This window comes from Hemitrygon akajei, chromosome 2, assembly GCF_048418815.1.
Source record: "Hemitrygon akajei chromosome 2, sHemAka1.3, whole genome shotgun sequence".
NCBI lineage: Eukaryota > Metazoa > Chordata > Chondrichthyes > Myliobatiformes > Dasyatidae > Hemitrygon > Hemitrygon akajei.
The window spans coordinates 195,385,708-195,457,796 of NC_133125.1; the positions used below are offsets into that span (position 1 = coordinate 195,385,708).

Below are 72,089 nucleotides of genomic sequence, written 5' to 3' on the forward strand. Positions count from 1 at the left end.
CTAGGCCTCATATGGAGCCAGTGATCATTAATGGAGAATGTGTGGAGCAGGTTAAGACCTACAAGTATCTAGGAGTACAGTTAGACGAGAAGCTAGACTGGACTGCCAACACAGATGCCTTGTGCAGGAAGGCACAGAGTCGACTGTACTTCCTTAGAAGGTTGGCGTCATTCAATGTCTGTAGTGAGATGCTGAAGATGTTCTATAGGTCAGTTGTGGAGAGCGCCCTCTTCTTTGTGGTGGCGTGTTGGGGAGGAAGCATTAAGAAGAGGGATGCCTCACGTCTTAATAAGCTGGTAAGGAAGGTGGGCTCTGTCGTGGGCAAAGTACTGGAGAGTTTAACATCGGTAGCTGAGCGAAGGGCGCTGAGTAGGCTACGGTCAATTATGGAAAACTCTGAACATCCTCTACATAGCACCATCCAGAGACAGAGAAGCAGTTTCAGCGACAGGTTACTATCGATGCAATGCTCCTCAGACAGGATGAAGAGGTCAATACTCCCCAATGCCATTAGGCTTTACAATTCAACCGCCAGGACATAAGAACTTTTTAAAAGCTATTATTAATGCTTTTTGAGATAGTGATTTAGATGCATATCATATTTTTTTACTGAGTTAAGTATTGTATGTAATTAGTTTTGCTACAACAAGTGTATGGGACGTTGGAAAAAAAGTTGAATTTCCCCATGGGGATGAATAAAGTATCTATCTATCTATCTATCTATCTATCTATCTATCTATCTATCTATCTATCTATCTACACATCTTCAATGGCTACGTGATATTACGTCTTATTTAAATTTAAAAAAGATCCGCTGCTCAGTCTTAAATTCGAAACAATCTTTTTATGATATCTGGGGACCTTTCCTAAATTATTTTTCCAATTTATAAAGTTTAACAGTCCACAGACTTTTATGTATATTTTTATCTTCTCTTCTTAAGCGAATATGTTTTCTTTTCTAATTTATCCATTATCATCCATCAGCTTTTTTCTTTGGTAGTTGGTAGGGGGTTGACTTTTTTCATATAAAAAATTTCTTTTATGATGTATGACCTATCTTTAAATTTTTGATTACAGTGTGGTATACCTTTATGTGTTAAGCTATAACATTTTGATCAATTTTATCACAATATATGAATGTACACAAGTTATGTTGAGATGTAGCTATGTGTTGCACTCTGTAAATCTTGTTTTTTCTTCTTCTGAATAACAATATTGTAAAAAGAAAGAATACTTCAAGTATGGTCTCATGAGTGCCTTATAGAGCCTCAACATCACATCTCTGCTCTTATATTCTATACCTCTAGAAATGAATGCCAACATTGCATTTGCCTTCTTCACAACCGACTCAACATGGAGGTTAACCTTCAGAGTATCCTGCACAAGGACTCCCAAGTCCCTTTGCATCTCTGCATTTTGAATTCTCTCCCCATCTAAATAATAGTCTGCCCATTTATTTCTTCCACCAAAGTGCATGACCATACACTTTCCAACATTGTATTTCATTTGCCCATTCCCTAAACTATCTAAGTCTCTCTGCAGGCTCTCCATTTCCTCAATACTACCCACTCCTCCAGCTATCTTTATATCATCAGCAAATTTAGCCACAAATCCATTAATGCCATAGTCCAAATCATTGACATACATCGTTAAAAAAAAGTGGTGGTCCCAACACCTATCCCTGTGGAACTCCACTGGTAACTGGCAGCCACCCATAATAGGATCCCTTTATTCCCACTCTCTGTTTTCTGCTGTCCAGCCAATGCTACACCCACTCTAGTAACTTCCCTGTAATTCCATGGGCTCCTATCTGGCTAAACAGCCTCATGTGTAGCACCTTGTTCAGTGTTATTTTCTGATTCATCTCAGGGTATGCAGTCACATATGAAGGAGATGTTGCACACCTGTTCAAGGCCACAAGAAAACACCTCATTAGAACCAGCACAAATGCAACACGCATAGAAAAACAAGTCTGCAGTAGTAGCAGTACAGAAATCAAAATTGTACTTATCATTCACTGAGCCGATCTCTGTAATGTCAGAAGGCAATCACAAATCTGACCAACTTACACACAGTTCTCTCTCTCTCCCTTTCTCACTTTTCCTCTCTCCATCTTCATTTCCATCTTCTCTAACTCTTATTGCTAACAACAGTTGTGATCTAGCCTCAGACAAAACTTTCCCACTACACGAAGAAAATGTCCTTTTTTATACCATTGAAGATTCCATCAAAGCATAACATAATTATCAGCCCAGGATTTTTTCATACCTTGGTGGTACCAGCTGCACCCTCTTATCTCTTACGACCTTTAGTCAAGACACATAATTTCGGAAGAAGGAGACAACCTGTCTGTAAGGAGGAAAACATTCTTCATCGGTATTTCGCCTTCAGGATGTGCATTCAAAAGAGACAAGACATTGGTCAATGTGAGGGAAAACAGGCCATTACCACATCCCAATCTGACTCCATTTTGTCTTTGAATTTCCATTTTATTTTGGCATGTACCAAGGAGAAATCACAATTCTTTCCTTACACAGGGAATCACACCGTCTTCTCTGGCAATCTCCCAGAACGGAGGTGACTGATGAGGCCAATGTGGGAGCAACACTGTCTGACTAGTGTAAGTGAGTGTTTAATGGTTGTTGGAACTTAGGACTGAAAGCCTGTATCTGAGCTGTGTTTTGTACATCAAAAGTAAACTTTATTCACAACAAAAGTACATACGAAAAACGAAACGGTGCAGAAAAACAGTTACATTTTAGTGTCACATGGTCAATACTTTCAGTCAGGTTAATAATGTTAAACCATCATTACACAGGATGCCCCATGGGTGATGCTTCATTTCAGGGGTTGAGGAGTTTCCCCACCCGAATCAGCCCCACCATGTGAGGTGGCAGAAGGAGCCTTGACTGTGGTCTGGCCCTAAAGAGCCTTTACACTGGCTGTGCTGAGCTTTAGTTCATCTCCCAGCTCATCCTCCTGCAGCCTGGACTCTGCCAGTCAGAAGCGTTCCCTGACGGACATCTCGCTGTGCTGGGGGAGCAAACTGTTTTGTGCAGACCGAAGTTCTACTCTCACTGAGTTGATGATCTTCCAGGAGCAGTTTCCATGCTGAATGACTCAATGTCACTGAGACAACTTCTATCTTACAGTTAAGATCATCTTCAATACACTTGTGGTCCTGACTGTCTGGTGGAAGTCTGATCAGTCAACACCTTTGTCCCCACCGGCCCAGCAGGAGCAGGTCAATGGAGGACCCACACCATGGGCATTATGTCTCATTTTCCCGTATGCTTCAATCAACCATGATGTCTTTGAAATGGATGTCCAAACGCCATGGCATCTGACTCTCCACAACACAATGTTGTCGCCACATCCCCAGTTTCATGGCATTAGCTAATTGAATAGTTGCTAAAAAATTTATATTTCACCGCAGTTTTACTCCATAATCTGGAGCGGGGAAAAAAAGAGCAAGATGACGGAGTGACTCAGCTGGTCAGTCAGCATCTACTGAGGGAATTAAACAGTCAATGGATCGGGCTGAGATCCTTCCAGGATAAGTTTAATTATCATTCAACCCAACATGAATATCTGTGAATACAGCCAAATGACACAGTGTTCCTCTAGGGCCAAGGTGAAAAACACAGTACCAACAGTCACACAGTACAGAAAGAAAACATTAACCATACAGTCACATACAGACATGTATATTGCCCAAGTCCCTGAATGACATGGTACCATTGAGACTCGTCAGAAAAATCCAACAAACTTAATGGAATCAATGAAAGATCACATTCAACAGGATGGAAAACAACCAATTTGCAAAAGACAACAAACTGTGCAAATACAAAAAGGAAACAAAAATAATAATAACAATAAATAAAGAAGCAATAAATATTGAGGACATGAGATAAAAGTAATTGAAAGTGAGTCCATATCTTGTTGGAGCAGTTCAGTGATGGGGTGAGTGAACTTGAGTGAAGTTATCCCCACTGGTTCAATGCCTGACAGTTGAAGGGTAATACCTGTTCCTGAACCTGGTGATGTGGGTCCTGAGGCTCCTGGACCTTCTTCCTGATGGCAACGGTGAGAAGACCGAATGACCTGGGTGGGGGGGGGGGGGTCCTTGATGATGGATGTTCCTTTCTTGTGATAGTGCTCCCTGTAGCTGTGTTCAATGGTGGGGAGGGCTTTAGCAATAGTGGACTGGACCATAGCCACTACTTGTAGGATTTTCTATTCAAGGCTATTGGTGTTCCCATTCCAGACCGCGATGCAACCAGTAAATATACTCCATCACACATCTCCAGAATCCATAGAAATAATGGTGCATCGGTGCTATTGGCAAGAACAAGCAGATCTCCACAGTCTGTAGACAAACGTACACATGCACACACACAAACCAGCTTGTCTTCCACCGAGCGAACACTGAAGGGCAGCACTGATGGGAGGGGCAGCCTGCAACCGAACATGGACACTGCGCCACATTGCCTCTGGTGTCTCCTCTCCTGGATTTCTGCAACATGCACACCCGCGGCTTGAGGCCTAGTCATCGCCACAGCTGAGCCACACAGCTCCTCTGCCATCTGTCTCCCCAAAAAACAAGGGAGACGACCTGGCTGTATTTTACATTAACATTATTTAACAAGGTGTTGCGATCACAACAGAAATGGTCAAGACAATCACACATTGTTTGATTGCATGCCACCTTCACGCACTGACTCCTGTGCCTTTCTGTAGCGGACAGTAACACCAAGTCCAGCTCGTTCATCAACGAGCAGCTCATCGATGGCGTAGCCCTTTAGTACTTGAAGTTCTTCAGGCACAGTATTGTCTTGTATCGTAAAAGAGATGTTAAAAAAAAACAAAGACACTTTTTGTTGTCTCTGGGACGGCTGCTGTATCCAATCTTGGCACCATCTTACAGGAGGCCCAGAAGGGGCTACATTCAGAATAAGGATTGAAGCTGTGCTGGAGCCTGGTAGTACATGCTTTCAGGCTTTCTATATCTCCTGCCCGAGGGGAAAATCGGGTGAAGACAGAATGTCCAGGGAATGTTGGGCCTTTGACTACGCTGGCTGCTTTACTGAGACAGTGAGAAGTGTAGACAGAGTACGTGGAGCAGAGGATGCTCTCTGTGTTGTGCTGAGCTGTGGTTACAACTCTCTGCAGTCTCAGGCAGTGCAGTTCGTGTGTCAAGCCTTGACACATCCAGTCAGGCTCCGATCTGATAAACAGGCAGGACAATCTTGATGGGCTGAATAGTCCCCTCAAAGTACTCTCATTGTACATCTTCGTTTGTGTGGTTTAATGTTTGACACTTTACTGCCTGATGGCATGGAAATAAGTTGGAAATTTTGCTGGCCATCCCTCACTGAAAGAGAGTTAAACTCAGCTGAACTTTTACTTCCTGAGATCAGCTGGGGATGGGATTTGAAAATTGTGGTCCTCTGGGCCTTGCGTGATTTGGCTGACACATAAAGTCAGGGAGAATATTTCCTTTCACGGCCACATTTGAGCCAAGAAACATCATAAAGGTGGACATTGTGGTGGGAGGGTATCTCTGAGATGGGTTTTGGGTTTGTCTCGGAGATCTGCACACATCATTGCCTTACTGGGGTGGGAAATATGTCTTCACTCAGAGTAGGACCAACCTCAATACGGCGCCTCCTCACACACTCTTCCCACACCCACGCAAGTACTCATCAACCTCCTGATTCTTGAACAGCTCTTTCCAAAGGCTGGTTTTAGTTTGGTGCCAGATTCCCTGACCTTCTCCTGCTGTGGAACCAGGTCCTGAAGTTGTGGATGACCTTCTGGTAAAGGTGAGCACCAGAGACCAGAAACACACCTTACTGTAGGGTCATCCCAGCAGTGTCTCCTCCTGGTTGAGCTGAATCCAACGTGACAACAATGTGCAGAATGGTCACTCATCGCCCCGTTGTGCTGACTGATGCTGAGATACATCCTAGGATGTGCTGGAGCACGTCATCAGTAATGTAACCTGCGGTCATCGGGTGTTTGGGTCTTTCAGGCGATACAGCCAAGGTCAATTAGGCCCTGGCTTGGGTCCTTGCATCATGGGTCCATGGTTCACGCCTCTTAAACCGTTTACATCTGGAGGCTCACTCAGCAGCCTCGGAGATGGTCCTTACGGCTCTTTCCTTTGCAACCCCTGTTTGCAACCTCAAGGTCGTACATATCGGTATTTGAAAATAAATTTTACTGAACTTTGAGTACTGGTCCGCAGGACAACAGGGAGCCATCCCCAACATCCCAGTCAATGTTTATCACATAAACACCACCGAGCAAACAAACCATTTTAGAACATAGAACATAGAACTACAGCAAATTGCAGGCCCTTCGGCCCGCAATGTCATGCTGACTATGTAACCTTCACTAGAAACTGCCTATAACCTCCCTACTACAAAGTCCTCTATTTTTCTAAGCTCCACAGACCAATCTAAGAGTCTCTTAAGAGACCCTATTGTATCCACCTCCACCACCATCACTTGCAGGGCATTCCACGTACCCATCATTCTGTGTGCAAAACTTACCTCTGACATCCCCCCAGTATGTACTTCCAAGCATCTTTAAACTATGCTCCCTCGTGTTAGCCATTTCAGTCCTGGAAATAAGCCTCTGGCTATCCACATAATCAATGCCTCTCATCATCTTATACACCTCTATCAGGTCTCCTCTTATCCTCCGTTGCTCCAAGCAGAAAAGACCGAGTTCACTCAACGTATTCCCATAAGACATGCTGCCCAATCCAGGCAACATCCTTGTAAATCCCCTCTGCACTCTCTCTATAGTGTCCACATCCATATGTAGCGAGTTGACCACAAGTGAACACAGTACACAAGTGAAATCTGGCCAAGGTCTTATACAGCTGTGACCCTACCTCACAGCTCTGGAACTCAGTCCCACAGTCGATGAAGGCCAACGCATCATCCGCCTTCTTTACAACACTGTCAACCTGCGCAGCAGCTTTGAGTGTCCTATAGACAGGAACCCCAAGATCACTTTGACCCTCCACACCGCTAAGAGTCCATCTTCAGTCTGTCTTCTGTTATATTCTGTCTTCAAATATGACCAACTGAAATGAACCACTTCACACTTAGCCGGGTCAAACTCCAACTGCCATTTCTCAGCCCAGTTCTGTATCCTACTGCTGTCTCAATGTAACCTCAGACAACCCTCCAGACAATCCATAACACCCCCAACCATTGTGTCATCAGCAAACTTACTAATCCACCCTTCTACTTCTTCATCCAGGTCATGTATAAAAATCAAAAGATGAGGAGTCCCAGAACAGATATTGCAGAATATCAATGGTCAGCAACCTCCATGTTGAATATGAACCATCTACAACCACTTGTGGGCAAGTCAGTTCTGGATCCCATGTCTCCTTACTTTCTGAATGAGCCCTGCATGGGGAACATTATTAAATGTCTTACTGAAATCCATATACACTACATCCACTGCTCTTCCTTCATCAATGTGTTTTGTATCTACCACAAAGAATTCAATCAGGTTCGTATGGTATGACCTGTCCTTGACAATGCCAAGCTGACTATCCCTAATCAGATGATGTCTCTCCAAATGCTCATAAATCCTACCCCTCAGAATCTTCTCCAACAATTTGCCCACGACTGAAGTAAGACTCACTGGTGTATAATTTCCTGGGTTTTCTCTACTTCCTTTCTTGAATGGGGAACGACATTTGTAATGCTCCCATCCACTGATAATTCTCCCGTCCCTTATGATAATGGAAAAATCATCACCAGAGGCTCAGCAATCTCCTCCCTCACTTCCCACAGTAGTCTGTGGTATATCTCATCCGGACCCAGCGACCTATTTAACTTAATGCTTTTCAAAAGCTCCAGCACACAATCTTTCTTAATGTCTATATCTTCAAGTGTTTCAATCCACCATAAGTCATCCCCACAATTGCCGAGGTCCTTTTCCCTGGTGAATACTGAAGCAAAGTGTTCATTAGTACTTCCGCTACCTCCTCCAGCTCCATGCACCTGATTGGTCTTATTCGCACATGGTTCATGCTCTTTCTCTTCACGTACTTGTAGAATGCCTTCTGGTTTTCCTTAATCCTGCTCACCAAGCCCTTCTCATGGCCGCTTCTCGCTGTCCGAGTTTCAATAAATTTATTCCGAGCAACTGTGTAATTTTCTAGAGCTCTAATGGTAACTAGTTTCTTGAACCTTTCGTAAGCTTTTCTATTCTTCTTAACTAGATTTTCTACATCCTTTGTACAGCATATTTTTGTTTTACTCTACCTCAATGGAACATACCTGTGCAGAATGCCAACATTTGCCACATTTGTGCCATGCATTTCCCTGAGAACATCTGCTCCCAATATATGCACCCATGTTTTTGCTTAATAGCACCATATTTCCCCCAGCCCAATGAAATGTTTTCCCAAATAGTCTGCTCCTATCCCACTCCAGCGTATGGTAAAGGAGATAGAACTGTGATCACTACCTCCAAAGTTCTCTCCCACTGAGAGATCAGACACCTGACCAGGTTCATTTCCCAATACCAGATCAAGTGCAGCCTCTCCTCCAGTTGGCTTATCTACACATTGTGTCAAGAAACCTTCCTGAGCACACCTGACAAACTGCACCACGTCTAAACCCCTCGCTCGAAGGAGATAACCATATAACTGGAAACAATTACAGCGCTGAAACAGGCCATCTCGGCCCTTCTAGTCGGTGCCCAACGCTTACTCTCACCTAGTCCCGCTGACCTGCACTCAGCCTATAACCCTCCATTCCTTTCCTGTCCATATACCTATCCAACTTTTTTTAAATGACAATATCGAACCTGCCTCTACCACTTCGACTGGAAGCACATTCCATACAGCTACCACACTCTGAGTAAAGATGTTCCTACTCGTGTTACCCCTAAACTCTTGCCCCCTAACTCTCAAGTCTTGTCCTCTTGTCTGAATCTCTCCTACTCTCAATGGAAAAAGCCTATCCACGTCAACTCTATCTATCCCCCTCATAATTTTAAATACCTCTATCATGTCTCCCCTCAACCTTCTACGCTCCAGATGCCAGTCAATATTAGAAAAGTTAAAATCACCCATCAAAACAACCCTATTATAATTGCACCGTTCCATAATTTGCCTCTCTGTCTGCTCCTCGATGTCTCTGTTACAATTGTGGGGTTTATAAAAAACACCCTGTGGAGTTATTGCCCCCTTCCTGTTTCTGACTTTCATCCACAATGACTCAGTAGACAATCCCTCCATGACTTCTTCCTTTTCTGCAGCCGTGACACTATCCCTGATTAGCAATGCCACACTCCCACCTCCTTTTGCCTCCCTCTCTGTTCTTTTTGAAACATCTAAAGCCGAGCACACTCAGTAGACTTTCCTGCCCCTGAGACATCCAAGTCTCTGTAATGGCCACAACGTCATAGTTCCACATATTGATTCATGCTCTAAATTCATCTGTCTTGTTTATGATACTCCTTGCATTAAATTAGAGATAACTCAATCCATCTGGCTGAGTACATCTTTGCTCTGTCTTCTGTCTCTCCTTCCTCACAGACTCCCTGCAGACTGTCTCTACTTGTGTGCTAACCGTCCCATTCTCTGCCTCTTCACTTCAATTCCCAAACCTCTGCGAATCTACGTTTGTACTTTAAACCCCCACTAATGGCATTAGCAAACCTCCCTCGCAGGATATTGGTTCCCGTCCAGTTCATGTGCAACCTGTCCCACTTGTACAGGTCACCCCTTCCCCAGAAATGGTTCCAATGATCCAAGAACTTGAAATCCTGCCCCCTGCACCATCTCCTCAGCCAGTCATTCGTCTGCGCTATCTTCTTGTTCTAGCTCGGCGCACCGGGAGTAATCACCTTGGAAGTCCTGCTCTGCAGCATCCTTTCTAATTCCCTAAACTAAATGCACAGGACCTCTACCCCTCTCCTGCCTATGCCTTCAGTACCTATATTACTATGACCTCTGGCTTCTCACCCCCTCTTCCAAGAATAATCTGCAGCTGCTCAGAGACATGCTCGACCCCAGCACCCAGGAGGCAACACACTATCCTGGTGTCTCTTTCTCTGCTGCAGAATCTCCTATCAGTCCCCCGAACTATCGAGTCCCCATGACTATTGCTCCATCTGACTTCACCCTGCACTCCTGAGTCTCAAAGCTGACCACTGTGCTATTGGTCTGGCTGCTGCTGCCACACCCAGATAGGTTCCCCCTCAGCAGTATCCAAAGGGGTAGACCTGTCGCTGAGGGGAATGGCCACAGGAGGACCCTGCACTGACTTCCTTCTCCCTTTACCTCTCTCCGTGTTCACCCATCTACTCCCTGAATTTTGTACTCTGGGTGTAACCACCTGCTCAAAAGTCTTATCTATCAATTGTTCTGCCTCCCGGATGTTCCTTCATTCATCTAACTCCAGCTCCAGCTCCTTAATGTGGTCTTTCAGGAGCTGGAGGTGGCTGCACTTCCTGCAAGTGTAGTCATCAGGGAGACAATCAGGTGCCATGGATTCCCACATCCCACAGGAGGTACATTCCACTCTGCCATCCACCCTGCAGTGTACTACGGGCAACCAAGACCAAATCAGCAATAACCAAAGGAAAATTCTGCCCTACTTACCTGTTTCTTTGGCCTCAGCCTCTTCTCATCGAAGCCTTTTGAGTCAAAGTATCTAAGTTCCCACTCAGACACGAGTCCCCAATCCAACGATGGCCGCTCTGCTAGACCCTCTCTCTCTTTTATGGTTGGAGATAAGAAAAATTCCAATGCAAGGAGAGATAGCTCACTGTGTTTGGTGGTGCTCACCCTTTCCACTGGAGAGGGAGTGTTCAATTTTTTTCAGAAGCCCAGCTTTATTCAGAAGCTCCCAGCCCCTCTCCCAATCACAACCTCGCAAATGATCCGCCACTGTCGACCGCTTCAACACAGAAGGGAAATTTTTGATTCTTTGCAGCTTGTTGTGCACGAACAGAAGAGATTCTGCAGATACTGGAAATCCCGAGTAACACTCACAAAATGCTGGAGGAAATCAACAGGTCAGGTAGCATCTACGGAGACAAATAAAGAGTCGACTTTTCAGTCCGAGACCCTTCATCTGGATTCTAGATTCTTTATTCCTCTCCATAGATGCTGCCTGATCTTGTTATGCATGCAGAGGTTGGTTGTCATGTATGTGTCTAAATATCTTTTAACTAGAACACACAACATTGAATGTACATATCAGCCAGTGATGAGGTGCTGACCTTTTAACCTGCTCCAAGATCAACATAACTCTTCCCTCCCACATAGCTCTCCATTTCTCTCTCAACCACGTGCTTGTCTGAGTGTCTTAAGTGACCCGAATGTATCCGCCTCTACCACCACCATTGCAGAGTGTTCCGTGCACTCACCAACCTCTGTGTAAAAATCTACATCTGACATCTCCACTAGACTTTCTGCCAATCTCCTTAAAATGATGCCGCCTGGTATTAGCCATTGCTGCCCTGGGAAATACTTCTAATGGCTTCTGCTGACCACCCCCTGTGTGAAAAATTTATCCCTCAGATTCCTGTTAGATCTTTCCCCTCCCACTTTATACCGATTATTTCTTCAGTCCCCAGTCCTGGGGAAAAAAGAGGTCTGGTCAATTAATCCAGATACAAGCCTTCGTATATAATCACAGCTGACTCTGGATGTAACTTCAAATGTCATGTAAATGTAGCCTTAAAGTAAATATTTGCAAATTTAGGTCAATTGGTTTCATTGGAGGGCAAGATTATGAATGGGAAGGCAATGGGATAGAATCACAGTCACGTGTCACCAGACTAAACCCACACAAGAAGTTGTAATGATTAACTAGAATGACAAGTTATTAGGTGAGACAGAGGACAAGAGAAGAATAGATCAGCACTATGCGTGGGGGTGGGGGAGACTGGTGAGTCATATCGCTTCTGAAAGAGACTACTGGCGAACAAGGAAGCCCAGCTGAGAGCAAAAGCTATAAACAGAACCTATGGCAGGTCGCCCCCTGGAGGGGAGATTACAAACTACAGGAACATCTCTGCAGCGGAGCCAAAGAGGCTCGGCTCCAATTCTCGGCGCTGCACTTTAGGAAGACAGAATTTCCCAGCGTGGGTCAAGAATTAGAATCAGAATTAGGTTTATTATCACTGACATATGTTGTGAAATTTGTTGTGCGTGGCAGGACAGTGCAGTAACTAACGTTACTGTATGTTTCATTATGAAAATAAACACGTGGTGCACAATAGTGAGGGACACGTGGTCCATTCAGAAATCTGATGACGCATTGACAGATCCAAACCAGACAGTGATGCAACGATTTTGAACGCTGTCTACGGTACAACTGTAGATGTTGGCTTGAGACCGCCTCTGTCTGTCGATGGAGTAGCAGTAATTTTGTGCTGCTCTTAGCTTTCTCTCGCCCCACACCCAGTTAAAATTTTGAATTTAAAACTTTTAGTTGCTGATTCTTGAAGGGGAGTAATATGTCTATGTCTAGGAGAAGTGGGAAGAATCTGCATGAACCTACTGACAAAGGTAATGAAAAAGGAAAGATGCCGAAGGAAAGATCTGATGAAATGCCATCATGGGCTGAAGATATCGTTTGGACACTGAATTCAATTCAAGATCAGAATAGGGCAATTAAAGATCAACTGGAAAAGAATAATAATGAAATGAAGTTATTTCCGGGAAAACTTAAAGATGTGGAAACTCAAATTACTAAACATGAAGAGGAATTGAAGTTAACTAAGCAAAAATTGTCTGAAATTACAACCCGTTTGGAAAAATATCAAAATAAGATTATGGACCTGGAAACTAGGTCTCGCCGAAACGATATACTAATTGTTGGATTGCAGGATTGAAAATTGTTGGATTTTCAAGCTGAAAATGGAGATTTAACGGTTTACTTTGGTAAGCTCTTTCATACTCTATTTCCGACTATTTTATCACAGCCCCCTGCTATTGAAAGAGCACCTAGAGCGTTTACTTCGAAATTTAAGGATTCAGGCAGACCAAGATCTATTCTAGTTTGTTTTCATCACTTTAAAATTAAAGGTCAAATAATGCGACAGGCAAGAAAACGGAGATTTTTCGGATTCAATGAGCCTGAGCTCCGTTTTTATGAAGAATATCCGAAAGAAGTAATGGAACAAAGATAATGAAACAAGCATACGATAAGAAACTATTTCCCTCTTTGAGTTACCCAAAAAGAATGAAAGTTTTTCCTCCTAATTCTTCTCCATGCATTTTCTTTGACCCAAAAGCCGCACTGGATTTTGTTCAGGCTATACCTGTCACTGTCACTGATGTTACTACCGAATGAACTATCTGAAAAGCTGTTTGATTATCTGTATATTATTCACATTTCGAAAAGAAGATATATGAAGGTTATTTGGATATTTCAGTGAGAGATTAATAAAAGAAGATAAGAAAACCTGCTCATTATTGCATCCTATTGGATTTTATTTTTGGAAAGAAGATTTACAGTTTAAGTTTGTTTAAATGGCTAATTAGATACTTGACTGAGAAAAGAGGATAAAAGGATTTGTTCCTTTTATCTAATATTTGGTTTAATGTTTCTTTTTGTTGTTTCTTAATTTACTAATTGATAGTTTTTTCCTACTAATAGGGGTTCTTTTTATATATACATCCGGGAGGGTTTAGTTACTTATGATATTACTAATTAATATTTTTGTAAATTTAGTTTGGTTAAATATACTACTAACCTCCTTTTTTATCTGTTTTATTATAGCGTCCTATAACTGAATTTAAACTTTTCTTAGAGATTTAAAGCTAAACTTAAGATGGCGCTGGTTTTTCTCTCTAAGAGATTATATTATTTTGGTTCTTTTTTTTTGTTTAATATATGATGGAATGTAAACACTCTGCTTTGTTGAGACGTTACTGTCTTTCTTGCAAGGTCATTTTAATTTTTGTGTACTGGCTGGGGGGAGGGAGAGAGGAGACCGACAGAGCGGCCCACGGCTTTGTATTCTATCTTAGTTCGCTTGCCTTTTTTTCTGGTCTTTTGGGAGGGTGGGTGGGTCTAAAGTTAGGAGTTTTTTCCCAATGGGTGGTTCCGGAGCATGCGTGTTTTTTATATGGTTATATTCTTCATCACTGCCATTTTGATCATCCCGTATTGCTATGTGTTCTGCGCATGTATAAAGTAAATTAGAATAAAATTATAGTGTGGCAGTTAAACGGATTAATGTAATAAGTTGGAATGTACGTGGTTGGAATCATCCTATTAAACGAAAAAAGACTTTTAAAATTATTAATCGATTACAACCTGATATAATTTTTGCTCAGGAGATGGATATCAGGGCGGGAGATCAAAATAGGTTTTTGGATGGTTGAATGGATAACAGCTCCATGCTACTTCTCAGAGTAAAACTAAAGGCGTATCTATCTTTATTAAATCGAATAAATTTACTCAAGAGGATATTGAATGAGATCCTAATGGTAGATTTCTAATTTTTCAAGGAGTGATTTGTAATAGAAAGGTTGTTTTGGTCAATTTGTATGGTCCTAATTTAGATTATCCTTCTTTTTTGAAAAGAAGTATTTGCTTTATTGCTGAATTTAAATGAATATGTGTTGATAATGGTGGGGATTTTAACTGTTGTTTAAATCCTATGATTGACAAGAGCTCAACTAATCAGCGACTTCCAAACCGCTCTGCGTCAGTTATCAACTCCTTTTTGACCGATTTTGAGTTGATCGAATTATGGAGGCATTTGCACCCTGATAACAGAGAATATTCCTTTTTTTCGCATATCTATAAAAAGTATTTGAGGATTGATTATATTATAATTGATCCCCGCCTTTTGCCTAATGTTAAAAACTCTGAATATGATGCTATTGCTATATCTGATCATGCGCCTTTGAGTTTGTCCTTTGAATTTGATGATGTCATTTTGCCCGTTCACCATGGCGCATGTCTCAGACTTTAATGCAAAACTCTGATTTTATCAGTTTTATTGAAAGCCAGATAAAAGATTTTTTTCTTTTTAATGATATAGGAGGTATGTCCGAATATGGAATACATTTAAATCATTTTTACGTGGTCAGATTATTTCTTATTCAGCTAAACTTCAAAAACAGACTAAAGCAGAATTAGATAAAATTTCAAAACAAATTAAAGATTTAGATAATATCGACTTCCCCTAATATTGACATTTTTAAAAAAGGGTGGAACTTCAATCACAATATAACCTATTCTCATCCAATTGAAGGTTATCTGCTTCAGCTAAAGAGCCAATTTTATATGTTTGGAGATAAAGATAATAAACTACTTGCATCTCAATTAAAATCGGCTGGAGCCAAAAGGCAGATTTTGAACATTCACAGAAAGGATGGTACCCTGGCTCGGGAATATGAAGAAATTTATAAGATTTTTATACTGAACTTTATAAATCTCAATGTCCAGTAGCTTCTTCTGAAGTGAATGCTTTTTTTTTACGAAAGATTGCTTTTCCTAAAATTTCTGCTGAGGATCAAAAAACTCTTGATGCCCAAATTACTGAATCTGAATTTCATAAAGCTTTTATTTCAACGCAATCTGGTAAGGTCCCGAGACTTGATGGTTATCCTGTAGAATTTTATAAAAAATTTGGAGAATTGCTTTCTTCATATATGTTGGAGATGTTTAAAGATTATTTTGTGAAAAGTGACTTATCCTCTACTTTTTATGAGGCGTTTATTTCTTTAATTCTCAAAAAGGATAAAGACTTTACTGATTGTGCCTCATACAGACTTATTTCATTATTGAATGTTGAAGCTAAGATACTGTCAAAGGTAATGGCCAAATGGTTAGAGAGTATTTTGGGTAAAATTATTTTGAAAGATCAAACAGGCTTTATAAAGGATCGTTATTCTTTTTCAAATGTTGAAATGGAAGGATATATCAGCTCCTACTTTGTCACAATGGTTCTCTCAAGTGATGCTGTGCCTTAGCGTGGAGAAAATTAGAAGTCGAACCTTTGAACCTTTATCTGATTTTGAGAGATGGGTTTCATTTGCACTTTATTATCATTTCAGTTAACTGATAGATCTCCTCCACAGTCTAAGTTTAAATCTTTTTTTGATATATTTTTCTTTCTTGTTGGCAGTTTAATGTTTACTTTTGGAAGCTTTCTGTATGACGCATGGCCCCAGGGTTGTACCCCCAATCGGTTTCTTCTTTTTTTCTCACTTTTCTTGCTTAGTAGGGTTTTTTTTATTCACAAAAAATTTTGATTTTTAAGATAATTTCTTTTTTTTGAGGCATTGTAAGTGTTGTTACTTTGATGTACCTGTGTTATTTTTGAATAATAATAATAAAAATAAAGATTTGAAAAGAAAAGAAAAACGTTGCCTTGAGTGAGGGATGTTGATTGTATATAAAGATAAAGGGGAGAAGGGGACAGAAGGGAAGAGAGGTGCCCTCCAAGCGAAGAAAGATCAAATGAAGTTGTACCGAATTTATTGTCGTGTGTACAAGGCACCATTACAGTCTGGAGACACGAGAGACTGCAGATGCAGGAATACAGAGCCACACACAAAATGCTGGAGGAAAGTCTGCGGGTCAGGCAATATCTGTGGAGGGAAACAGACAGTCCAGTTCTGTTCAGAGGAAGGGTCTCAGGGGGATATGTCGACTCTCCATCTCCCTCCATAGATGCTGCCTGATCACTGCCCAGTGAGAACGCAGACACCTTTCCCCACCTCCTTCCCACCATCCCTCTCCAGCAGCTCAGGTGTTGCAATGAAAATCTTACCTTCAGCAGCATCACAGGAACAGACAATAGCAGAAAACTTAAATCATACAAGGCAGTGAAGAAAGTGCACTAGGACGGGTGAGGGGAGAGTGAACGGAGGAGTTCCATATCATGAGCGGTTTAACAGAGGATAGTTTCCAAAAGAAGATCAGGCAGTAAACAGTTTAATGGGGGGGGGGGGGGGTGGGGGACGATGCTGGAAGCAAAACAAATGGTTTCTGTGTCTGTAATTCTCGATCAGATGGAACTCTGTCAAAGGGATCTGATCAGGTAACTCTTGTAGGGCTGTGGGCAAACCAAAGGGTGGTGTGGGAGAGGCTGGTGACTGTAACAGTAATCAGTATCTTCCCGATTGGGTGGGAGAGAAGGTTGGTTTTCAGCACACTCCCGGACAGTATTCCTGTCTCAGTTGGAAATGCTCGGTGTCATACAGCAGTTAGCGGGATCTTCTTCAGCAGCAAAAATTAAATTGCTGGGAGAACTCAGTGGGTCAGGCAGTATCAGTGGAGACAAGGAGGTGGCCAAGATCATGATTCGGGAAGAAATTAGGCTGCATTGCTGGATTCCAGCATCAACGTACATTTCTTATCAAAGTATGTTGCAGTGTACGACCCTGGGGTCCAACTTCCCGCAGGCAGCCAGGAAACTAAACAACAACATGAAACATGTTCAAAGAAAACAAACAACCAAAGTGCGAAACAAAGAAGTTGTGGAAACAGCAAAAAAAAGATCAAATAACTCACTGAATTTTAAACATCAAACCAGAGTCCTTCAAACGGTCCAGGAATGTTCAGTGTAATTCAGTGCGGTTCAATTTAACTCAGTGTTACGGTAGGTCTCCGGCATTAATGAATATAGAATTGAGTTCGTTTTTTTATAAACAAGCATAAACATTTATTAAACTCTGCTCAATAAAAATGAAAAATAAACAAACGACTAACTTAACCGGAAGTTAAAAGCTATTTGGCACTTTAACAAACAGACAACTGGAACAGTTCTTAAAGTGGTAAATTCGAATACAGTCTTAAAGTGGTAAATTAGAAATGTCCAAGAGTTTTATTCAGTCAGTTAGGAGAGACTTTCATGAAGTAAAGAATTCCTCAAAGTAACGACGATCTGCCGATCCCAGTCGAAAGACGCCTTGTCCGAAGGATTCACAACAGAGGAAATAAAACGGAACTGACCTTTTTATTCTGGATGGTGAAAACTGCACAAAACCTTCCTGCTCTTGCAGGGGTTATCTCAGATGCCGGCCACTATTCTAGAACGAAGACTCAATAAGTTCGATCCTTAACAAAGCCGCCGCCAACACCAACTTTACTCAATTCTTCAGGCTCCCGTCTACAGTAAAGTCTTCACTCTCTGACTAGACGTTAAAAATAGAATGGACCAAAAACCTGGCAGCGTTTGGCGAAACTGCCGGCAAAAATCTCAGCACTTTAAAATAGGAAGTAATACTCCATTCTAAAACAAAACTGTGTCATGAAACAAATACGCAGCATGACAGAGTAACTGACCAACACCAAACTCCCTGCGTCACAGCAGGGCTTTCCCGTTTTAAACCCGTAGGCACAGGCCATCACATGACCTCACACCGGTGGGAAAATTACATCACATGACCTCACACCGGTGGGAAAATTACATCACATGACCTCACACCGGTGGGAAAATTACATCATATGACCTCACACCGGTGGGAAAATTATGTCACAGAACAATTACATCGTGCTCACAAGATACTCAATTACATCATGGTCATAAGACAGTTACAAGATACCCACGGCATACGTAACACACAGTCTGTCCAAGGATTGTGCTGCGATCAGCCTGCATGTGTTGCCACACTTCCGGCTCCAAAATATCATGTCCCCGTCTCTCTCACCTTCACCGTATCTCTCCGGGTAGTTCCAACCTGAGCATAAATTTCTCTAATGGTGCACTCTCCTTTACTATCACATTCCTTCTTCTGTATCCCCTGTCAGGAGGAAATTAGGCTGCACTCCCATTTCTTTTTGAATCAGATGCTTGAAGAACCAAAACAAAAGTGAAAATACTTGAAATCTGCAGCAGGACAGGCAGCGTTTGAGTCAATTCCAGGAGAGATAATCGATGTGGAACGCAAACCGTTCCTCTCTCCACCGATCCTGACTGACCTGTTGTGTTTCTCATGCATCTCCTGGGTATAAACTGGGTCAAAAACTGAGCAGGCATTTATAGAATAGGCAGTTAGAGCAGAGCACCCTGTGACTATTCCTCTCAAAAACAAGTATACCGCTTTTGTGGGGGATGACCTCCTGGGAGAATGCTACAGCGACCGGGTTACAGACACTGGTCATGGGTCCGTGGTGCAGAAGGGAAAGAGAGAGAAGAAGGGAGCGGTAGTGATAGGGGACTCAGAAGGGAGGGGAAGAGACAGGAGATTCTGTGGATGTGAACGGGACACCCAGATGGTATGTTGCCTTCCAGGTACCAGGGTCAGGAATGTCACAGATTGTGTCCACACCATTTTGGAGAGGGCGGGGGAGCAGCCAGATGTCTTGGTACATGTTGGTACCAATGACTTAGGAAGGAAAAGCAATGAGGTCCTGAAAAGAGAATTTAGAGAGCTAGGTAGAAAGCTGAGAAGCAAAACTTCCCGGGTAGTAATTTCTGGATTGTTGCCTGTGCCACACACCCGTGAGGGTAGAAACAAGATGATTTGGCAGGTAAATGTGTGGCTGAGAAACTGGTGCATGGCGCAGGTCTTCAGGTTCTTGGATCATTGGGATCGCTTCTGGGTGAGGTATGACCTGTTCAAAAGTGACAGGTTACACCTGATCCTGAGGGGGACCAACATTCTCGCAGGCAGGTTTGTTAGAGCTGCTGGGGTAAGTTTAAACTAATTTGGCAGGGGGGTTGGAACCAGAGTGAAGGGATTCAGGATAGGACGGATGGTAAAAAAGTAAAGATAGCATACAGTCAGACTGTCAGGAAGGTCAGGCAGGTGATGGGACTTAGTTGTAGCCAACAGGTGAAGTATCAGATCATTAGGGATGCAGAATCAAAAAGGATAACAAATACGGAACTCAAAGTGTTGTATCTAAATGCACGTAGTGTAAGAAATAAAGTGGATGATGTTGTTGCAATATTACAGATTGCCAGGTATGATGTTGTGGCCATCACTGAATCGTGGTTGAAGGATGGTTGTAGTTGGCAGCTGAATATCCAAGGTTACAATTTATATCAGAGAAATAGGAACATATGCAGATGGTGTGGTGTGGCTCTTCTGGTAAATAATGGCATCAAATCAGTAGAAAGATGTGACATAGGATCGGAAGATGTTGAATCCTTGTGGGTTGAGTTAAGAAACTGCAAGGGTAAAAGGATGTTGATGGCAGTTATATGCAGACCTCCCAACAGTGGCTGGGAGGTGGACCACAGATTACAACAGGAAATAGAAAAGGAGAGTCAAAAGGATAATGTCACGGTAGTCATGGGATATTTTAACATGCAGGTTGATTGGGAAAATCAGGTTGGTAATGGATCTCAAGAGAGTGAGTTTGTTAAATGACTAAGAGTAGCTTTTGAGAGCAGTTTGTCATTGAGCCTGCTAGGGGATCAGCTATACTGGATTGGCTGTTATGTAATGAACTGGAGGTGATCAGGGTGCTTAAGGTACAAGAACGCTTAGGAATCAATGATCACAATATTATTGAGTTCAACATGAAATTTGATAGAGGAAAGTGAAGTCTGATGTAGCCGTATTTCAGTGGAGTCAGGGAAAATACTGTGGTAGGAGAGAGGAGTTGGCCAAAGTAGATTGGAAAGAGCTGCTGACAGGGATGTCAGCAGAGCAGCAATGGTGTGTGTTTCTGGGGAAATGAGGAAGCTGCAGGTCGTGAGTATTCCAAAAATGAAGAAATACTCAAATAGTAAAATAATACAACCATGGTTGACAGGGGAAGTCAAAGCCATTGTGAAAGCAAAAGAAAGGGCACACAAGAAAGCAAAAATTAGTGGGAAGATGGAGGATCGGTAAGTTTTCAAAAAAACCTACAGAGAGCAAGTAAAAAAAATCATTAGAAGGGAAAAGATGAAATATGAAAGCAAGCTAGAAAATAATATCAAAATAGATATTACATGTTTTTTCAAGTATGTTAAAAATAGAAGAGAGATGAGAGTGGATATAGGACCACTAGAAAGTGAAGCAGGAGAAATACTAATGGGGGACAAGGAGATGGCTGATGAACTAAATGACTATTTTGCATCAGGCTTCACTGTAGAAGACACTAGCAGTATGCCTGATGTAGTAGTGTGTGAAGGAAGAGAATTGGGTGCAGTTTCTGCTACAAGGGAGAAGGTGCTCAAAAAAGCTGAAAGACCTAAGGGTGCATAAGTCACCCAGATGATGAGCTGCACCCTTGGGTTCTGAAAGAGGTCACATTACAGATTGTGGTGACATTAAAAATGACCTCTCAGAAATCATTGGTGCCAGAGGACTGGAAAATTGCCAATGTCACTCCTCTCTTTAAGAAAGGAGGAAGGTAGCAGAAAGGAAATTATAGACCTGTTAGCCTGACCTCAGTGGTTGGGAAGATGTTTGAGTCAATTGTTAAGTATGCGATGATGGAGTACTTGGTGACACAGGACAAGATAAGACAAAGTCAGCATAGTTTCCTTCAGGGAAAATCTTGCATGACGAACCTGTTGGAATTCTTTGAGATTACAAGTAGGATAGATAAAGGGGATGCAGTGGATGTTGTATATTTGGACTTTGACAAGGAGCCACACCTGAGGCTGCTTACCAAGTTAAGAGCCCATGGTATTACAGGAAAGTTACTAACATGGGCTTATGGTTAGAACATTGGCTGATTGGTAGGAGGCTGCAAGTGGGAATAAAAGGATCCTTTTCTGCTTGGCTGCCAGTGACTAGTGGTGTTCCGCAGGGTCGGTGTTGGGACCACTTATTTTTATGCTGTGTATCAATGATCTAGATGATGGAATAAGTGGCTTTGTTGCCAAGTTTGCAGATAATATGAAGATTGGTGTAGGGGCAGGTAGTGTTGAGGAAACAGGTAGGATGCTGAAGGAATTAGACAGTTGACAAGAATGGGGAAGAAAATGGCAAATGAAATACAATGTTTGAAAATATCTGGTCATGCACTTTGGTGGTAATAGAAATAAATGTGCAGACTATTTTCTAAATCATCAGCTCTTTATCACTGAAGCCTCTCACCTCGCAGTATCTGACACATTTCCACACTACACCCCGTCCCTCATCTACCTATCACACCCTCACCTGCTCATATCCCTCCATAGATGTTACCGGACACGCTGGGAGACCCAGGCGCTTTGTGTGTTACCACCATCACAGGTCCCGTGTTACCAAGATTAACCCCGACCTCCCTCTCCCAGTCAGCACCACCACTACTTGTCCCAGTTACCCTGTCAGTCCCGGTGGACTTTAGCACCCGGGGGAGCCGGGGAGCTCAGGACCCGCCGCCCGCGGCTGCTGCTGAATCCGCAGTGTTTCTGTTCCGTTGACGGATGCGGTGAATGAGTTAAAAGTAATGGACCGATAATTCTCATATAGTATTTATTTCACTCTCCGCACATTTATATTTACACTGACTTAATCCTAACGCTGGTCCCGGACCCGACCCGTTTACAGACCCGGAGCGAAACCGGAGCAGATTCTCAGCCACTCGTTCATATATCCAGTCCCAAATGAAGGATAAAGTTTCTCCGTGAATTTATTCCCAGTGAAAGTGTGGAGATGGGACTTGGTCTCCGCGTTGTAAAATGAAACTGTCCCGGACTCGTAACTGAGATAAACTCCCACCCTCTCGGGGATGGGACCGGCAGGGAGACGGGACTCAGGGGAGGTGTGAACCCACATCACGTCATCACGCCGCGCGATTCTCCAGAATCCGGTCTCCGGACTCACTGTGACCCGTCCCTTCCTCTCCACAGACTCTGCGGCGACTCCCAGACTCCAGCTCCGATTCCCCGTCACCTCCACCTCCCAGTAATGTCTCCCCGATGTGAATCCCTCCGATCCCAGCACACAAGCCCGGTCTGTGAACCTCTTCCCGGTGTCAGGGAGATCCCTCCGGGTCCCGGTGTATCTCACACTCTTCCGATCCTCAGACACCTCGAGCTCCGGATGCGCCGTTTCCACATCCAGGGTGACAGAGACTGTGGGGAGAAGCAGAGAATTAGAGAGTCCCCGGGGATCGGGGGGAGAAGCAGAGAATTAGAGAGTCCCCGGGGATCGGGGGGAGATTCGGGCAGCGCGGCCCCGGGGACCGGGGGGAGACTCGGGCAGCGCGGCCCCGGGGATTGGGGGGAGACTCGGGCAGCGCGGCCCCGGGACCGGGGGGAGACTCGGGCAGCGCGGCCCCTGGGACCGGGGGTGGGGGAGAGGCCGCTGGGCCTCAAGCACAGTCGGGTGGCCGACAGGACCCTTTCCTGGGGTTTTACCCAAACACAGCGGATGGACAACCGGCATCTTCCCGAGGTTTTTCCTGATCAACACACACAAAATTCTGGAGGATCTCAGTGGGTCAAGCAGCATTTCTTAAGGGAGGTATACAGTCGATATTTCAAGCCGAGACCTTTCCTCAAAAATGGAAAGAAAGACGGGGGAAACGGATGTGAGGAAGGGATGGAGCAACAACTGGATGAGGATGAGATGAGTAAACACTGGAGGCATTTAAAATGGAGGTAAGGCCAAATTCATTCGTGCTGACCAACTCATTTTAATGATCTAGTTCCATTTGCCCGTATTTGCCCAGTACTCCTTTTAACCTTTCCTACCTATGTAGCTGTCCAAACACGCACAAAACGCTGGAGGAAATCAGCAGTCCAGGCAGCATCTATGAAAAAAAGTAAAGTCGACGTTTTGGGCGGAAACCCTTCATCAGAACAGGAGAAAAAAACCTGAAGGGTAGATTTAAAAGGTGGGGTGGGGAGGGAGAGAGAAAGGCGTGGTGATAGGTGCAACCTGGAGGGGAAGGGATGAAGTAACGAGCTGGGTAGTTGATTGGTAAGATGAGTTCAGAGAGGGAAAAGGGGATGGGAAATGGAGAAGGGGGGTGGTTTGGGGGCATTACCAGAAGTTTAAAAATGATGTCCTTGCCCTCAGGTTGGAGGCTCCCCAAACAGGATATAAGGTGTTGTTCCTCCAACCCAAGCGTGGCCTTTTCCCGACAGAGGAGGAGGCCATGGATGGACATATCGAATGGGAATGGGAAGTGGAATTAAAATGGGTGCCACTGGGAGATTCCATTTGTTCCGGCAGAAGGAGCGTAGATGCTCAGTGAAGCAGTCTCCCAAACTATGTTGGGTCTCAGCAATATACAGGAGGCCACACCGGGAACACAGTATATGACCCCGACAGACTCAGGTCAATTGTCACCTCACCTGGAAGGACTGTTTAAGCCTCTGGATGGTAGTGAGGGAGGAGGTGTAGGGCAGGTTGAGCACTTGTCCTGCTTGTAAGGATCAGAGCCAGGTGGAAAATCAGTTGGGAGGGATGAATGGACAATGGAGTCACATAGGGAGCGATCCCTGTGGAAAGCAGAAATTAGGGGTTGGGGCGGGAGGGAAGATGTGCTTGGTGGTGGGATCCCATTGGAGGTGGCAGATGTTTTGGAGAATTTTGTGCTGGACGCAGTCTGGTGGGGTGGTAGATGAGGACAAGAGGAACCCTATCCCTGGTAGGGTGGTGAAGGATGGGGTAAGGGCAGGCGTGTGAAATGGAAGAGATGCGGTTGAGAGCAGCATTGACGGTGGAGGAAGGGAAGCCCCTTTCTTTGAAAAAGGAGGACATCTCCTTTATCCTAGAATAAAAAGCCTCATCCTGAGAGCAGAGACGGAGGAAATGGAGGAATTGAGAGAAGGGGATGGTGGTTTTACAAGTAGCAGGTTGGGATGGGGTATAGTCCAGGTAGCTGTGAGAGCCCATGGGTTTGTAATAGACGTCGGTGGATAAGCTGTCTCTGGAGATAAAGACAGTGAGAGCAAGAAAGGGAAGTGTGGTGTCGGAAATGAACCAGGTGAATTTGAGGGCAGGGTGGAAGTTGGAGGCAAAGTGGATGAAGTCGACGAGTTCAGCATGGGTGCAGGAAGCAGCACCAATGTAGTCATCAGTGTAGTGTAGGAAAAGTGTGGGTGGTCACCAGTGTGGGCTTGGAACATAGACTGTTCCATGTAGCCGACAAACAGGCAGGCATAGCCAGGACCCACGCGAGTGCCCATGACTACACATTTTGTCTAAAGTAAGTGGGGCGGGGAGCCAAAGGAGAAATTATTGAGAGTGAGGACAAGTTCCGCTAAGTGGAGGAGAGTAGTGGTGGAGAGGAACTGGTTAGTTTCGGTGTCCAGAAAAAAAAAGTGAGCTTTGAGGCCTTTCCTGTCCCGATGTCTTTTAAATCGCTGTAACCGTACCCACCTCTATGGTTTTCCTGGAGCCTCCTGAGCTAATGGAAAAAGTCCCATAATATCCAGCCTCTCCTTATAACCCAAACCCTCCAGTCCCAGTAACATCCTTGTCAATCTGTTTTATACCCTCTCAGTTTAATGAGACTCTTCCTGTAGATACGTAACCAGAATTGTACAGAGTGATCCAAATATAAAAGTCTGCTGATGGTGGAACTCCAAAACAACACACACAAAATCTCAGACCAAAACATCAACTCATTTCCAATTCATTTCCATAGATGCTGCCTGACCTACTGAGTTCCTCCAATATTTTGTGTGTGTTGCTTGGATTTCCAGCATCTGCAGATATTTTCTCTTGTTTAGGGTTGTAAAGAAAGCTTTTGGCATATTGGCCTTCATAAATAAAAGTATAAATGGGGAGCGGGAGTAAGGGGTGCTCGAGGTGGACAGACGACTGGAGATCGGAGGATCAGCCGAGACCGTCAGACCTACCTGGACAGTACCTGAGGAGGAAGGTAAAACTGCGCAGGCACGGGTGACGTCAGCGGCGAGCGCGGGGTTTAAAAAGAGGCCCACTTTTAGGAGCGGGCAGCGGAGTGCGTGGGAGCAGAGTGAGCAGAGTGCTGGGCTTTGGCTCAGCGGGCTTCGGCGCAAGGGGACTTCGGTGAGAGGAAATCAGTGAGCCTGAGTACGTGCTTGCTGAGGTAAAAAAAGGTAAGGTTAGTAGGTACTTTGTTCATTTATTCTGACTAATCTGGGATCAGGTAATGGGGGAGACAGTTAGAGCAGTGGTGTGCTCCGTATGCAGTACGTGGGAGGTCAGGGTCAACACAGTTGTCCCTGATGACCACACCTGCAATAGGTGCATCCAGCTGCAGCTCCTCTCAGACCGAGTTAGGGAATTGGAGCAGGAGCTGGATGAACTACGGATCATTTGGGAGGCAGAGGCAGAGATAGATAAAAGTTATCGGGAGGTAGTCACACCGAAAAGACAGGAGGTAGGCAAATGGGTGACAGTCAAGAGAGGCAGGGGGAGCAGACAGAGAGAGCAGAGCACCCCTGTGGCCGTTCCCATCAACAATAAGTATACCGTTTTGGATACTGTTGGTGGGGATGACCTACCAGGAACAAGTTGCAGTGGTCCTGTCTCTGGCACTGAGGTGGGACCCTCGACTAGGAAGGGGAGGAGGGAAGAGAAGAGAGTGGTAGTGATAGGGGATTCTATAGTCAGGGGGGCAGATAGGAGATTTTGTGGGGAAGATCGGGAGTCTCAGATGGTATGTTGCCTCCCTGGTGCCGGGGTCCGGGACATCTCAGATCGGGTGCAGGTTATTCTCGAGAGGGAGGGCAAGAACCCAGATGTTGTGGTCCATGTAGGGACCAACGACATGGGTAGGATGAGTGAGGGGGTCCTGCGTAGTGAGTTCAGGGAGTTAGGTGCGAAGCTGAAGGGCAGGACCTCCAGGATAGCAATCTCAGGATTGCTACCTGTGCCACGTGCGAGTGAGGCAAGGAACAGAAGGATTATACAGATTAATAAGTGGCTGAGAGGATGGTGCAGGAGGGAGGGCTTCAGGTTTTTAGATAATTGGTCTTTGTTCCAGGGAAGGTGGGATCTGTTCCGAAGGGACGGTTTACACCTGAACTGGAGCGATACTAACATTCTTGCAGGAAAGTTCGCTAGTGCATCTCGGGGGGTTTAAACTAAATTTGCAGGGGGCAGGGATCCAGAATGTGAGAGAGGATAGCGAGATGAAGAATAAAGGACAGGTGGGGACAACATGGTTCCGGAATATTAAGTGTGTAGTAGAGAAAGGTGAAGCGGAACAAGTGATAAGGAGGACACATGTACAGAGAGATGGTCTGACGGAACATGGAGTTAAATGCGCAGGAAGAATAAGTAAATTTAGGAAGGACAACAAAATTCAAGGGGCGTATAGCCCGATGGGAGTTTGGGGAGCTGGGTTAAGCACAATAGGCAGCGATTTAAACAGAGAGAGGAGAAATGGGCTAAAAATTCTGTATCTGAATGCACGAAGTGTCAGAAATAAGGCGGATGAGCTTGAAGCTCAGGTGCGAATGGGTAACTATAATGTTGTTGGGATAACGGAGACATGGCTGCAGGGAGATCAGACCTGGGAAATGAATGTACAAGGGTATATGTGCTATCGTAGGGACAGAAATGTGGGCAGAGGGGGTGTGGTGGCCCTGTAGGTGAGGGATGAGATTCAGTCCTTTGCAAGGGGTGACATAGGATCAGGAGAAGTAGAGTCTGTGTGGATAGAACTGAGGAACAGTAAGGGCAAAAAGACCCTAATGGGTGTTGTCTACAGGCCACCAAACAGTAGCATGGATATTGGGTGCAAGTTGAATAGGGAGTTAACATTGGCATGTGGCAAAGGTAATGTTGCAGTAGTTATGGGGGATTTCAACATGCAGGTGAATTGGGAGAATCAGGTTGGTGCTGGACCCAAGGATAGGAGTTTGTAGAGTGCCTACGGGATGCATTCTTGGAACAGCTTGTACGAGAGCCAACCAGGGACAAGGCTATTCTGGATTTAGTCTTGTGTCATGAACAGGATTTGATAAGCGATCTTGAAGTAAAGGAGCCATTAGGAGGTAGTGACCATAATATGATAAGTTTTTATCTGCAATTTGAGAAGGATAAGGGCAGATCGGAGGTGTCAGTGTTGCAGTTGAACAGGGGAGACTATGGAGCCATGAGGGAGGAGCTAGCCAAAGTTAACTGGACGAATATCCTAGCAGAAAAGACAGTGGAACAGGAATGGCAGGTATTCTTGGGAATAATGCACAAGGTGCAAAATCAGTTCATCCCCCGGAGAAGGAAGGATTCAAAGGGGGGAAAGGGGCCACAGTGGTTGACAAAGGAAGTCAGAGATTGCATAGCATTAAAAAAAAGGAATTATGACAGAGCTAAGCTGAGTGGGAGGACAGATGATTGGGAAATTTTTAAGGAACAACAGAACTTAACTAAAAAGGCAATACGGGGAGGAAAAATGAGGTACGAATGCAAGCTAGCCAGGAATATAAAGGAAGATAGCAAAAGCTTTTTTAGGTATGTGAAGAGAAAGAAGATAGTTAAGAACAATGTTGGGCCCTTGAAGAATGAATTGGGTGATATTGATATGGGAAACAGAGAAATGGCAGAAGAATTTAATAAGTACTTTAGATCTGTCTTCACTAGGGAACACACAAGCAATCTCCCAGATGTATGGATGGGCCAAGGACATAGGATAACAGAAGAAATGAAACAGATTGACATTAGGAAGGAAACGGTGATGAGTAGACTGATGGGACTGAAGGCTGACAAATCCCCAGGTCCAGATGGTCTGCATCCTAGGGTACTAAAGGAGGTGGCCCTGGAAATTGCGGATGCATTGGTAATCATTTTCCAATGTTCCTTAGATTCAGGATCAGTTCCTGAGGATTGGAGAATGGCTAATGTTATCCCACTTTTTAAGAAAGGAGGGAGGGAGAAAACAGAGAACTATTGACCTGTCAGCCTGACATCGGTGGTGGGGAAGATGCTAGAGTCCATTATTAAGGATGAAATAGTGGCATATCTAGATAGCAGTGATAGGATTGGGCCGAGCCAGCATGGATTTACCAAGGGTAAATCATGCTTGACTAATCTATTGGAGTTTTTCGAGGATGTAACCAGGAAGTTAGACAAGGGAGATCCAGTGGATGTAGTGTACCTCGATTTTCAGAAGGCATTTGATAAGGTCCCACATAGGAGATTGGTGGGTAGAATCAGAGCTCATGGCATTGGGGGGAAGATATTGACATGGATAGAAAACTGGTTGGCAGATAGAAAGCAAAGGGTAACGGTGAATGGGTGTTTCTCGGAATGGCAGATGGTGATTAGTGGGGTGCCACAGGGCTCAGTATTGGGACCACAGCTGTTTATGATTTACATCAGCGATTTAGATGAAGGCATTGAGAATAACATCAGCAAGTTTGCTGATGATACTAAGCTGGGTGGCAGTGTGACATGTGATGAGGATGTTAGGAGAATTCAGGGTGACTTGGATAGGATGAGTGAGTGGGCAGATACTTGGCAGATGACGTTTAATGTGAATAAGTGTGAGGTTATCCACTTTGGGAGTAAGAACAGGAAAGCAGATTATTATCTGAACGGTGTAGAGTTAGGTAAGGGAGAAATACAAAGAGATCTAGGAGTACTTGTTCATCAGTCACTGAAGGTGAATGAGCAAGTGCAGCAGGCAGTGAAGAAGGCTAATGGAATGTTGGCCTTTATTACAAAGGGAATTGAGTACAAGAGCAAGGAAATCCTTTTGCATTTGTACAGGGCCCTGGTGAGACCACACCTGGAGTATTGTGTACAGTTTTGGTCTCCAGGGTTAAGGAAGGACATCCTGGCTGTAGAGGAAGTGCAGCGTAGATTCACGAGGTTAATTCCTGGGATGTCCGGACTGTCTTACGCAGAGAGGTTAGAGAGACTGGGCTTGTACACGCTGGAATTAAGGAGATTGAGAGGGGATCTGATTGCAACATATAGGGTTATTAAGGGGTTGGACAAGATAGAGGCAGGAAGTATGTTCCAGATGCTGGGAGAGTCCAGTACCAGAGGGCATGGTTTGAGAATAAGGGGTAGGTCATTTAGGACAGAGTTAAGGAAAAACTTCTTCTCCCAGAGAGTTGTGGGGGTCTGGAATGCACTGCCTCGGAAGGCAGTGGAGGCCAATTCTCTAGATGCTTTCAAGAAGGAGCTAGATAGGTATCTTATGGATAGGGGAATCAAGGGCTATGGGGACAAGGCAGGAACCGGGTATTGATAGTAGATGATCAGCCATGATCTCAGAATGGCGGTGCAGGCTCGAAGGGCCGAATGGTCTATTTCTGCACCTATTGTCTATTGTCTATTGAGTACAGCAGTTAGGTTGGAGTTGGTGAGGCATAATTTGGAGTGTTGTGTGCAGTTTTGGTCACCTACCCACAGGAAAGATGTAAATAAGGATGAAAGAGAACAGAGAACATTCACAGGGATGTTGCTCAGACTGAAGGACCTGAGTTATAAGGAAAGATTGAACAGGTTAAGACTTTATTCCTTTAAGGTAGAAGACTGAGGGGAGGTGAGAGAGGTACAGTATACAAAATTATGAGGAGAGTAAATGCAAGCTGGCTTTTTCCACTGAGGTTGGGTGGGACTACAACTGGAGGTCATGTGTGAGGGTGAAAGGTGAAAAGTTTAAGGGGAACATGAGGGGAAATTTCTTCACTCAGAGGGTTGTAAGAGTGTGGGAAGACCTGCCAGTGCAAGTGATACATGTAAACTCGATTTCAATGTTTAAGAGAGGTTTGGACAGATACATGGATCGCAGAGGTGTGGACGGCTATGGTAACAGTGAAGATTGAAGGGAGTAGGCAGCTTAAATGTTTCAGCATGAACTAGATGGGCCAAAGGGCCTGTTTCTGTGCTGTACTTTTCTATCATTCTATGACTCTAGTACAAAGACCAAATAGTAAGGAGGTTAACTGTAAATTGTCCTGTGGTTAGACTAGTGTTGAAGAGCTCGTGTTGCTGGGTGGAGCAGGTCATTGGTCTGGGACAGCCTGTTTCACACCATCTCTAAATAAATAAATAACCTCTTCACTGTCCATGAAACCACCAGTTTTAGATTCCTTCACAAACCTACTAAACATGTCACCTACATTCTCTCCAAATCATTCATATGAATGATGAAAAACAGTGGACCCAGCACCGATCCCTGCAGAACAACCACTGGTCACAGGACTCCACCCAGACAACTCTGTATCCTATTCCAGATCGTACTGTATCCCATGTGATCTATCTCTCTGCTACCTTGTCAAATCCCTCGCTAAACTCCATGGAGAAGATGTCTACTGCACTTTCATCAGCTGTAATTTATTTATTGAGATACAGCACGGAATAGGCCCTTCTAGCCCTTTGACCCCCACCACCCAGCAACCCCTGATTTAATCCAACCCTGACCATGGGACAAGTTACAATGACCCCCACCACCCAGCAACCCCTGATTTCATCCGAGCCTGACCATGGGACAAGTTACAATGACCCCCACCACCCAGCAACCCCTGATTTAATCCGAGCCCGACCATGAGACAAGTTACAATGACCCCGACCACCCAGCAACCCCTGATTTAATCCGAGCCTGACCATGGGACAAGTTACAATGACCCCCACCACCCAGCAACCCCTGATTTAATCCGAGCCTGACCATGGGACAAGTTACAATGACCCCCACCACCCAGCAACCCCTGATTTAATCTGAGCTTGACCATGGGACAAGTTACAATGACCCCCACCACCCAGCAACCCCAGATTTAATCCGAGCCTGACCATGGGACAAGTTACAATGACCCCCACCACCCAGCAACCCCAGATTTAATCCGAGCCTGACCATGGGACAAGTTACAATGACCCCACCACCCAGCAACCCCAGATTTAATCCGAGCCTGACCATGGGACAAGTTACAATGACCCCCGACACCCAGCAATCCCTGATTTAATCCTAGACTAAGAACGGGGTAATTGGATGGTGGGAAGAACCGGAGAACTTGAAGGAAACCCCCACAGTTATGGGAGACCGTACAGCCAGTGACGGGACATGAACCCGGGTCGCTGGTACTGTAAACCGTTGTGCTAACCACTATGCTACCGTACCGTCCATGCAGAAAACCAAGCTGGGTCTCCCTGATTAGTCCTCGCCTTTCCAAATGAATGTAGATCCTGTCTCTCAGAATCCCCTCCATTAATGAACCCTCCACTGACGTTAGGCTCACCGGTCTGTACTTCCCATGCTTTTCCCAACAGCCTAGCTTCTTTTTTTAAATTAAATTTTTATTGAGTTTCAATTGATTACATGGAAAGAAAAGAATAATAACAGCCCTCCCCTTCCCCCATAACATATTCCTGTCGGAAAAAAAAAAGAAAGAAAGAAAGAAAAAGAGGAGAAAGAAAGACTGCCTGGATATCAGAAGGTCTCCACATGCTCCATGGAATTCAAAGTAAGTTTAATATATGTATTTATTTATTTCCCCAAAGGACCAACCTCTTTATCTTCGGAGCACCATCCTATCTTTTGTAAGTAAGGGCGCCAAGTACTCAGAAATGTGTTATATGTATCCTTTAAATTATAAGTAATTTTTTCAAGTGGAATACAATTAAAAATTTCATCATTCCAATGGTCCATAGTTAAGAATGAATCTGATTTCCAAGTAACTGCAATAGCTTTCTTGGCTGCTGCTAATACAATTTTTATAAATTCTTTCTGATATTTGTTCAATTTAACTTTCGGTTTTATCCCTTCAATGTCACCTAGTAAAAATAATATTGGGTTATGTGGAAGTAGTATTCCAATAACTTGTTCCAATAAAACTCTTAAATTTATCCAAAAAGTTTGAATTTTAGAACAAGACCAAGTAGAATGTAAGGAAGTACCAATTTCTTGATTACATCGAAAACATTGATCAGATAAATTTGGGTTTAATCTATTTATTTTTGTGGTGTAATATATAATTGATGTAAAAAATTATATTGTACTAATCTAAGTTGGACATTTATTGTATTTGTCATACTGTCAAGACATAGTCTTGACCAACTTGTTTCATCAATTTTAATATTCAAGTCTGATTCCCATTTTTGTCTTGACTTATGAATTCCTTGTTTAAGTGTCTGTTTTTGAATCAGATTATACATAAAAGAAGTAATTTTTAAAATATTTCCTTTTTGAATTAAAGTTTCAATTTCATTAGGTTTTGGCAATAACATTGTTTGACCCAGTTTATCTCTTAAGTAAGCCCTTAATTGAAAATAACAAAAAAAAAGTGTTATTTGATATTTTATATTTATTCTTTAATTGTTCAAATAACATTAATATACCTCCTTCATAACAGTCTCCTATACATCTAATCCCTTTTTGGTACCAATTATATAAAAGTTGATTATCCATTGTAAAAGGAATAAGTCTATTTTGAATTAGGGGTCTCTTTGCTAATAAAGATTTCTTTATCTCATCATCAACATTTATCTTATTTCATAAATCAATCAAATGTTTTAATACAAGAGATTCTTTCTTTTCCCGTATCCATTTATATTCCCATTTATATATAAAATCTTCTTATATATTTTCTCCTATCTTATCTGACTCTATTCTAATCCATGCCAGTTTTTCTTCATCAAAAAAAGATGCAATAAATCTAAGTTGATTTGCTTTATAATAATTCTTGAAGTTTGGAAGTTGTAACCCTCCTAAATCATGTTTCCATGTCAGTTTTTCCAACGATATTCTTGACATCTTACCTTTCCAAAGAAATTTTCTCACATATTTATTTAACTTTTGAAAAAAACTTCTATGGCAATTGTATTGGTATGTTTGAAATAAACACTGTAGTCTAGGGAATATATTCATTAACTCTACCCACTTATATTATTGGTAACATCATCCATTTATCAAGATCTTCTTGAAATTTTTTCAATAATGACAAATAATTTAATTGATATAAATTCTTTATATCATTATCAACTCTTATACCTAAATACTTTATACCATTTATTGGCCATCTAAATTGAGTTGCTAATCGACATTGATTATAATGTCCTTTAGTAAGGGGTAAAATTTCACTTTTATCCCAATTTATTTTGTACCCTGATACTTTCCCATATTCTTCCAAGCCTATCTTCAAAAAATGTTCAACATTAGTCTCCCTCCAGTCATCTGGCCCCTCACCAGTAGCTATTGATGACACAGATATCTGCAAAATAGGCTCCACACTTTCCTCCTGAGATTCTCACAATGTCCTGGGACACACTTGATCAGGACCTGGGGATTTATCTCCGTTTCTGCATTTTAGGACCTGCAGCACATTAGCTTCTGTAATGTGGTAGAAAATGAGGTCGATCATCTTCTGTAACACGGGGGAATTGAGGGCCCTGTGGAACTGGCACAGAAGAGGAGTTGAGGCCTGGCTCAGAGAAGTGATGATAGGGAAGATTTTGAAGGATACGGGCCAAATGCCAAGGGGTGATCTGACAGAAATATATGTTATGAGGGCGTAGACTGAGCAGATGGTTGAAATCTTCTCCCCACAGGAGGGGATCAAATACAAGAGGTCACATGTCTGAGGTGAGAGGAAGGAGTTTAAAGGTGAGTTTATTTGAACAATGAGTGGTTGATGTTGGAACTTGCTGCCAGAGAAGGTGATGGAATCAGATACAATCACTGTGTTTAAGAGACACTGAGGCAGACACTTCATAGACAAGGCACAGAAGGAGACTGACCTAATGCCAGCCAATGGGATGAGTGTAGATGGGTAAATAGGTCAGCACATAGGTGATGGGTCGAAGGGCACATTTCTGTGCTGTTAGACGATGACTCAGTGACTTTAAATGAACTGAATAACTAAGACCCCACAGCCTCCGGTGTAGAGAATTCCAGATACTCCATCCTCTGAGGGTCCACCCCATCCTGAGACAGTGACCCCTGACCCTCGACCCCTCAGACAGGGGAAACATCCTCCCTGCATCCTGTCTGTTGGGCCTGGGAAGAGTTTTGTGTTTCCCTGAGATCTCCTCTCATTCTTCTAAACAGAGAACATAGAACATGCAAAATCAGTTCATCCCCCAGAGAAGGAAGGATTCAAAGGGGGGAAAGGGGCCACAGTGGTTGACAAAGGAAGTCAGAGATTGCATAGCATTAAAAAGAAGGAAGTACGACAGAGCTAAGGTGAGTGGGAGGACAGATGATTGGGAAGTTTTTAAGGAACAACAGAACTTAACTAAAAAGACAATATGGGGAGAAAAAATGAGGTACGAATGCAAGCTAGCCAGGAATATAAAGGAAGATAGCAAAAGCTTTTTTAGGTATGTGAAGAGAAAGAAGATAGTTAAGAACAATGTTGGGCCCTTGAAGAATGAATTGGGTGAAATTGTTATGGGAAACAGAGAAATGGCAGAAGAATTTAATGAGTACTTTAGATCTGTTTTCACTAAGGAAGACACAAGCAAACTCCCAGATGTATGGATGGGCCAAGGACATAGGATAACAGAGGAAATGAAACAGATTGACATTAGGAAGGAAACGGTGATGAGTAGACTGATGGGACTGAAGGCTGACAAATCCCCAGGTCCAGATGGTCTGCATCCTAGGGTACTAAAGGAGGTGGCCCTGGAAATTGCGGATGCATTGGTAATCATTTTCCAATGTTCCTTAGATTCAGGATCAGTTCCTGAGGATTGGAGAATGGCTAATGTTATCCCACTTTTTAAGAAAGGAGGGAGGGAGAAAACAGAGAACTATCGACCTGTCAGCCTGACATCGGTGGTGGGGAAGATGCTAGAGTCCATTATTAAGGATGAAATAGTGGCATATCTAGATAGCAGTGATAGGATTGGGCCGAGCCAGCATGGATTTACCAAGGGTAAATCATGCTTGACTAATCTATTGGAGTTTTTCGAGGATGTAACCAGGAAGATAGACGGGGGAGATCCAGTGGATGTAGTGTACCTCGATTTTCAGAAAGCATTTGATAAGGTCCCACATAGAAGATTGGTGGGTAAAATCAAAGCTCAGAGCATCGGGGGGAAAGGCATTGACATGGATAGAAAACTGGTTGGCAGATAGAAAGCAAAGGGTAGTGGTGAATGGGTGTTTCTCGGAATGGCAGGTGGTGACTAGTGGGGTGCCATAGGGCTCTGTATTGGGACTACAGCTGTTTACAATTTACGTCAACAATTTAGATGAAGGCATTGAGAATAACATCAGCAAATTTGCTGATGATACTAAGCTGGGTGGCAGTGTGACATGTGATGAGGATGTTAGGAGAATTCAGGGTGACTTGAATAGGCTGGGTGAGTGGGCAGTTACTTGGCAGATGGCGTTTAATGTGAATAAGTGTGAGGTTATCCACTTTGGGAGTAAGAACAGGAAGGCAGATTACTATCTGAACAGTGTAGAGTTAGGTAAGGGAGAAATACAAAGAGATCTAGGAGTCCTTGTTCATCAGTCACTGAAGGTGAATGAGCAAGTGCAGCAGCGAGTGAAGAAGGCTAATGGAATGTTGGCCTTTATTACAAAGGGAATTGAGTACAAGAGCAAGGAAATCCTTTTGCATTTGTACAGGGCCCTGGTGAGACCACACCTGGAGTATTGTGTACAGTTTTGGTCTCCAGGGTTAAGGAAGGACATCCTGGCTGTAGAGGAAGTGCAGCGTAGATTCACGAGGTTAATTCCTGGGATGTCTGGACTGTCTTACGCAGAGAGGTTAGAGAGACTGGGTTTGTACACGCTGGAATTAAGGAGATTGAGAGGGGATCTGATTGCAACATATAAGGTTATTAAGGGATTGGACAAGATAGAGGTAGGAAATGTGTTCCAGATGCTGGGAGAGTCCAGTACCAGAGGGCATGGTTTGAGAATAAGGGGTAGATCATTTAGGACAGAGTTAAGGAAAAACTTCTTCTCCCAGAGAGTTGTGGGGGTCTGGAATGCACTGCCTAGGAAGGCAGTGGAGGCCAATTCTCTGGATGCTTTCAAGAAGGAGCTAGATAGGTATCTTATGGATAGGGGAATCAAGGGATATGGGGACAAGGCAGGAACCGGGTATTGATAGTAGTTGATCAGCTATGATCTCAAAATGGTGGTGCAGGCTCAAAGGGCCGAATGGTCTACTTCTGCACCTATTGTCTATTGTCTAACATGGAACAGTACAGGAACAGGCCCTTCATTCAATGTGACAGTGACTGATCGATACCGGCATCAATTCCTCTCCTAGACCAGTTCCCTAAACTGTAGTCCCTCGACCTTTAAAAATTGTATCTGACTCCACCTTAAATACATCCAATAATCATGCCTCACACAATCTGCTGGAGGAACTCAGTGTGTCGAGCAGCATCTGTGGGAGGAAAGGGACTGTCGATGTTTCATGTCAAAACCCGACATCAGGACTGAGAGTGGAGTTGGGAGATGGCCAGTATACAGTTCCTCCAGCATTTTGTGTTTGTTGATTTGGATTTCGAGCATCTGCAGACTTTTTCCTGTTTATGACAATGGGAACCTTTAGGGGAGAGATGAATGGCAGATGGAACCAGAACCAGATGGGGGAGGGGGTGGAAAGCCGGTATTGAACTGTGTGTGTAGATGGAAACAGAAGGTGAAGGGGGATGAATATGGGTGATAAGGGTCTCCTTTCCCACAAACCCTCTCCACACAGCCCCTCATTAGGACAGAGGATGAATTTGCAGAGACTCTGGCAGATATATTTGCTTCACATTTCCCCGCAGGTGAGCTGCTGGAAGACTGGAGGGTGGCTCAGTTTGAGCCTTTAGTTACAATGGGCTGGAAGGTCACACCAGGGAAGTCCAGTCCATAAGCCGAACGTCGGTGGTGGGAAAGTTTCTGAGAGACAGGATCGAACAGCATTTGGAAAGACAAGGTCTGATCAGGGACAGTCAGCACGGTGTTGTGCATGGAAAATCACGTCTCACAAATTCCAGTTTGTCAAAGAGGTGACAGAGAGGATTGACCAGGACAGGTTGGTAGACATTGTCCACATGAACTTCACCAAGGCTATTGATGTTGATCACAGACCACACTTGGAGTATTGTGTGCATTTCTGGATCCCGACTCTGGGAAGGATGTCACTACAGGAGGATGTTACCAGGACTGGAGGGCCTGGGGTAAAAGGAGAGACTGCATAAGCTGGGGGTATTTCCCTGGAGCATTGGATGTTGAGGGGGGACCCCTTTTCGAGGTATATAAAATCATGAGGGGAGATGTAAAGTGTATACACAGGGTCTTTTCCCCCAGAATAGCGGAGTCCAAAACCAGAGGGCAGAGATTGAAGAGAAAGTTTTTCAAGGAATCTGCAGGGCAACTTTCTCACTGTGAGGGATGTGGGTACATGTGTAATTTGCTGCCAGAGGAAGTCTTAGAAAGAGGTATAATTAAAGTATTTTGAAATAAATTTAGACAGGTACATGGATAGGAGATGGTTAAAGGAATATGGGACAATCACACGGAAATGTGTCTGTGTCCCACTCTGATGGTGTGTTTGGATATGTGTCATTGTGGATGTGTGTGCGTGTGTCAGTTGTGGTAAATATCAGTGAGTGTGTGTTCACATTGAAGGTGAGGGTCACATTGAGTATTGTGTTACAGTGTGTCTTCACATGTCCGGTGTGTGTTGGCAATGTGTGACACGTGAGTGAATTGTTCAAGTAAAAAACATTTACTGTGTCTGAAGAGAGAGAATAGTTTCCATGTCACTGAGGGAACGAACAATGTGCGATGCTGAGGCTCTGACTACAGTCTGCCAATCCTTCCTGTGAATGTGTGTGAGGGAGATTTGCCAGACCAGTTATGCTGTGTGGGCTTCTCCCGTCGTTCACCGAGATCAATGCTGATTGGTGTGTCCGGGTTCAGTCTGACGATGCTTCAATGTGGGGGTTTGATCACAACAGTGAGACTCGCGAGTCCAGCAGGGGGCAGAGCTGAGTCAATCAGACTGCGGTCACGGTCAGGTCAGACAGGGTGAGTGGCTCGAAGGACTGGTGTATTATTCTGACAATCCCTGTCACCACAGTGATACCAGATTTTATCCACTTTAATGACATTAATGGAATATTAATTCCAGAGCTACCATGGCAGGATTCAAGCGCATGCATTGACATATTTTCCCAGCATGAATAGGATCAGGATGCAGTGGTTCATCTGACAGTCCCGTGAATTGGTTATATTTTGCCCCAGTGTTGGTGTGTTCAGGGGTCTGACATCTCCAGATGATCATGTGACAGTGATACCTCCCTGCAGGTGGGGTTGGTGCCAGAATAAACTTCACTTCCCTATTATTACAGCCAAATTTTGTGTCCAATTATTAATTAATTGTACGTACCCAACGCTGGGAGAACTCAGCAGGTCAGGCAGCATCCGTGAGAAAAGAGTAGCCAACGTTTCGGGCCGAGACCCTTCATCTTATAAACGTTGGCTACTCTTTTCTCACGGATGCTGCCTGACCTGCTGAGTTCTTCCAGCGTTGTGTCCGTATTCTTTGATCCACAGCATCTGCAGTTGTATTTTTGTGTATTAATTAATTGTGTCTGAAACAAGAACAAATGAATCTGTATGTTTTACCTCGCTTAATGCCACGAAATGCTTCTCCCAATGCCGTGTCGAACAAATAGGGGTGATAGAATTTTTCAACCAGCAGGGCACCATCTGTCACTGAAAATGTCTGGTCTTCATTACTAAACCTGTAAATATTATACAGCTGGTTATAAACTGAGCATCAGCGATATTTGAACTATTTTACAAATCCATACAGAGTTTCAGTAAAGACCATGTCCTACCTTCTCTTCCGACGAGCTTCCTCCTGAAATAAATCAAACACAGATCTCAGCTGACTGAGACTGACAATCAGCATCACAATAACAGGAATCTGAGACAGATTTTCAAAAGCTGCCGGGAGCTAAGGAGGACGATGGCGCGTACCGGCGACTGTTCGATATATCGAGGACACGGCCTAGAAGACTAGCACACCTTCAGAGTTCCAGGATTTTGTGGCTCCGGAGGTGGGTGGACTCGAGGTCGGTGCCTCTGTGGGGAATCGGTGTGTCGTGGGAGATGGAAGATTGAAAACAACAAGCTGGCTGCTGGGTGAGTGACCCGAGACCCAATTTGTTTTGGAACAGAGCTTGAGAAAAACAACACAACAGACTTTCAACATCGTAAATCAGTGAGTTGTTTGTTATGTGTCCCCTCTTGCTGTGAAACCGGTCACCTCTTCTTCCCTTTTTAGGGAGAGAGAGCCTGTGTTATGTTGAATACCGGGTGAACGAGTAGTCTTTGCTACTGCAAGTCTGTGTCTTTATTGATGCTTTGCTTGGGTGCTCGGTGGGGGGTGCTGATGTTTTTTTGCTGGTGGGGGAGAGGGGTCATTGCCTTGCCGCTGAATATGTGTGGGAGGGGGATCTGAGGGGGCTTTGGGGTTTTAACATTGAACTGTCATTCATTTTTTGGGGCACTCCTTCATTTTCATGGATGTTCGTGTAGAAAAAGAATTTCAGGATGTATATTGTATACATTTCTCTGACGTTAAATGTACCTTTGGAACTTTGAAAACTCCCACTAAACTCACTCCTACTGACACAGATGGAGAAAGAGGGACACCGAACCTTGGGAGAAAGCACAAGGAGTGTTTATGAAATGTATCCCATAACTGAGAGGATGGAACTTACAGGAGAGACTGAACAGATGGTGTATTTTTATCTGGATACGATGTCAGGGAGGATCAGATGGAGAAATTTAACATTCTGAATGGATTTGATGGGGTGGGAATGGAGAAAATATTTCCATTTTTATGAGATCAGAAGTCAAAGATAAGACATCATTTGTTGTTAATAAATCCCACAAGAAATGTGGTGAAGAGAATATCAGAAACACACTCACAGCCTGTGACTGTAACTGGATGTTACTCTGAGTCTCAGGGGATATTAAACGTGGGAATCACAGAAACGACCACCAGCTCAGTGCTCTGATCAGAGTAACTCATTCCCGAGAAGGTTGCAGACTGTCTTGTGATGTACAGATGTTGTGGGAGGCCGGTTTGGGACAATGACAATTCTGAACAGTCAAGACATTTGCATGGTGGAAATCAGTTTGCAACAACAGTATTTGAGATAAATTACATCATGTTGTGACTGTGCACTTTTACAGAACCAAACTGAAATCTCTCACCATGAGGAATGTGATATTTTCTTGTTGATCCATTCGTTCCTGTAACTTTAAGATTTCCGCCTGGATGGAATTTAAATTCTCTTGAATCTCTTGAAGATTTTTTTCCATTTGATTCAGAATCCTCTCCTCTTCTTCCCTGAGATCTCGGAGTGCACGCTGCTCTTTCTCAGCGAGAACCCGGCGCAGTTCAGCAAAATGGGATGTGATCTGGGACTGAAGACTGTGTGACTGTTCCTGTCAAATGAAAGGAGAGGCTAGTTACTATTTGAGGCTATTTTTTGTATTTCCTTCTGACATGGAAGGTAGCCATTCAGCCCATTAAAGTCTCTGCTGTTTCTCAGAACAATCCCCTCCATCACATTCCCCCACGTCTCCCTGAAACATATACTCCGTCTCTGACCCACTAACTCCGACCTGATTCACAGACCACCCAACGTCACAAGGTTAATTACAGTCGCCAATTTACCGTTCAACCATGCAATGTCGGCTAAAGGAAGGTACTGGTTACGGGGAGAACATGCAAACTCCACGCAGACAGCTCCAGGTGTCAGGATCGATCCCAGGTTACTGGGGCTGCGATACTCTGCTATTCTGCATTATAGGGAACAAAACTACACAGCGAATTTGTAAATTCTGCTCTGGAAGCCTCACCCGAACTCCAGAAATCTTCTCTTTCTGTTGTTGCTCCATTTCCTCGAAGTCCGATTTCTTTTTAGTGAGAGAGTCTAAGGAAGATTTAACCCGACCCTGGGAATAAGAGAGTAAAGACATTAGACCAAAATATGCAACTAAGTAAACAGTTGATCAAAACCTGGTTAGTTTTACCTTGTAGATTTCAATGGCTTCGTTAACCAGCATGAAGTTGTGAGACTTGTGTTCCCGCGCAGTCGCACAGATCAGGCAGATCAGTGTCTCGTCCGTCTCACAAAACAGCTTCAGTTCTTCCCCATGTTTCCCGCAGTGAAGTTTCTTTTCCTTTTCTTTCGGATTCAGGTTTAGTTTTCGAGCTTTCTCAGACAGATTTGCTAAGGCCCGACTGGCCCTGAGGGTGCGGTCTGCAATCTCCTCTCTACATTCCGGGCAGGGGTTTCTCTCCTCCCTTTCCCAACACTGTGTGATGCAAGAGCGGCAGAAGTAGTGACCACACTCCAGTGACACCGGATTGGTGAAGAAATCCAGGCAGATGGGACAAATTGCCTCCTCGGTTAAACTCTCGACCTGTCCTTTCGAAGCCATGTTAACTCACGGTACTTCCTGGTTCAGGATCCTTAAACCCTGCAGTACCGCGGCTGTCCACTAGGGGCGCTGCAGTCTGGGGAATGAATGTTCCTTTTCAGTGAAGCAGGAATCGTGTTCATTTCCACAGCAGGGATCAGAAACACATTAAACAAGTCTAACATAGATAAAGCCGCAGAGAAGAGCTTGGTTCAGTCTACGGCAGAACTGAAAGGGCAAGTCCTGAAAAGAGAGAATGAAGGGACTGTAAATGCAGGAATCTGGAAGGAAAAGAGAGCTGCTGGAAAAACTCAGCGGGTCAGACAGCATTTGTGGAGAAAAATAGACAGAAGATATTCCGGGTTGAGACAGTGCAGATGAAGGTTCTCGAACTGAATTGTCGATTGTTCATTTCTCTGTACAGATGCTGCCTAACCCTCGGTGTTCCTCAATTGGCTCGAGATTTTTTATATCGAGCACTAAAGGGATATATCAGGCTGAGGTGTAAAAACGGTGATTAATGTAAATTTATAACAACTGTTAAATCAGTTAATTGTATGAAACACGGGATGTGGAGAGAATCTGCTGTGAGGAGACTGATGCTGTGGCGATGACAAAGATGTGTCTGCAGGAATCACCACAGGACTGGACATTGTACGTCACAGTGTGGAAAACATTCAACTCCTGATTTCCATTTCCCTGCTTGACCCGGCCCGGCTCCAAAGATCTGGTCTCACTTGTTCGAACAGGGCCCACGTGTGGAAAGGAACATTCATTCCCGAGCATATGGAGAGGAATAAACAGCGCTCAAGGGTCTCGGTCTGAAACGAGGACTGTTATCCTCTCCACAGCTGCTGCCTGACCCCCTGAGTTCCTCCAGTATTTTGAGTGTGTTGCTCTGCAATCTCCACGTCGCTGAGTCTGACAGTCTTCATCAGGCAGCGTCCACAACAGCAGCTCGAGGGACAGAGGGACTGGGGGTTGGGTTGTGGGTGTGGGGACCAGTCTCCCACTTAAATATGGTTCAGATGGAACAGCACAGACAGAACCTGCCAGACAGCGGTGGTGAGTTTCGGGAACAAGTCAGTTTATTCAGACCCTGTTACAGTGAACATCGGGGAACACTTCGAGTGCGATCTCAAAGATACTCCACTGAGTCAATGATCTTACGGGTTCCAGTTATACAATGGTGAGATGCGGATTTCACAAAAAATCATCAGAAACCTGCATTTCTCTGTAATATTTGACCTCTGATTATTTCTATGTGGTCTCTCTTGATCTGACTGACAACCATTTCCCAATGCTCTCTGTAATTCATTGTCTTCATTTCTGACCCTGTTTTCCTGCCGTGACTCTCCTTATCTGATGATAAACTCTCCTGCCGTGGTCTGCGATCCGACCTCCACCTGTTTACCTTTGATCCAGTGAGCTTCACCTTGCTGACTGAACACGTCCACTGTCTAATCACTGACCTGACTGTCATATCGTCACCTCTCAGTGACCTTCTCTCTTGGTCTAATTAATTTTACCATCGTTCCCCAGATTGTAAGGCACCTAGTTTAAGTATTTTATCAGCTTTCCCAATTCTCATGATTCTCAGAGATCCCTTCCTCAGACATCACTGCCTGACACTGTGTGGTGTGATTGTCACTTGCCACCTATCAGCCCAGGCCTGGATATTGTCCAGGTCTTGCTGCGTTTGTGTTGTGGGCTGCTTCATTACCTGAGGGGTGGCAGATGGTGCTGAACATTGTGTCGTCATCAGTGACCATCCTGACCTCTGACCTTACGATGGACAGAAGGTCGTTGAGGAAGCAGCTGAGGGTGTTTGGGCCGAGGACTCTGTCCTGAGGAGTTCCTGCAGAGATGTCCTGTGGCTGAGATGATCGGCTCCAAACACCACAACCATCGTCTTTGCGCCGGGGATGACACAAAGATTCCCACTGATTCCCCCATTATTCCTTCACTTGCACTATTTATTTTATAATTCATAGTGATGTTATGTCTCTGCACTGCACTGCTGCTCAAAGCAACATATTTCACATCATATATAACAGAGATAATTAACCCGATTCTGATTCTGTTTCTGCAGATTATTCAGGCCCAGTGACCTGTCTGATCCGACCTCTTCATATCCTGTGTGTAAACCCTCCCAACATCCCATAATTTCTCTATTCATCCATCGGATCACCCCTCCCCACACACTCAACTGTAAACACAACTCCTTCCCTCCACCACAGTGAGATCTTACAGAAGGCAGGACCCTCAAGTCAGGCCAGGGCTCCTGCAGGTTGCAATATTTCATCGTCCCTCTGTAAACAAGAGACACTTGACCTGCCGGCCTCAGTGCTGACGTTCCTGTTTCCGGTGATCTCGGTGACATTGAGTCATTCAGCACGGAAACTGCTGCTGGAAGATCATCAACTCAGTGAGAGACGTTCTTTGGTTGGCCCGAAACCTGTTGGTCTCCCAGCACAGCGAGATGTCCGTCAGGGAATGCTGCCGACATTGAAAAGTTCCATCACCTCTGAGACAACCTGAGTGGCAATGGTTTAAACAATGTGAACATGACGGACTGGTTTGATCAAATTGCACTCAGAATGTAAAATATTTTTCACACTGTGTTTCATATTTTGTATATATTTTATTATGAATGAAAGGCACGTTTGAAATACAAAATGCAGCTCAGATACAGGCTGAATCTCATCAACCATTATCCACTCTCTTACACTAATCCACACTGCAGATCCCACATTGGTCTCATCGGTCACCTCAGTTCTGGAGTGGAAATGAGTCATCCTCAACTCCGGGAGACACTGGAGAAGGTACATTTCCCTGTGTGAGGAAAGAGTTAATTGTGATTCCTCCTTGGCACATGCCAAAATAAAATGGAAGTTCAAAGACACAATGGTGTCAGGTTGGAATGTGGTAATGGCCTGTTTTCCCTCTGATTCACCAATGTATTGTCTCTTTTGAGCGCCCATCACGAAGATGAAATGCCGATGAAGAATGTGTTCCTCCTTACAGACAGGTTGTCTCCTTCTTCTGAAATTCTGTGTCTGGGCTGAAGGTCGTAAGAGATGAGAGGGTTCAGCTGGAACCACCAATCTACGGAAAAATACTGCAGCGCTGATTATGTTATGCTTTGATGGAATAATGGTATAAATGGTATAAAAAGGGGCATTTTCTTTGTGCTGTGGGAGAGTTTTTTTTGAGGCGAGATCACTACCGTTGTTCGTGTTGAGATTTAGAGAAGATAGGGACGAGGGGAGAAGGACTAGGGATCGGGAGCTGTGAGAAAAATTGTTGGATCAGTGACGCCCTTCCAACACAGCAGAGATCGGCTCAGTGAATGATAAGTATTATTTTGATTCTGTACTGTAACTACTGTTTCCTCTGGGGTTAGCGAAGATTCAGCACAACATCTAAAACCTTGACAAACTTATATAGGTGAGTGGTAGAGAGCATATTGACTGGCTGCATCACAGTCTGGTCTGGAATCACCAATACCCCAGCACTGAGCACATCTACACAGACCATTGTTGCAGGAAAGCTGCACACCCCCACCACCCGGCCCATGCTCTCTTCCCACTGCTGCCATCAGGACCCACATGATCCAGTTCAGATTCACCCTAACCCTAACCCCCACCACCCGGCCCATGCTCTCTTCCCACTGCTGCCATCAGGACCCACATGATCCAGTTCAGATTCACCCTAACCCTAACCCCCACCACCCGGCCCATGCTCTCTTCCCACTGCTGCCATCAGGACCCACATGATCCAGTTCAGATTCACCCTAACCCTAACCCCCACCACCCGGCCCATGCTCTCTTCCCACTGCTGCCATCAGGACCCACATGATCCAGTTCAGATTCACCCTAACCCTAACCCCCACCACCCGGCCCATGCTCTCTTCCCACTGCTGCCATCAGGACCCACATGATCCAGTTCAGATTCACCCTAACCCTAACCCCCACCACCCAGCCCATGCTCTCTTCCCACTGCTGCCATCAGGACCCACATGATCCAGTTCAGATTCACCCTAACCCCCACCACCCGGCCCATGCTCTCTTCCCACTGCTGCCATCAGGACCCACATGATCCAGTTCAGATTCACCCTAACCCCCACCACCCGGCCCATGCTCTCTTCCCACTGCTGCCATCAGGACCCACATGATCCAGTTCAGATTCACCCTAACCCTAACCCCCACCACCCGGCCCATGCTCTCTTCCCACTGCTGCCATCAGGACCCACATGATCCAGTTCAGATTCACCCTAACCCCCACCACCCGGCCCATGCTCTCTTCCCACTGCTGCCATCAGGACCCACATGATCCAGTTCAGATTCACCCTAACCCTAACCCCCACCACCCGGCCCATGCTCTCTTCCCACTGCTGCCATCAGGACCCACATGATCCAGTTCAGATTCACCCTAACCCCCACCACCCGGCCCATGCTCTCTTCCCACTGCTGCCATCAGGACCCACATGATCCAGTTCAGATTCACCCTAACCCCCACCACCCGGCCCATGCTCTCTTCCCACTGCTGCCATCAGGACCCACATGATCCAGTTCAGATTCACCCTAACCCTAACCCCCACCACCCGGCCCATGCTCTCTTCCCACTGCTGCCATCAGGACCCACATGATCCAGTTCAGATTCACCCTAACCCCCACCACCCGGCCCATGCTCTCTTCCCACTGCTGCCATCAGGACCCACATGATCCAGTTCAGATAACTTCAGATTCACTCGCCCCATCACTGAACTGTTCCCACAACCTATGGACTCACTTTCAAGTACACCTCATCTCATGATCTTGTTTTTATTGTCTGTTTGTTTGTTTGTTTGTTTATTACTATTTCTTGTTTTCCGTTCTCCTTGTATTGGCAGTTTGTTGTCTTTTGCACACTGGTTGTCTGCCCTGTTTGTGCAATCTTTCATTGATTCTATTGTGATTGTTGGATTTATTGAGTATGCCCACAAGAAAATGAATCTCAGGTTTGTAGATGGTGACATATATGTAGTTTGACAATAAATTTACTTTGAACTTTGTACTGAATACAGTGAACATGGGGTACAGAGGATGCTCTACACAGAGTGCATTGGTTACCCCTGTGTAATCCAACAGACCGAAGGCCAAAATATTAAATGGCACAAATGTAGATATCTGTATTAAGAAGTTGAGAAATAGCAGCAGATGAGGCCATTTGGCCCCTTGTGCCTACCTTGTCCTTCACTCAGAACGTGGCTGACCTTTGACCTCAGAGCCACTTTCCTGCACCACCCCCATCATCACGGAGCCCCAGAAATCCAGAAACCTTGTGGAGCGAATTCCAAAGTGTCACTGCATTCTGGGTGAGGGAATTTCTCATCTCAGTCCTGCAGAGGCAACCTCTGAGTCTGTGATCTCTTGTTCCACACATCAGCCAGGTGAAACATTATTCCTGCCTCTGCTCTGTCAATTGCCTGTGAGATTGTGTCTGTCTCAGTCAGTCCACATCTTATTCTTCTAAATCTGAGACAGGCCCAGTCAGTGTAAGCTCCCTGAGGACACTGCATAGAGGATAAGACTTGAAAGTGAGAGGGTCAAAGTTGAATCAGGATGTTATGTTTCAGGACATTACTGTTCTCCTCACTGAATTTCTCATTTTAAATGTCCTTCTCCATAGAAGTATTTATTTCAGACCTCACCCATCTGCTGTATCTCCACACACAGATGACCACACTGATCCTTCAAGGGACATATTCCCTCACTAGTTACTCATTTTTCCCAATAGATTCACAGAATCTGTTAAAGCTATCTCATCTCATCTTTTTGCCCTTCTGATTTCCCTCTTCAGTGTACTCCTACATTCCTTCTATTCCTCAAGGGAATCACTTCATCCCTGTTACTTTCACCTGACAAACAACTCCATCATGTTCCTGACCAGATCCTCAATAACCTCATCAGCCAGGGTTCCCTCATCCCACCAGCGTTGCCCTTCACTCTAACAGAACATGCAGATACTGAGCCCTTCCAAACTCTGATAAGGATCCTCACTCACTAGATGTCCTTTACTTGGGAACACCCTCCTGTTCTACACCTCCATCTACTCCCCTGGCCTTTCCGGCCCTTCCTCAGTTCAGTCTGTCCATTGATCTGAAGAGAAATAGGGAGAGAAAAGGTCCCCTTCTGGATCTGTGACTGTGTGATCCTGAGTGAGGTCTGGTTCCCGTCATCTCTGTTTACCGTGGAGAAGGGAATGGAAGCTGGTGTATGTCAGGAAGAGAATGAATGGTATTGTCCTAAAGAATGACAAGTGACGAAGTGCTCAAAGTCTTAAACACGTAAAGCTGGATAAACTCCTAGGGTCTGATCAAGTCCTTCCTCGGACTTCGTGGGGAAACAGGAAATAAATTGCTGGGAACACACACAAAATGCTGGAGGAACGCAGCAGGCCAGGCAGCATCTATAGGAAAAATCACTGTCAACATTTCGGGCCGAGACCCTTCGGCAGGACTGGAGAAAAGAAGCTGAGGAGTCAGAGTAAGAAGGTGGGGGAGGGGAGAGAGAACCTCCAGGTGATGGGCGAAACCCGGAGGGGGAGGGGAGAGAGAACCTCCAGGTGATAGGTGAAACCTGGAGGGGGAGGGGAGAGAGAACCTCCAGGTGATGGGCGAAACCCGGAGGGGGAGGGGAGAGAGAACCTCCAGGTGATGGGTAAAACCTGGAGGGGGAGGGGAGAGAGAACCACCAGGTGATAGGTGAAACCTGGAGCGGGAGGGGAGAGAGAACCTCCAGGTGATAGGTGAAACCTGGAGGGGGAGGGGAGAGAGAACCTCCAGGCGATAGGTGAAACCTGGAGCGGGAGGGGAGAGAGAACCTCCAGGTGATGGGTGAAACCTGGAGGGGGAGGGGAGAGAGAACCTCCAGGTGATAGGTGAAACCTGGAAGGGGAGGGGAGAGAGAACCTCCAGGTGATAGGTGAAACCTGGAGCGGGAGGGGAGAGAGAACCTCCAGGTGATAGGTGAAACCTGGAGCGGGAGGGGAGAGAGAACCTCCAGGTGATAGGTGAAACCTGGAGCGGGAGGGGAGAGAGAACCTCCAGGTGATCGGTGAAACCTGGAGGGGGAGGGGAGAGAGAACCTCCAGGTGATAGGTGAAACCTGGAGTGGGAGGGATGAAGCAAAGAGCTGGGTGGTTGATTGGGAAGACTAGAAGCCTCCCTCTGCTGCTCCTCCCTTTTCTTTCTTCCATGACCTTCTGTCTCTTTCACCAATCAACGTCCCAGCTCCTTACTTCATCCCTCCCCCTCCAGGTTTCGTCTGTCACCTTGTGGTTTTCTCTCCCCTCGCCACACCTTTTAAATCTACTCCTCAGCTTTTTTCTCGAATCCTGCCAAAGGGCTTCAGCCCGAATCATCGACTTTTTCCCATAGATGCTGCCTGGCCTGCTGAGTTCCTCCAGCATTTTGTGTGTGATGTCCTGGGGGATGGTGGTCCTTAATGTCACCTTGTTGAGGCATCACCTTTTGGAAATGTCCTCGGTGGTGGGGAGATCTGTGCCCATGATGGAGCTGGCTGACTCTGATCCTGTGCAGCGGCCCCTCCACACCAGACAGTGATGTATCCAGTTAGAATGCTCTCCACAGTACATCTGTAGAAATTTAGTGATAGACCAAGTTTCCCCAACTCCTAACGAAATACAGCCACAGTTGTGCCTTCTTTGTATTTGCATCAATAGGTTGGTCCTAGGGTAGATGTTCAGAGATGTTGACACCCAGTGACTTGAAAACTGCTCACCCTTTCCTCTGCTGATTCCTCAATGATGGCTGATGTGTGTTTCCTGGAATTCCCCTTCCTGAAGTCCACAATCAAATACTTGGTGTTACTGAACTCAGGACATCCCTCTCGCTTCTTTGTGTGTTTACAATCTTGCCATCAAATTTTCGCCCTTCATTTAGACCACTTATTTCTAGTTTCATTATGATATCCAACCAAGAGTCTTCTGCCCTGGTATTTTCATCAAGTCAAGTCAAGTCACTTTTTATTGTCACTTCGACCATAACTGCCGGTACAGTACACAGTAAAAACGAAACAACCATCGTGCTACAAGAAACAGTACAAAAACTACACTGAACTACGTAAAAACAACACAGAAAAAAAACTACACTAGACTACAGACCTATCCAGGACTGCATAAAGTTCACAAAACAGTGCAGGCATTACAATAAATAATAAACAAGGCAATAGGCACAGTAGAGGGCAGTAAGTTGGTGTCAGTCCAGGCTCTGGGTATTGAGGAGTCTGATGGCTTGGGGGAAAGAAGAATGTATTTCCCCATCAAGTAATTTTGACAATGGCGTGCGTGGGGTGTCCAGTAAGGGGTAGCACCTCTGGTAAAGGGCTTGCTCTATCCGTTCTGGGGGCAGCTCACTCACCTTCAGGATCTCACTAAATACTTTGCTCTCAACTATGGCTCCAAGTTGGTGTTTGCATGTGACAGCAGCTATACCCTGGTGTAAAACTTCAATAGCCAGGCTAAACCAACTTAGGGTAGCTGGTGGATCTCATACCCCAGTGAGAGAGGGACATGCTTGTGAAATCAACTCTGTCTAACTTGGTGAATGAGATCAACAGTGAGATCAACCAATGGCCATGAACACTAATGGCTTAGAACAGAAAATCCTACAAAAGTCGTGAATTCAGCCTGATACATCACAACCATTGAACACATCTGCATGAAACACTCTCCTAGGAAAGCAGCAGCCATCATCAAATATCCTCACCATCTGGGCCACGCCCTTTTCTCGTGCTGCCATCTGGTAGAAGGAACAAGTGCCTCAGGACTCGCACCACCAGGATCAAGAACAGTTACTGCCGCTCAAGAATCAGGTTCTTGAACTAAAGAAGATGACTACACTCATCAGTTGAGAAGTTCCCACAACCAATGATCTCATTTTAAGGACTCTTTATCTTATATTTCATGCTCTCATTATTTATTGCTATTTATTGATATTTGCATTTGCACAGTTTGTTGTCTGATATGCTCTACTTCATCTTTCATTGATCCTGTTTCTAGTTACTCTTCTATGGATTCGCTGAGTCTGCCCACACAAGAAATAATCTCAGGGTTGTATGTGGTGACATATGTGTACACTGATAATAAATTTTAATTTGAACTTTGTACTCAGAACTTTGAAGATGGTTCTGCAATGCTCCGTGGAGAGCGAAGGGTTTGACAAGGCATGAAAGGAGTCACAGTCATCCACTGGAACCAAGGAAGACTCCAGTCTGCAACAAATACTCGTACCACTGGACCCAGACTTCCAAGGGTGAGAGAATGGAATGACCTCAGTGCAACAGCTTTCCACTTTAAAATCTCTCCTGCACGGGTTTTCTGTCATTGTTGGATAGATGGAGAACCAGCAACTTTGATAATAACACTTCTGCGAGATACCCAGTCACAGTACACCAAGTACCATGGTGTAGCTTACATGGACGTTATTGTACATGACAAATCAGCAATATGAGTAACTGTCCAAGTCAATGAAATGGAACCATGGCAATGAACCAACCCTTGAACATGAGCATCTATCAGTTTACAACACACGGAACCTCGAAGGAAATGTGGTTCTGCTGTGGCTAGCTGCCATTGCTGTTCTGTCAAACAGAGCAGGAAGCCAGAGGCACACACAAACTGCTGGTGGAACGCAGCAGGCCTGGCAGCATCTATAGGAAAAAGCACTGTCGACGTTTCGGGCTGAGACCCTTCGTCAGGACTGACGACAGTGCTTTTTCCTATAGATGCTGCCTGGCCTGCTGTGTACCACCAGCATTTTGTGTGTGTTGGTTGAAGAAATTGCTGGGGCTTTGCCAAGACAATTAGAACAATTTATAGTTATTTTTATGTGTTGTACTATAGTCATGGAGTCCAGCAGCATCAGGGAGGTGGGGGAGTGGTGGGAGGAGCCTTGATCAAAAGGGATATGTTTCCAGGTGCAGGATGTTCAGGAATTAGAATCAGGTTTATTATCTTGAACATGTTGTGAATTTTGTTTCTTTGCTGCTGCTGTACAGTGTAATAAAGAGAAATCACTGAGGGATATGAAATACGTTTGTACAATAAAAGTCAATAAGTATTGCAATAAGCAAGAAAATCAGTGAGGTAGTGTTCATGAGTTCATGGGCTGTTCAAGAATCTCATGGCAGAGAAGAAGTGGTTGCTAAAATGTTGAGTGTGTGTCTTCAGGCTCCTGTACCTCCTCTCTGATGGTAGTAATGAGAAGATGGCATATTCTGGATGATGAGGGTCTTTCAAGATGGACGCCGCCTTCTTGTGGCATCACCTGTTGAAGATGTATTCTCTGGTGGGGAGACTCGTGTCTTTGATGGAACTGGCTGAGTTCACAACCCTCTGCAGAGTTTTCTGATCCTACACACTGGAGCCTCCATACCAGGTGGTGGTGCAACCAGTCAGATATCCATCGAAATTTGACAGGTCTCTGATGACAAGCCAAATAATCTCCAACTCCTGATGAAATATAATTTCTGGCATGCCTCCTGCATAATCTCATCAATATATTGGGCCAAGATAGATCTTCCGAGATGTTGATACCCAGGAACTGGAAACTGCTCACCCTGCCTACTGATCTCTCAATGAGTACTGGTGTGTGCTTCCATGACGTTCCCTTCCTGAAGTCCACAATCAATTCCATGGTCGTACTGACATTCGGTGTAAGATTGTTGTTGTGACCCCACTCAAACAGCTGATCCATCTCACTCCTGTACGCCTCCTCTTCACCATCTAAGGTTCTGACAGTAACAGCTCTGTATTCGGCAAATTTGTGTTTGAGCTGTGCCGAGCCACTGAGGTCTCACTGCTGCTGGGCAAACGTTTGAAGGGTATATTGTTGAAAGAGGAAACATGAGTGATATTGGTACTTTGTACATGGGCTGTATTAATGATGACACCACAGACCTGACAGCATTCTGAATATACAGACAGGGTGATATCATTAATATAGAATCGTGCACTGTTTTATTTCTGTCATAGCTTTTAATGCGTAAAGTTTAATCCTGAAATATAAAGAGGAAATGATCTGTTTTATTGGGGTTGAGAGGGTTGAGAGCTTTATGGTCCGAGTGTGAACATCACCAGCCTGTCCTGATTCATCTACATTGATGTCATCGACAAGAAAGCTCACCAACATCTCTACTTCCTCAGGAGGGCAGCAAAACTGGCTACGGCCTGATCGTTTCCTACCTGTTTTTATCAGTGCACCATAGGAAGCATTCTGTCTGGATACACAACAGCTTCGTATGGCAACTGCTCTGCACGTAACAGCAAGAAACCGCAGAGAGCTGTAGACACAGTTCAGCACATCGCAGAGAACAGCCTCCCCTCCACAGACTCTGTCCTTACTTCTTGCTGCTTCAGTAAAGCAGCCAGAATAATCAAAGACCCTACTCACCCCAGGTATTCCCTCTTTTTCCATAAGACTTTGGAGCAGACTTAAGCCATTCATCCTAGCTAGTCTGCTCTACCATTTGATTATCATTGATTCATTTCCCTCTCAACCCCATTCTAAATGGACATCCCTCTATTCTGAGGTCTTGCCCTCTGGTTTTCGATTCCCCCATTATAGAAAACATCCTCTCCAATCCACTCTGTCAAGGCTTTTCAACATTTGATAGGCATCAATGAGATTCCCCATTCTTCTTCTAAATTTCAGTGCTTACAGGCCTGGAGCCATCAAACATTCATCTTCTATCCCTCTCTTATCAGAAGCCTGAAAGCACAAACCAACAGCTTCGATCAGACTCTTGAAAGGACCTCTTCATTGGTTTAATAGTTTCATTTAATATCAGAGAATGTATACAATATACAACCTGAATTTCTTACTCTCCACAGAAATCCTCAAAACATAAAAAACCTAAAGAGTGATTGACAGAAAAAAAGTAAGAACTCAAAAGCTCCTCCCCCTCCCTTGCATAAGCGGCAGCAAGCAGCATTTACTCTCTACTCTCCCCTGCCCCACACTCTAGCACATCAGCATACCCACCTCCCACCAGGCGAGCAACAGCAAAGCCCCCAAGGACAGACCATGGTCTACAGTACATCAAAAACTAATTGTTCACTCCATCAGTTCGACATCCCTCAGGCCCTCTCTCTCACTAACTTGCATGCCATCTATATAGAAGATCATTTCTTTAAAAGAGAGCATTCAGGTAGTTTGAGGAAAAACAATTACAGAATGCAGAAAGCAATGTTCCAGTAACAGAGAAAGTTCAGGCTGACAATAAGTTGGAAGACCATGATCAGGTAGCTTATGAAGTCAAACGTTCATCTTGATGTACAAATGTTTGTACTTCGGCCCCGTTCAATAGTCTTATAACAGTGGGACAGAAACTGCCTGAGCCTGGAGTTACGTGCTTTCAGGTGTTTGTATCTACTGTCTGATGGGAGGGGGAGATGAGAAAATGACTCAAATCTCTTCGATTATGTTGGCTGCTTTACCGAGGCAGTGAGAAGTGTTGAAAGCGTCCAGGGGAGGATGTTGGTTTCTGTGATGTATTGAGCTGTTTCCACAAATCTCTGCAGGTTCTTGTGATTTCAGGCAAAATACGGCCAAGACGTGATGTATCTGGGCAGAATGCTTTCTCCTGTGAATCTTCAAAATTGATGAGGGGCAAAGGGAACATGCCCAATTACTTTACCCTCCTGAGAAAGTGGGGGTTTTCACGGTCATGATGCCCAGGTGGTAGGAACAAGAGAGGCTATTTTGATGTTCATTCCTCGTAACAGCGAGCTCTCAACCCTTTCAATGGCAACATCAAGTTCCCAATCCTCTGCAAATCTAGTTTAAACCCTCACTAATAGCATTAGCAAACCTCCCTTGCAGTACAGGTGCAACCCGTCCCACTTGTACAGGTCACCCCTTCCCCAGAAATGGTTCCAATGATCCAAGAACTTGAAATCCTGCCCGCTGCACCATCTCCTCAGCCAGTCATTCGTCTGCGCTATCTGCTTGTTCTAGCTCGGTGCACCGGGAGTAATCACCTTGGAAGTCCTGCTCTGCAGCATCCTTTCTAATTCCCTAAACTAAATGCACAGGACCTCTACCCCTCTCCTGCCTATGCCTTCGGTACCTATATTACTATGACCTCTGGCTTCTTACCCCCCCCCCCCTTCCAAGAATATTCTGCAACCGCTCAGAGACATGCTCGACCCTAGCACCCAGGAGGCAACACACTATCCTGGTGTCTCTTTCTCTGCTACAGAATCTCCTATCAGTCCCCCGAACTATCGAGTCCCCATGACTATTGCTCCATCCGACTTCCCCCTGCACTCCTGAGTCTCAAAGCTGACCACTGTGCTATTGGTCTGGCTGCTGCTGCCACACCCAGATAGGTTCCCCCTCAGCAGTATCCAAAGGGGTAGACCTGTCGCTGAGGGGAATGGCCACAGGGGGACCCTGCACTGACTTCCTTCTCCCTTTACCTCTCTCCGTGTTCACCCATCTACTCCCTGAATTTTGTACTCTGGGTGTCACCACCTGCTCAAAAGTCTTATCTATCAATTGTTCTGCCTCCCGGATGTTCCTTCGTTCAGCTAACTCCAGCTCCAGCTACTTAATGTGGTCTTTCAGGAGCTGGAGGTGGCTGCACTTCCTGCAAGTGTAGTCATCAGGGAGACAATCAGGTGCCATGGATTCCCACATCCCACAGGAGGTACATTCCACTCTGCCATCCACCCTGCAGTGTACTACGGGCAACCAAGACAAAATCAGCAAAAACAAAAGGAAAAACCTACCCTTCTTACCTCAGCCTCTTCTTGTCGAAGCCTCGTCTAAGTCTCTAAGTTCCCACTCTAACACGAGCCCCACTCCAATGATGGGTGTTCCGCTAGACCCTCTCTTTCTCTTATGGTTGAAGAGATAAGAAAAATTCCAACACAAGGAGAAATAACTCAACAGGTTTGGTGGTGTTCCACCTGCCTTGTCCTGCTGTCGATGGCTCTAATGCTTCCTGTGCCTGAGCACTGGCTTCTGATTTTAAGAAAAGTTGCAATGCAAGGAGTAGGAACTCACTGTGTTTGTTGGTGCTCACCCTGCCTTCCACTGGAGGGGGACTGTCCAATTTTTTGAGAAGCCCAGGGAAATGGAAAAGCTCTCAGCCCCTCTCCCAATCGCAACCTCGCTAACAATCCGCCACCATCAACCGCTTCAACACAGAACGGAAAATTTTGGTCGTTTGCAGCTTGTTATGCATGAAAACAAGACATTCTGCAGATACTGGAAATTCAGAGTAACACTCACAAAATGCTGGAGGAAATCAACAAGTCAGGCAGCATCTATGGAGACAAAGAGTCGACTTTTCAGTCCAAGACCCTTCATCTGGATTCTAGATTCTTTATTCTTCTCCATAGATGCTGCCTGATCCTGTTATGCATGCACAGGTTGGTTGTCGTGTATGTGTCCAAATGTCTTTTAACTAGAACAAACAACATTGAACATACATATCAGCCAATGATGCAGTGCTGACCATTTAGCCTGCTCTGTGATAAACATAACCCTTCCCTTCCACATTGCTCTCCATTTTTCTTTCGACTACATCATCGTACGATCTTCGGACCAACAAGATGTACTGATAACAAGAGCTGTTACTGGTGCTGATGAGTGCTGGACAGACCATCAACTCATCTCGTCCAACATGAGAATGAAGATTCGGCCCAAAAGGAAACACCAAAATCAAAACACTATTAAGAAATTTAATGTTGACATCTTTCAAGACATCAACCATGTATAGAAGTTCCAACAAAATCTTCAAGAACAACTGCCTCAACAAATCCCAGCATCTGTAGAAGAACACTGGAATCAATTGAAGAATGCTATCATCACCTCTTGCAAAGAAACAATTGGGTTCAAGATGAAAAAACATCAGGATTGGTTTGAAGATAACGACAAACTACACCAACAACTCATTGATGAAAAGAAAATGCTTTCATTACCTTACAAAATGACCAACAATCTGCCACCAAAAGGAAACACTATCAGGAATGCAAGTCTACAGTTCAGAAGAGCTCCCAAAACCTGAAAAACCAATGGTGGAGGAAGAAAGCTCAGGAAATCCAACAACTAGCAGACACCAGCGACATTTGAGGCTTTTTCAATGCAACTAAAGCAATTTTTGGTCCATCCACTCACGGTCAAGCCCCTCTCAAAAGCAAAGATGGTTCAACCATCCTGAAGAGCAATGCTGAAACCAATTCGAGATGGAAGGAGCACTTTGAAGATATTCTAAATCAAACTGTCTCATTTGACAGGAATGTGATTAACAACATTCCAAAACAAGCTGTTGACAACTCCCTAAGCAAAATACCAACACTTGATAAGTCAAGGAAGCCATCAAGCCATCAAAACAACAGAGCCGTTGGACTCGATGGAATACCAGCTGAGGTCTACAAAATTGGAGGTAACCCGCTTCATTATCAACTGCATCAACTTCTCATCAAGATCTGGATAAATGAAGATGTACCAGCAGACTTTAGAGACTCAGCAATCGTTACCATCTACAAAAGGAAAGGCGATCGATCCGAATGCGGAAACTATCATGGAGTTTCCCTGTTAGCAACAGCAGGAAAGATCCTCACCCGCATCATGAACAACCGGCTCAAGCCTTTAGCTGAGAAGATCCTTCTGGAGACACAAGCCGGTTTTGGACCGTCACGTGGAGCAATCAACATGATCTTCACAATGCGACAACTACAAGAAAAATGTCTTGAACAACTTCAACCTTTGTACATGTCATTCATCGATCTCACCAAAGCCTTTGACTTGATATCGAGATAACTCCTGTGGGATGTCCTATCCACCTATGGATGGCCTGAAAAGTACATTTGAATCCTGAGACTCCTCCATGATAGCATGCTTGCCACAGTCATGGTCAGCAACAGTAACTGTGAGCCTTTTCAAGTTAGATCAGGAGTAAAACAGGGATGCGTGATTGCCCCAACTTTGTTCACCATCTTCGTTGCGACATTCAAGGTCGACCTCCCCCAGAAATCAAAATTGTCTCCAGAACAGATGGCAGACTTTTCAATCTTGCCCGTCTCAAGTCCAAAAACAAGACATCCACGATTTCCCTCATCGAGTTCCAATGCACCGATGACAACAGCGTTGCAGCTTTCTCAGAAAACCACCTACAACAGATTCTGACAGCCTTTGACCGTGCATACAGGAAACTTGGACTTATCATCAATTCCAAGAAGACTCAGATCATCTACCAACCGTCACCAACTGAGACAAATCGGATAGAAACATCAATTCAACTTGGCGAAATAACCCTGGAAAACGTGGACCACTTTCCGTAACTTGGAAGTCACCTCTCCTCCAATGTCAACCTTAATGATGAGATCCAACATCGTCTTAAATGCGCTGGAACAGCTTTTGGACGTCTCCAAACAAGAGTCTTTCATGATCATGACATCCTAACAGACACCAAAATATTAGTGACAAAGCAGTGGTGATCCCAACGCTCCTGTATGCATCAGATACTTGGACAACATACCAACGACATCTGAAGGCACTTGAAAAGTTCCATCAACGCTGTCTTCAAAACATCTTAAATATCAGCTGGGAGGATAGAAGAACCAACGTCAGCATGCTAAATGAAGCAAAAACAATAAGCATGAAGCCTACTTCATCATGAACAAACTAAGATGGAGCAGTCATGTTGTTCGGATGAAAGACGAACGTCTGCCGAAACAAATCTACTCCCAGCTTAAAGAAGGCCAACATAAAAGAGGCAGACAACAGAAGAGATTTGATGATGTCTTAAAAGCCAACATGAAGAAAGGATTATGTTATGCTTTGATGGAATCTTAAATGGTATAAAAGGGGCATTTTCTTTGTGCAATGGGAGAATTTTGTCTGAGGTTAGATCACCACCGGTGTTAGTGCTGAGATTTAGAGAAGATAGGGATGAGGGGAGAGGGACTAGGGATGGGGATCTGTGAGAAAAATTGTCTGATCTGTGACGCCCTTCTGACATTGCAGAGATCGGCTCAGTGAATGAGAAGTGTTGTTTTGATTCTGTACCGCAACTACTGCAGACTTTAGATTTTTCTATCCGTGTTGCATTTGTACTGATTCCAATGAGGTGTTTTCTTGTGGCCTTGAACACGTGTGCAGCATCTGCTTTATCTGTGAATGCATATGTGAATACTCTGAGCTGAATCAGAAAATAATACAGAATGAATCTTAAATATCATTTTCTTTATACCCTGTGTGGCCAGCAGGGGGCGGAATTGCTCCAGTTATTCGCTCTCACTCTCTGCTTTCACCCAGTCGGAACGGAGTGTGTCAACAGATGCCAAGTGCACACTCGCCGCTCCCCACTGTCCAGCAGGGGTTGTGGGGAATTACTCTGGTACACCGCCCCCCCCCCCATCCTTACCAGGGAGGGAGCATCACAGACTGAGGAGATCACAAGCGAAACCCTCCGGTTTCCTTGGCTGTGTAAGTCTCGGGAAGATACTGTCTGGTCCCGTCAAACTTGTGAGATTGAGACGGTTCTCCCACCCAAACCCCGGTTTGTGTGGATGCTGTGTAATTTGCTGCCCTGTTAGATATTAGTGCCACGGAGTAACAGACACTACACTGTATTCGAACAAAGGAAATATATTTATGGATCTTGACTGAAGGGTTAAAAAAGAGAAACAAACAGACAAGGGCCATTTTAATTAAACAGTTAAATGTTCACAAGTTGGAGCTCAACGTTTCACCATATTCACCGATCCTCAATCGGTCTCGGCACCGGACTTCATCGAAACACAGTCCCGCACCGGATCGAATCTCACGGCCTGTTCTCTCCAGCATCTTCTCTCTTCATCTACCCCCAAACAAAAGCCCCAAGCACAACTTCAGTGTCCCTCACCAGAGAAACCTCCCCTAGTTCCACCATCCTGACTGGATGACACACATTCCTCATCATCCCTTATCTTGAACAATGAGCCGAACAGGCTGAGAGCAGAACAGACTGATCTCACAGAGCTGCTGAATGAAATACCTACCGCAGAACAGGAAAAACGTGACCCAGGGCGTTACACAAGGTACAGAAGTCTGGGAACACGGTGACTCAGCAGCTGTCGAGGCAAAAGTCAGCAAGAGCTGACACAGGCATTATAGTCAGTCAGAGTCTCTTTATCCTCAGAGTGGGAAAACCGAATTATAGGAAAGATGTCAACAAAATAGAAAGAGTACAGAGAAGATTTACTAGAATGTTACCTGGGTTTCAGCTCCTAAGTTACAGGGAAAGGTTGAACAAGTTAGGTCTTTATTCTTTGGAGTGTAGAAGGTTGAGGGGAGACTTGATAGAGGTATTTAAAATTATGAGGGTGATAGATCGAGTTGAGGTGGATAGGCTTTTTCCATTGAGAGTAGGGGAGATTCAAACAAGAGGACATGATTTGAGAGTTAGGGGGCAAAAGTTTAAGGGTAACACGTGGGGGAATTTCTTTACTCAGAGAGTGGTGGCAGTGTGGAATGAGATGTGGAAGGCGGTAGATGTGGAATATTTTCTGCTGGGATTAAATATAAGGTGAGAGGCGAAGGGTTAAAGGAGATTGCTGAGGCAAGTTTTTTTACAGAGAGAATGGTCGGTGCCGGAACGTGCTGTCAGGGGAGAGGGTGGAAACAGACACAACAACAACATTTCAGTGACATTCAGACAGACACATGAACAGACAGGGAATGGAGGGTTGTGGGCCATGTACAAGCAGATGGGATGAGACTGAATCGGCACAATGTTCAGCACAGACTTGTGGGTCGAATGGCCTGTTCCTGTGCTGTATTGTTCAATGTTCTATGTTCAGCAGTTGTGGACGCAGCAGTCAACAACAACAACTGGTATTTAGGTACAGTCGCTGTATAAATGCAGTAAAGTGTCCCGGGTGCTCACTGTTAGAGTGATTTTTGGGTTTGGATCATTTACGTTTAGCAAATGGTTTTGGCTACCAGTCTTCTGTTCCTTGATAATGTATTGTGGATTTAATTTGGAACAAATCATTTCATAAAAGCTGTGAATCCCAGTTGGAAGACGAGGCTGGCATCTGTGGGGTGGATGTGAACCAGTAGGTGTGAACTTTGCATGTAGTTTCAAAGAAAGCATTGTTTATACTTTGTAAATATGGAATTGTCCTTTATGGTTAGCATGTAAAATACTAAGTAAATGTATTGTGGATTCAGTTTGGAACAATGGTTTCCGAAAAGCTGTTGATCCCAGTCCAGCCACAGCTTTGAAGTTTGTATGTCACTTCAAAGAAAGCATTGTCTACACTTTGTCAATACAAAATTGTCCTTTGACCATATAACCATATAACAATTACAGCACGGAAACAGGCCATCTCGGCCCTTCTAGTCCGTGCCAAAAGTTTACTCTCACCTAGTCCCACTGGCCCGCACTCAGCCCATAACCCTCCATTCCTTTCCTGTCCATATACATATCCAATTTTACTTTAAAAGGCAATACCAAACCACTTCTACTGGAAGCTCATTCTACACAGCCACCACTCTCTGAGTAAAGAAATTTCCCCTCGTGTTACCCTTAAACTTTTGCCCCCAACTCTCAAATCATGTCCTATTGTTTGAATCTCCCCTACTCTCAATGGAAAAAGCCTATCCACATCAACTCGATCTATCCCCCTCAGAATTTTAAATACCTCTATCAAGTCGCCTCTCAACCTTCTATGCTCCAAAGAATAAAGAACTAACTTGTTCAACTTTTCCCTGTAACTTAGGAGCTGAAACCGAGGTAACATTCTAGTAAATCTTCTCTGTACTCTTTCTATTTTGTTGACATCTTTCCTATAATTCGGTGTCCAGAGCTGTACACAAGACTCCAAATCCAGCCTTACCAATGCCTTGTACAATTTTAACATTACATCCCAACTCCTATACTCAATGCTCTGATTTATAAAGGCCAGCATACCAAAAGCTTTCTTCACCACCCTATCCACATGAGATTCCACCTTCAGGGAACTATGCACCATTATTCCTAGATCACTCTGTTCTACTGCATTCTTCAATGCCCTACCATTTAACATGTATGTCCTATTTGGATTATTCCTACCTAAATGTACCACCTCATACTTATCAGTATTAAACTCCATCTGCCATCATTCAGCCCACCCTTCTAACTGGCCTAAGTCTCTCTGCAAGCTTTGAAAACCTACTTCATTATCCACAACGCCACCTACCTCAGCATCATCTGCATACTTACTAATCCAATTTTCCAGCCCATCATCCAGATCATTAATGTATATGACAAACAACATTGGACCCAATACAGATTCCTGAGGCACACCACTAGTCACCGGCCTGCAACCTGACAGTTATCCACCACTACTCTCTATCATCTCCCATTTAGCCACTGTTGAATCCATTTTACTACTTCAATATTAATACCTAACGATTGAACCTTCCTAACTAACCTTCCGTGCGGAACCTTGTCAAAGGCCTTACTGAAGTCCATATAGACAACATCCACTACTTTACCCTCGTCAACTTTTCTCGTAACCTCTTCAAAAAATTCAATAAGACTTGCCAAACATGACCTTCCACGCACAAATCCATGTTGACTGTTCCTAATCAGACCCTGTCTATCTAGATAATAATATATAACATCTCTAAGAATACTTTCCATTAATTTACCCACCACTGACATCAAACTGACAGGCCTATAATTACTAGGTTTACTCTTAGAACCCTTTTTAAACAATGGAACCACAGAGCTATACGCCAATCCTCCGGCAGCATCCCCGTTTCTAATGACATTTGAAATATTTCTGTCAGAGCCCCTGCTATTTCTACACTAACTTCCCTCAAGGTCCTAGGGAATATCCTGAAAGGACCCGGAGATTTATCCACTTTTATATTCCTTAAAAACGCCAGTACTTCCTCCTCTTTACTCAAGATAGCTTCCATAACTCCCCTACTTGTTTCCCTTACCTTACACAATTCAACAACCGTCTCCTTAGTGAATATAGAAGAAAAGAAATTGTTCAAAATTTCCCCCAGCTCTTTTGGCTCCAGACATAGTTGTCTACTCTGATTCTCTAACGGGCCAATTTTATCCCTCACTGTCCTTTTGCTATTAATATAACTGTAGAAACCCTTTGGATTTATTTTCACCTTACTTGCCAAGCAAACTCGTATCTTCTTTTAGCTTTTCTAATTTCTTTCATAAGATTCTTTTTACATTCTTTATATTCCTCGAGCACCTCATTTACTCATTTACACATGCTGCCTATATTTATTGTAGATCTCCCTCTTTTTCCGAACCAAGTTTCCAATATCCCTTGAAAACCATGGCGCCCTCAAACTATTAACCTTTCCTTTCAACTTAACAGGAACATAAAGATTCTGTACCCTCAAAATTTCACCCTTAAATGACCTCCATTTCTCTAGATAGATAGATAGATAGATAGATACTTTATTCATCCCCATGGGGAAATTCAACTTTTTTTCCAATGTCCCATACACTTGTTGTAGCAAAACTAATTACATACAATACTTAACTCAGTAAAAAATATGATATGCATCTAAATCACTATCTCAAAAAGCATTAATAATAGCTTTTAAAAAGTTCTTAAGTCCTGGCGGTTGAATTGTAAAGCCTAATGGCATTGGGGAGTATTGACCTCTTCATCCTGTCTGAGGAGCATTGCATCGATAGTAACCTGTCGCTGAAACTGCTTCTCTGTCTCTGGATGGTGCTATGTAGAGGATGTTCAGAGTTTTCCATAATTGACCGTAGCCTACTCAGCACCCTTCGCTCAGCTACCGATGTTAAACTCTCCAGTACTTTGCCCACGACAGAGCCCACCTTCCTTACCAGCTTATTAAGACGTGAGGCATCCCTCTTCTTAATGCTTCCTCCCCAACACGCCACCACAAAGAAGAGGGCGCTCTCCACAACTGACCTATAGAACATCTTCAGCATCTCACTACAGACATTGAATGACGCCAACCTTCTAAGGAAGTACAGTCGACTCTGTGCCTTCCTGCACAAGGCATCTGTGTTGGCAGTCCAGTCTAGCTTCTCGTCTAACTGTACTCCCAGATACTTTTAGGTCTTAACCTGCTCCACACATTCTCCATTAATGATCACTGGCTCCATATGAGGCCTAGATCTCCTAAAGTCCACCACCATCTCCTTGGTCTTGGTGATATTGAGACGCAGGTAGTTTGAGTTGCACCATATCACGAAGTCCTGTATCAGTTTCCTATACTCCTCCTCCTGTCATCCTCTATTACATCCTTCTCATAAAACAAATTGTTCCAATCCACTCCTTATAAATCCTTTTGCATCTCCTCAAAGTTAGCCTTTCTCCAATCAAAAATCTCAACCCTGGGTCCAGTCCTATCCTTCTCCATAATCATATTGAAACTAATGGTATTGTGATCACTGGACCCGAAGTGCTCCCCAACACATACGCCCGTCACCTGACCTATCTCATTCCCTAACAGGAGATCCAACACTATCCCTTCTCTAGTTGGTACCTCTATGTATTGCTGCAAAAAACTATTCTGTACACATTTTACAAACTCCAAACCATCCATCCCTTTTACAGAATGGGCTTCCCAGTCTATGTGTGGAAAATTAAAATCTCCCACAATCACAAGCTTGTGCTTACTACAAATATCTGCTATCTCCTTAAAAATTTGCGCCTCCAATTCTCGCTCCCCATTAGGTGGTCTATAATACACCCCTATAAGTGTTACTACACCTTTCTCATTCCTCAATTCCACCCAAATAGGCTCCCTAGATGAACCCTCTAACCTATCCTGCCAAAGCACCGCTGTAATATTTTCTCAGACAAGCAATGCAACACCTCCTCCTCTTGCCCCTCCGATTCTATCACATCTGAAGCAATGAAATCCTGCACTAATAGCTAAAACATCATATTTCCAAGTATCAATCCATGCTCTAATCTCATCTACCTTTCTTACAATGCTCCTAGTATTAAAATAGATGCATTTAAGAAACTTTGCACCTCTTCCTCTCTGTATATACCTAACAATGCAATCAACTTTATTATCTTTTTCTTCCTTCTCCCCTACATCTTCGGTCTGAGTGCTTCCCTTCTCTATCATCTGCCTATCCTCCCTCACACACTGTCTACTAGCTTTCTCTATTTGTGAACTAACCTCTTCTCCCCTAGTCTCTTCAATTTGATTCCCACACCCCCCCCCCCCCCCAACCATTCTAGTTTAAAGTCTCCTCAGTAGCCTTAGCAAATCTCCCCGCCAGGATATTGGTCCCCCTAGGATTCAAGTGTAACCAGTCCTTTTTGTACAGGTCACACCTGCCCCAAAAGAGGTCCCAATGATCCAGAAACTTTAATCCCTGCCCCCTGCTCCAATCCCTCAGCCACGCATTTATCCTCCACCTCATTCCATTCCTACTGTCACTGTCGCATGGCACAGGCAGTAATCCCGAGATTACTATCTTTGCAGTCCTTCTTCTCAACTGCCTTCCTAACTCCCTATATTCTCCTTTCAGGACCTCTTCCCTTGTCCTACCTATGTCATCGGTACCTATATGTACCACGACCTCCGGCTCCTCATGCTCCCACTTCAGGATATCTTGGATGCGATCAGAAACATCCCGAACCCTGGCACCAGGAAGGAAAACTACCATCCGGGTCTCCTGATCACATCCCCAGAATCGCCTATCTGAGCCCCTAACCAGCGAGTCCCCTATTACTACTGCCTTCCTCTTCCTTTCCCTACCCTTCTGAGCTACAGGGCCGGACTCTGTGCCGGAGGCACGGCCACTGTTGCTTCCCCCAGGTAGGCTGTCCCCCCCAACAGTACTCAAACAGGAGTACTTATTGTCAAGGGGTACAGCCACTGGGGTACTCTCTAGTACCTGACTCTTCCCCTTCCTAACCGTGACCTACCTGTCTGCCTCCCATGACCCCGGTGTGACCACCTGTCTGTAACTCCTCTCTATCAACTCCTCACCCTCCCTGACCAGGCGAAGGTCATCGAACTGCAGCTCCAGTTCCCTAACACGGTCCCTTAGGAGCTGCAGCTCGGCGCACCTGGCGCAAATGTGGACTTCCAGGAGGCTAGGAGACTCCAGGACCTCCCACATCCGACACCGAGAACAACAAGCTGCCCTCACACTCATACTTCCCCTTTCCTCAAACAACAGGAAAAACTGAAACCTAAACCTACCTTGCCTCGCCCGTTGAGCCAAAGCCCTTAAGCCTTCACCCTGCTCCCGGCTCACTCCGCTGCCCGCTGTATAAGGCTGTGTCCTTTTTAAATCTTCCACGCTTCACTGCCCGCCGTCACACGCCTGCGCAGTCCCACCTCTCAACTCCTATGAGAAGAAGAAAGATTCAAGGTGGCTCCCGCCGCTCTCCCGTTCTGATGCTCCGACTTCCTTCTCCAAACTTTGAATTTAGCAAATAAATATCGAGCCCCAGGTTGGGCCAACAGACCTTTCCATGAGGAGTCTCCGTATTATGCCGGCTGTACCTTGTTTTCTTGAATAAAGAAATTGCTTTGCATTTGCCAGTAACTCTCTCCGGCGATTTCATTCACACAACAGCACTTACACAGACGTGTTTCTCACTGGATACAAAAACAATGAATACAACTAACTCTGCACACTGTTACATGTAAAGCAGCTGATGCAAATGTCATTTCATTGGCTCCTCACTCAAACCTGGAACATTTGAACAGCAGAGATGAACACATCAGGATGCTCTTTATCAAAGCCAGCTCATCCTCTCAAAACTAATCACTAAGCTTCAAGGCACACCCTTAGCAACATCGGCTCGACAATTTCCATCAGCACAGATGCACCACAAGGCTGTGTTCAACCCTCCAACTCCTGATGAAATATAATTTCTGGCATGCCTCCTGCATAATTGCATCAATATATTGGGCCAAGATAGATCTTCCGAGATGTTGATACCCAGGAACTGGAAACTGCTCACCCTGCCTACTGATCTCTCAATGAGTACTGGTGTGTGTTTCCATGACGTTCCCTTCCTGAAGCCCACAATCAATTCCATGGTCGTACTGACATTCGGTGTAAGATTGTTGTTGTGACCCCACTCAAACAGCTGATCCATCTCACTCCTGTACGCCTCCTCTTCACCATCTAAGGTTCTGACAGTAACAGCTCTGTAATCGGCAAATTTGTGTTTGAGCTGTGGATAGCCACTGAGGTCTCACTGCTGCTGGGCAAACGTTTGAAGGGTTTATTGTTGAAAGAGGAAACATGAGTGATATTGGAACTTTGTACATGGGCTGTATTAGTGATGACACCACAAACCTGACAGCATTCTGAATGTACAGACAGCGCGTTATCATTAATATAGAATCGTGCATTGTTTTATTTCTGTCATAGCTTTTAATGCGTAAAGTTTAATCCTGAAATAAAAAGAGGAAATGATCTATTTTATGGGGGTTGAGAGCTTTATGGTCCGAGTGTGAACATCACCAGCCTGTCCTGATTCATCTACATTGATGTCACTGACAAGAAAACTCACCAACATCTCTACTTCCTCAGGAGGGCAGCAAAACTGGGCACGGCCTGATCGATTCCTACCTGTTTTTATCAGTGCACCATAGGAAGCATTCTGTCTGGATACACAACAGCTTCGTATGGCAACTGCTCTGCACGTGACAGCAAGAAACCACAGAGAGCTGTGGACACAGTTCAGCACATCGCAGAAAACAGCCTCTCCTCCACAGACTCTGTCCTTACTTCTTGCTGCTTCAGTAAAGCAGCCAGAATAATCACAGACCCCACTCACCCCAGGTATTCCCTCTTCTTCCACAAGACTTTGGAGCAGAATTAGGCCATTCAGCCCATCTAGTCTGCTCTACCATTTGATTATCGTTGATTCATTTCCCTCTCAACCCCATTCTCCTGTTGCTTTTCAGCCTGACGTGTCAAAAATCTATCAATCTCTGCTTTAAATACACTCAATGTCTCGGCCTCTACTGCTGCCTGTGGCAACGAATTCCACAGGTTCACCACAATTTGGCTAAAGAACTTTCTCCTCATCTCCATTCTAAATGGACATCCTTCTATTATGAGGTCCTGCCCTCGGATTTTCGACTCCCCCATAATAGGAAACATCCTCTCCACATCCACTCTATCAAGGCTTTTCAATATTTGATACGTATCAATGAGATCCCCCATCCTTCTTCTGATTTTCAGTGTGTACAAGCTTGAAGCCATCAAACACTCCTCCTATCCCTCTCTTATCAGAAGCTTGAAAGCACAGACTAACAGCTTCGATCCCACAGTTTGAGTGCTGCTGTCGACCAAAGACCCCAACAGAAACCCAGCCACCCTGAAAAGGAAAATAGAGACATCTTGTCTGATAAGATGGACACTTGGCTTCCCAATCTACCTTGTTATGATATGTACTTTATCATTTCCATGTACTGCACATTTTTGGCAGGTTTTACACTTTATTATTGATTGTTATTATTTTATCTTTTTCCACCTCAATGCACTTTGTCATGGTTTGATCTGTATGAACAGTTTGTGAGACAAGCGTTTCTCTGTATGTTGGTACATGTGACAATAATAAACCAATACCAGTACCAAGTGTTGGAGACGGCATACAGCCCACTAACCTTCAATGGTCAGGGGAGTGAATACAAGACTTCACCCGTCATGTTACACCTGGATGAGACATTGGTGAGTTCCGTGTGCAGTGCTGGTCACCCAGGTAGAGGTAGCATGTTGTTAAGCTCGGGAGGGTGCAGGGAAGTTTCACCCGGGATGTTACCAGAACTGGAGGCTCAGGTTATTAGGAGAGGGTGGATAGGCTGGGTCTCTCTCCTGTGTAGACAGAGGGAGAAATGTACAAGTATGTAGGGTCATGAGGGACATGGTCATGCTCTTTCTCCCAGGGTAGGAGAGCCCCAGAGCAAGAGGACACAGGTTTAAGGTAAGTGGGAAAGATGTAAAGGAGACCTGAGGAAGAACTTTGTTGCATACAGGGTGGTGGCTCTATGGAATGAGCTGCTGGAGGAAGCAGTGGAGACAATTCTCTGCCCTGGGAAAATGTCTCTGGCCGTGCACTCATTGTACAAAAGAAAAACAATAATGTGGTAGTGTTAAAAACAACAAATTTCACGACATTTGTCAGTGATAATAAACTAATTTCTGATTCTGATTCATGGGTTCATAGTCCATTCATAGAAGTGATGGCAGAGAGGACAGTGAGTGTGGTTTGCTCCAATACCTCCCCCGCCCACTCCTACTGGAGTTATTAACGAGGAGAGGGCAATCCTGGATGGTGAAGATCCTGGGGATGCTGCCATCTTGAGGCTCTGCCTTTTGGAGATGTATTGGATGGTGGGGCAGGTTGTGCCTGTGGTGGAGATGACTGAGTCTGTAGTCTCTTGTGATCTTGTGCATCGGAGCCTCCCTACCAGGGGGTGAGGCAACCAGTCAGAACAGTCTCTGAAACACAAATGTAGGAATTTACCAGAGTCTTTGGTGACAAAACAAATCTCCTCAAACTCTAAACAAAGTAGAGTTGCTGGCGTGCATCCTCTGTGATTGCATCAGTACGTTGGGCCCAGGGTGGATCTTCTGAGATACTGATGCCCAGGAACATGTCACAAGTACCGAGGAACAGGGAAAAGCATTTGTATGCCATCCATATCGTAGATCATTTCATTCAGGTAGTGCGAGGGAAAACTATTACAGAATGCAGAAAACAATGTTACAGTTATAGAGAAAGTGCAGACAGACAATAAGGTGAAAGACCATGATCAGGTAGCTTATGAAGTCAAACATCCATCTTGATGTACTTGGGCCCCGTTCAATAGTCTTGTAACGGTGGGACAGAAACTTCCTGAGCCTGGAGGTACGTGCTTTCGGTGTTTGTATCTACTGTCTGATGGGAGGGGGAGATGAGAAAATGTCTGAAATCTCTTTGATTATGTTGGCCGCTTTACCGAGGCAGTGAGAAGTGTAGAAAGCGTCCAGGAGAGGATGTTGGTTTCCGTGATGTAACAGACTGTTTCCACAAATCTCTGTAGGTTCTTGTGATTTCAGGCAAAATACGGCCAAGACGTGATGTATCTGGGCAGAATGCTTTCTCTTGTGCATCTTCAAAATTGATGAGGGGCAAAGGGAACATGCCCAATTACTTTACCCTCCTGAGAAAGTGGAGGCTTTCATGGTCATGATGCCCAGGTGGTAGGAACAAGAGAGGCTATTTTGATGTTCATTCCCGGTAACTGGGAGCTCTCAACCCTTTCAACGGCAACATCATTGATGTCGTCAGGAACTCAGCAAACACTCCTCACACTGTCTCATAAAGATTCCCAGCGGAGGCACAACACAGATGAGAGTCAGAGCAAACATAAGAAATAACAGCAGGAGTCGGGCTTCTGGCCGTCAATTCAACTTTGTCATTCAATATGATCATGTCTGATCTGCCAGTGGACAACAACACGATAAGATACAGGATAGCAGAACTGGGATATTCTACTGTTGGATGACTCGGCCCCACAGCTGTCTGTGGACATGAGTTCCACAGATTCACCATCTTCTGGTTAATTAATTCCTCCTCACCTCTGTTCTAAAGGGACATCCCTCTGCTCTGAGGCTGTGCCCTCTGGTTCTCAACTCACTCACGACTTAGCTCCACCTACCTTAGACCATAGGATATAGAGAGAGGGAAGGGGGTAGGGGGTAGGGAGGCCAATGATGGGAAGGAGAGGTCGCGGCTGGAGAGTGCCAAGTAGCAAGTGGGTTCCAGTAAATAGAGGGGTGTGGAAGTGTTGGAGGTGAGATGTCCGAGGAAGGATAGACTGAGGATAAGCAACAGGGGAAATCCCGAAGGATAGGAAACACACGGATGAGGAGAATCAATAATGACAGTGTTCCAGGTGGGGCTGGGTGGAAGTGAAGAAGAGGCAAATGTCTGAGTTCTCCGTGTGTATTTGTGTTTGGTGGAGACAGAGAGAGAGTCTGAGATTTACTCCAGGCTCCCCAGGTAGATGCATGGATGATGTTTCTGGTAACGGGGGTGTCAGGATGAGGAGACACAGTGAGGGGACGACCATTCAGAGGTGAGTAAATGTATTTACACAGCTCACAATCTAACAGGGCTCTGCACATTTACATATTAACCATGTTAAGGAGAGACGTGGATAGAGTTTTGGATACAAAGTGAATCAGTAGAAACAGCATGAGCACAGGGAAGTGGTATTGATCATGTCTAATGGGAAAGCAGGTGTGAGGGGCTGAATGGCCTCCTTGCTTCTGTTTCTGATGTTCTTCAGAGCAGTGTACAGACTGACCTGAGGGAGGATAGAAGGGTCTGGGGAATAAATAAAGGTGTAAAGCAGGAGGGTGAAAAGGTGATTAAATATCAATTATGTAAATTGTCAGGCAAATATCTTTGACACTGAAATGGGGGATCTTGATGCAGCAGGAGATTGTGAGGTGTTGGATACACTGGGATTAGTCAAACACGGATGCAGGAAAACTTCCTAACTTCACTCCTGTACAGCCCTGCTCTGATGTGAGGTCCCACTCTTCCTAATGAGACTAATGGAGGTGACAGCACACACACACCGGCCCTTCGACGTAACATGTCCCTGACAACCAAGGTGGCTTCCTCAGCACGTCCCATTTGACAGCATTTGGCCAGCATTCCGCTAAACATTTTCAATCAAGAGCTTGTCCAAATGTCTTAAAAATGTTTCAATTCTATCGGCCTCTACCATTTCCTCCGGCAGCTCATCCCATTTACCGACCACTGACTGTGTGGAAAATTTGCCACTCAGGTCCCCTGCTAATCTTTACCCTCTGAGCTTATATCTATATCCTCTAGTTTTAGACTCCCCTCCCCTGA

The 72,089-nt window shown here is 44.6% G+C and overlaps 1 protein-coding gene across 1 annotated transcript; it reads right to left on the reverse strand.

Moving 5' to 3' along the window:
* Positions 1–22,357: 22,357 nt before the first annotated feature.
* On the reverse strand, positions 22,358–42,225 carry LOC140719740 (nuclear factor 7, brain-like). The gene is made up of 6 exons (XM_073034576.1): positions 41,793–42,225; positions 41,619–41,714; positions 40,968–41,201; positions 39,581–39,603; positions 39,366–39,484; positions 22,358–22,965 (listed from the first exon to the last, which is right to left on the reverse strand). The coding sequence occupies exons 1-6, from the start codon at positions 42,201–42,203 to the stop codon at positions 22,433–22,435; spliced, it is 1,416 nt and encodes a 471-aa protein (XP_072890677.1). The 5' UTR covers positions 42,204–42,225; the 3' UTR covers positions 22,358–22,432.
* Positions 42,226–72,089: the final 29,864 nt, after the last annotated feature.

What these genes read in the sequence shown, in the direction of transcription:
- LOC140719740 (XM_073034576.1), bottom strand. Translation starts at nt 42,203, where the DNA reads ATGGCTTCGAAAGGACAGGTCGAGAGTTTAACCGAGGAGGCAATTTGT. An exon ending in AAGCCATTGAAATCTACAAG is followed by an intron (nt 41,715 to 41,792) that starts GTAAAACTAACC and finishes TCTTATTCCCAG; the next exon opens with GGTCGGGTTAAATCTTCCTT. An exon ending in AGAAGATTTCTGGAGTTCGG is followed by an intron (nt 41,202 to 41,618) that starts GTGAGGCTTCCA and finishes TTCATTTGACAG; the next exon opens with GAACAGTCACACAGTCTTCA.